Source organism: Antedon bifida, chromosome 2 (assembly GCF_963402885.1).
Source record: "Antedon bifida chromosome 2, ecAntBifi1.1, whole genome shotgun sequence".
NCBI lineage: Eukaryota > Metazoa > Echinodermata > Crinoidea > Comatulida > Antedonidae > Antedon > Antedon bifida.
The window spans coordinates 16763033-16834436 of NC_136227.1; the positions used below are offsets into that span (position 1 = coordinate 16763033).

Below are 71404 nucleotides of genomic sequence, written 5' to 3' on the forward strand. Positions count from 1 at the left end.
CGAAGGTTTTATCGTTCAATGGCTGATGAGAGACATCTATATAAAACTCGACCACAATCAATTTGGTAATCGCCCCGGTAGATCAACGTGCCACTACCTCATTAAACTAGTAGATACGTTAGCAAAACACGCTGAAAAGCCCCATTCAATTTCTAGGCTACTAATAACAGATTATAGCAAAGCATTTGATAACATTAATCGCAATACCTAAGATGCTTTCACTTGGTGCTAGACCAGAAATCATGCCATGGGTATGTGACTTAACAAGTAGATCACAATACGTCTCCTACCAAGGTGTTAACTCTAAAGTTGTCACCCTCCGCGCAGGTATCCCACAAGGAACTAAACTAAGACCTTTGGGATTCCTTTGCATGAATAATGATGTTGACATATCGAACAAAATTACCACCCTTAAATATGTTGATGATATGACGATGATCGAGACCACATTTAGAAACGATATCAATAGACGCAATATGCAGATTGAAGTGGACTCGTTAACCGTTTGGGCAAATTTTATGAAACTTAATCCAAGTAAATGTGCCTCTATGAATGTCACTTTTATGAAAACAGCACTTAATATTGATCCATTAAGTATTAATAACGAAATTATCAATGTGGTTGACTCCGTCAAAATTCTAGGCCTACATAATTATTATTTCTGATCTTAAATGGAACCTCCAAGTTCAAGATATGATCAAACGTGCTAATGGTAGAATTCATATGCTCAAATTTCTCACTACATTTTCATTGCCAAAGCCTGACCTTCTAATGATTTACTTAAGTTACGTTAGACATGTGGTAGAATATGCTACACCGGTTTGGCACCCACACCTTACCGATGAACATACCAATGCTATTGAAAGAGTACAAAAACGTGCGTGTCGAATAATCTTAGGCCACAATTATGTCTCATATGAAGCAGCTTGTTCGATTTTAAAATTACAACCCCTTAAGGAACGAAGAACCGAATTATGTATTAAGTTTGGTACTTCTTTACTTCTTAATTCTGAATTTAAAGAATGGTTACCACCCCTAAGAGAAGAAACCCATAAGTACAATTTAAAAAATAGGAAACACCATACGATCCCCAGTGTCAAAACAGAACGATACAAACGTAGCCCCATTCCCTACCTCGTAAATATTTTAAATAACCGGGGCTAATGCAATTTACTACAATTCATATTCGCGGGGCAATATTATTCAATACTAAACAGTTCCAAATTTCTGTTTTAATCATTGTATTTTATCATATAATGTATAGTTTAAATTGTAATTGTATGTTGTTGATTAATGGAGATGCAAATTTTAATGTTAAATGTTATATTATTTATCCAATTTTTATAAATTGTCACGATTGTTGTGATTCAGTTTTTTTAAACTGCAAGACAACAATTGAAATAAATAAACCTTGATTATTATTATAACTTTCTTCCTGTTTAGGAAACATATGCTCTACATAAACACAGTCCTATTACAAGTCTTTGGAAGTGGGGTTGTAATTTGTCATTAGAAAAAAATCCTGACATATGACAGGATTTGAACCCAGGACCCTTGGATTGGTAGCCATGTACAGCTCCACTCCATCAATCAAACAATCGGTGGTGTTAAAGGATTCTATAATATATAATATTCTATAATAATTCCTATTTTCAAATGTTTATAACTGACCAAGATCGGTTGGGACGGCTGTTGCGACCTATAATACTAAATCCCCAGTCGGTTGCTTGATACGAATGTTATAATTATGTACTGTCCCACCCTAAAATGATTTAATTGTTGTAAGACAATAACGTGTGCGATACCATGCAAATAAATACAATTGTATATTTTGTTAATATTTGATTCAATGTTTTAACTTAGGGGTGATGATTGTCGTCAATTTGTTGCTACTCACGCCGAATGAACTAGAAAGTGTGAATAATCTCGTTCTAAACATAGAGTAATATAATGTAGAAATAACATACCTTCTATCTATTAACCAATTGAACATAAAATCACTATAAAGCAAAACGATTAAATCCAAATAATTGTATTTGAAAGTAGCCTGGGTAGCGTTTGTAAACTTGAATAACACTGTAAACTTACATAGAACTAAACTTGACTTGAACAATCTTGAGACAGGATAATATCCACTAATAACCTCTGACTTGGACGAGATGGTAGCAGCAACTGTAAACTTACATAGAACTAAACTTGACTTGAACAATCTTGAGACAGGATAATATCCACTAATAACCTCTGACTTGGACGAGATGGTAGCAGCAACTGTAAACTTACATAGAACTAAACTTGACTTGAACAATCTTGAAACAGGATAATATCCACTAATAACCTCTGACTTGGACGAGATGGTAGCAGCAACTGTAAACTTACATGGAACAAAACTTGACTTGAACAACCTTGAGACAGGATACAAATGCCTATCCTGCACCAATTCAACACATTTAAGATGAACTTCCTTATTAGAAATAGTTCATAATTTCAAACTTAATGGTCTTGTTCAGGAAGTGAGGTTTAAAAAGGAAACATCTGAAAATATTGTACAGTAACAAATACTAAGTATGTTAACTATATGTTTTGCCTGTTAATCTTCAAGAATTGTGAATGTATGAATTGTTTAATGAATACAAATTACAAGATAAAATCGGCGAAAATGATGAATTATGAAATGAATTGTATAGCATTGTCAAGCCTATTAAAAAGTCAACCACGGATCTAGATGTATGAATAATAACACAGACAAGTATAGCCATCCCATTAACAACATTTGCATTCGGAATTAAATTGTAAAGTAAGATGTATTATCGTTGGATAATATAAACCCAGATTATAGAATGGAGGCGCAAATATTTATATTGTTCTTAAATATATTTTCACGTAAAGTTCTTTCCTGTTACCGGAAATGTTGTCTATTAACAATCTCCTACAATGTACTACAATGGGTACTGACATTATTGACGCATTCTCGAGGGTAATCGATTATTTAACATTTGGTAAAAAAAGATAGGTATCTGAAGCAAGATGCAAAAAGACATAATGCATTATCGCTCCATCAACTAAGAACGGCTATGCACCACCACGCACAAAATCAAGAAAGAGTTCTCAATCTGTCAATCCTCACTGTGTCCACACTCATTGTCTCGTCCTCAAGATGGGATATCATATATTGTTTTAATGTTGTATTTAGTACGTTTAAATATAGGTGTCGAGTTGTATGTTATGTCATACCATTGCTCACATACAGGTGTCGAGTTGTATGTTATATCATACCATTGCTCACATACAGGTGTCGAGTTGTATGTTATATCATACCATTGCTCACATACAGGTGTCGAGTTGTATGTTATATCATACCATTGCTCACATACAGGTGTCGAGTTGTATTCTATGTCATACCATTGCTCACATACAGGTGTCGAGTTGTATGTTATGTCATACCATTGCTCACATACAGGTGTCGAGTTGTATGTTATGTCATACCATTGCTCACATACAGGTGTCGAGTTGTATTTTATGTTATACCATTGCTCACATACAGGTGTCGAGTTGTATGTTATGTTATACCATTGCTCACATACAGGTGTCGAGTTGTATGTTATATCATAATTCGTGTTTCCGCAGCAATGTGTTTTTCATTCGATTTTTGTCCACTTTTTTATTTTATCTCTATTGTATCAAAAAATAATTAAAACACCGCTAAAAACACCCAGAATAATATAGTTTGGCATTTTATACTTTTGTTATGTTTTTGCGCGCATCATCTAATTCACACAGTACAATTTTTCTTTATAGCGTCTTTTATTTTCGTAAAGTAAAAAGTAAAGTCTAAAGTTCCATATCCACTATTGCTTTTATTTTAAAGTGAAGGGATAGTGTATAACAAATTAATGGACGTAAATACAGTAGTTCCGAATTTTATTCGTGATAATTTGTTTTACAGCTCACTATGTCGGTCGGTCGGTTGGTTGGTTGGTCGGTCGGTTGGTCGGTAAACACTAACTTGAGCACGCGACTGCAGCCATGTATATGATATTGTTTTATGTAAACATAGGCCTACAACTGAAATTATATATATTGTGATTTTGTTCTATTTTTATACTCTAATCCACTCCTCCTCTTTGGATCCGCCTTGGCATGTTGTATTACAACATTAGGCCTATCATAACCATCCCACACGTTAGCAGCTAAAAAGTTTGTTTGAAGAAGAACACAAATTCGACAAAAAACGTATACACAAAAAAGTAAAGACTACTAAAAAAACTACTAGAAACTTAAAGATGACAGCATTAAATATAATATTAAATGACGGGTATTAGCCAAATGTAAGCCTTATTCCAATATAAGTAAACGCTGCAACCTATGTCTGCTAGGGAAATGTTTCGTTATAATATATAAGCTAAGCCTGATATTTGCTCTCTTAATCAAAGGAACCAATTATTTAGCACATGCAGGCATAGAAGAAAATTCTTATTGAGATATCAAAAGTAATAATTAAAGACACCTAATAGATAAGTCGAACAGTCGAATGTACAACTTGTTCTGTCGCTTGCATATATTAGCTTCCTATGACCATTGTACTTAATTACCAACTTTACTCAGAACCTAACACCTCATGAAACAGTCTGTAGTGTTAATAAATATGTTGAACTATTAACCTGAGTATTGATTTTTCATATATATATATATATATTTGTGTATTTTTGTTGCAATGAATTGATTTATTTCATACCGTTATACATTCAAACATAATAATAGGGCTACTGTATTTAGCCTCTTTGACTCGAAAATGCATTGGTGACTTCCTATTTTCTTTCTGTAGAATCGAAATAAAAAGAATAAAATGAAATCTTTTTCAATAGTTTGTCAAAGTACTTTTATCAGAGTGCGCTTTTATTCTTGCCCATGCAAAGTATATAACCACATGTTAAGGCAAAAAAAGACCGTGCGGAGCACGGGTTACTGCAAGTACATATACATGCTATTACAAAGCGCTTTGAAACCTTTGTCTCTTGCGCTTTATAAATGTTATTTATTATTATTATTATTATTAAAGTACTTCCTAGTTCTACATAGATTGGCCTTTGGTGGTCGTAAAACAGTAATGTAACTGTTAAGTGGGGTCTTTCATAATCATAACATTTTCTGCATTTTTATTATCATTTTCAGTATTTTACCATAAAAAAATCCAATGCTAAAAGATAAAATACCTAGAGTTGATAAAATAGGATTAAAATAGTGTTATCTATGGAACGCCTTCACTGCCTCCGGAAGCAAACTTTAATTCTATTCGGCTCTTTTAAAAAGAGCTGAACGTAATAGAGAAAGGGCCAAATAAAAAAGCGCCGAATGCTCAAAGAGCCGAACGTAATGGTAAATGGTCTGAATAGAAATGGACCAAATGCTGAAAGAGCCGAACGTAATGGTAAAGGGCCGAATAGAAAAGTGCCGAATGCTAAAAGAACCGAATAGAATTGAAGGTTGTGGCCCGGAGGCAGCAATGGCGTTCCATAGTTATCAACTCCAATTTGCTTGAGCTTTCTGAGAAAGTAGAGTTTTTGAGATGCTTCTTGGAAATCATAAGAGAGTTAGATTCCTATTGTAATGTTTTATCTGTTATAGTACCCAAATATTTATATTGGATGATTCTTTCAACTAATACATTATGCTCTGCAGTAAGTCTATTATCATCTCTTTGGTTTTGGTAATATTAAGAATTAAGTTCATACCTTCACACCAATTTAATAGGTTTATAATATAAATATACGCGTGGAACAGTAGGTCTAATAAAAAATAATAGGGCCCTATTAAAAATATAAGTTAAAATCGGACATAATTGCTTATTGCACACTTTCAAAATTCTAATTCCCTTTTGTTTTCGATTGAATAAAAAAAATGAACGGACATAACATAACATTGTCAGGCACTCTGTAAAAAAAACTGCATGAATAAAAATAATTATTGTACATAATATAAAAGATTCCAACCATGTCCAAATCGATGTGATACTGTAATGTACAATCAACTGTACAATGTAATTGATTTTATGTTTTCTTTACTTCTACTACTTTACTTCCTTATAGGCATAACAATACACGAATCAGAGCTTGTTTCATTTTTCTTTTAAGCTGCGCCTGTTTTTTTTCTCCGAATTACTAGTATTTATTAAAACAAATTAATCAGTAAATATTGTTGAACTTTTAAAGCTGCCTTATATAAAGCTGTAAAACAAATAATATTTGGAGCATAAATTTGTTTCATTTTTTCTTTTACAATTACCACACTTCCGATTTACCGGTACTAGAAAGATTTGTTTATTAGATAAAAAGATCGGTAACAATGAGAGGCCTGTTATTGTACTTTGTATAACTTCCTTATATTATTCATATTGGAGCAATAATACACTGTGCTATTTAAAACTTAAAGATAGAAAACAAGCACCACCAGTTTCTGTATCACTGTTTGTTATTCACGATTTCATTATTTTTCTCAAGGTGTGTAAAGCAGAACAATGCTTGTAAGCCTACCAGATCGACTTATTTATTAAGAAAAAATATCGATAATAATGTTCTTGTACTTTTTATAACTTTATGTTTATGAATAATTGTTATTAGCAAGAATACATTGTGGTTTATATAAGTTTAAGATAGAAAAACCAGCACTAAAAGTCGTATAATTTGCAGCTGTATAGCAAGAATCAATCATAACTGGATACTAGTTTTAATGTACAAAAGATTAACTTATTTAAAACAAACTGTCGCGACACAACGACATTTCTTGATTTTAAGCTAAATAGACAGGCAGCATTAATTCTTCCCAACGTTTTAAAGTAGCACTAAAGAGCAGAATTATTTTTATTTATTAATTACAACATAACGCACTCCTAGGTAACTAAAATATAACGAATGTCAATTCCAGGAAGGGATCTGACCCTTCTGCTAATAACAAGCACAGTCTGTAATCGTATGCGTAGAATGTCGAGTGCTCGGTGGCAGCACATGGTCACGGTAAAACTGGGCATTTTGTTGATATCTTACACTGATGTAAGTACTAGGCCTACATTTAATGAATCACAATTAAGGTGATTAACCTTTCTCTAGCTAGTTAACTTGGAACACCATATTTCACACATTGTTAAAGTGTGTCTGTAATTTACCTTAGCGGAGGTGTAAATTGCTAATTCGTATTTCCTATTTATTTAGCAAAAGCATTATCTTAAACGACGTTTTCTGTAGGTATAGTTAATAAAAAGAATAAGTGCTGATACTGCTAATATTTATTTGTCCATATGAAAAACATTAAAACATAAACAAAAATACATTATGAAACTGGCGAATAATAACAATAATACAAGATACAATTTAAAACATGTACAAAATGAAATCACTCTAAAATAAATTGCATTGCCTGCCTTGTACATCCTACATAAACAAATATGCAATTTAGAGTAGTAGAACTTGATTAGTTCATAAAAAGCTTACGAATAGCCTACCCTACACTATATTCGAAATAGACTCAATTCAAGACTCAAGGGGCGTTTATTCCAAGGGATGTTTTATGGGAAGAGGGGGTGGGGCGGTTGCGTTTATTTAAATAACCGTAATTGGTTCTCTAGGCCTGGTGTATATATCTTCACAGATATGGATGGATTAACCATTGTAAACGCACCAGCTGACCTATAAATAAATAATAATATACATTTATAATACCTTATTATTTATTTCAAATACAGCACTGCCAAATTTATATTGACATCCGAGTTAGTGGTGCAACCAAAATAAAACAATTGAGCAAAATAATGAAAGGAAACAAAAAAACGCAACATAAAAATATATACAATATATTATTTATCCTATTGCTCTTTATTCATTAACCATCAATATAGTTGATTTTATACGATACATTCCCACTGTCCAAATCATCCTATCGCTCTTTATTCATTAATCATCAACGGACAACCTTCCGATGGAGCTATAGTTGATTTTATACGATACATTTCCATTGTCCAAATCATCCTATCGCTCTTTATTAATTAAGGGGTAACCGTATAATATATAATTAATAATAATAAATGCAATGGCAATTAGGGCCTAGGCTATTACAAATAAATTCATATATTATTTTATTATGATAAGGAACTCTGTTTTAGAATGAGAAAAAGCCGTCCCAACCCAGATTTGAACCCAGCTATCAATAAATAATAATATACATTTATAATACCTTATTATTTATTTCAAATACAGCACAAATTTATATTGACATCCGAGTTAGTGGCGCAACCAAAATAAAACAATTGAGCAAAATAATGAAAGGAAACAAAAAAACGCAACATAAAAATATATACAATATATTATTTATCCTATTGCTCTTTATTCATTAACCGTCCAAATCATCCTATCGCTCTTTATTCATTAACCATCAACGGACAACCTTCCGACGGAGCTATAGTTGATTTTATACGATACATTCCCATTGTCCAAATCATCCTATCGCTCTTTATTCATTAACCATCAACGGACAACCTTCCGACGGAGCTATAGTTGATTTTATACGATACATTCCCATTGTCCAAATCATCCTATCGCTCTTTATTCATTAACCATCAACGTACAACATTCCGACGGAGGTATAGTTGATTTTATACGAGACATTCCCATTGTCCAAATCATCCTATCGCTCTTTATTCATTAACCATCAACGGACAACATTCCGACGGAGCTATAGTTGATTTTATACGATACATTCCCATTGTACAAATCATCCTATCGCTCTTTATTCATCAACGATCAACGGACAACCTTCCGACGGAGCTATAGTTGATTTTATACGAGACATTCCCATTGTCCAAATCATCCTATCGCTCTTTATTCATTAACCATCAACGTACAACCTTCCGACGGAGTTATAGTTGATTTTATACGATACATTCCCATTGTCCAAATCATCCTATCGCTCTTTAATCATCAACGATCAACGGACAACCTTCCGACGGAGCTATAGTTGATTTTATACGAGACATTCCCATTGTCCAAATCATCCTATCGCTCTTTATTCATTAACCATCAACGTACAACCTTCCGACGGAGTTATAGTTGATTTTATACGATACATTCCCATTGTCCAAATCATCCTATCGCTCTTTATTCATCAACGATCAACGGACAACCTTCCGACGGAGCTATAGTTGATTTTATACGAGACATTCCCATTGTCCAAATCATCCTATCGCTCTTTATTCATTAACCATCAACGTACAACCTTCCGACGGAGTTATAGTTGATTTTATACGATACATTCCCATTGTCCAAATCATCCTATCGCTCTTTAATCATCAACGATCAACGGACAACCTTCCGACGGAGCTATAGTTGATTTTATACGAGACATTCCCATTGTCCAAATCATCCTATCGCTCTTTATTCATTAACCATCAACGTACAACCTTCCGACGGAGTTATAGTTGATTTTATACGATACATTCCCATTGTCCAAATCATCCTATCGCTCTTTATTCATCAACGATCAACGGACAACCTTCCGACGGAGCTATAGTTGATTTTATACGATACATTCCCATTGTCCAAATCATCCTATGATTAGAATTACACCACGTAGAACTAGAAACGGGGAACACCGATCGTCGAAAAGTCAATGTAGAACGATTAAGCAAGATAATCTAGTTGAACTCTCTAATGGGAAATGGACTCTTCCCTCTTTATTTATGACAAATGCTCGATCTCTAAATAATAAAATGGATGAACTGGCTACACGCGTTAGGAAATCTAAACCTGTCGTGATTGCAATTACTGAGACTCACTTAAATCCCGCGTTTCCTGACAAGTTGATAGAGTTAGAGGGATACTCGATGGTGCGACGTGATAGGCAAAATCGCAGCGGTGGAGGTATCATCATGTATGTTCGTGAAGACCTATCTTATCGAGTTTGGTCTGAACTTAATAACGAATCACTGGAAAGTGTGTGGATAACAACCCGGCCAAAACGTTTGCCGCGACAATATTCGAACATCTCCTACGGCCTTATCTATCACCCGGAGAGTTCTGTAAATAATGATTGGGAAATGGCGTCTCACATTACACAGAGTTTAGATTATATTTGTAGTAAACATCCGGAATCAGGAATAATCGTCACAGGAGACTTCAACCGAATGAGAGACAACCTTATTGTTAAGTATCCCTTAAAACAGATCGTTAAAGTTTCAACTAGAGATCGCGCATCACTTGATTTAATATATACTAATATGAGCGATGTTTTTAATGCACCTACTAAAGAATCACCTTTAGGACTGTCTGATCACAACGTCATCGTATGCACCCCAATCGTAGGAACATTTAAATCGCCTAACGTCTTCGCTTACCATACAAAACGTAGCTGTAAACCGGGTGCCAAGGAAAACTTCGAACGCGACATTAATAACATTAGGTGGCAAGATCTATATCGAATGGATGGATGCTGTAACCAGTTTGAACTGTATCATAAGAACATTTCTGAACTCTTAAATTTACACTTCCCCCAAGTAACGATTAAAAGACTTCTTAAAGATAAGCCATGGGTTAATAATGCGTTTAAAGGTATCGTTTCTAGACGGCAAGCAGCTTTTGCAATTGACCCCATGTCTGCCGAATATAAGAAACTTAGAAACTTATCTAACCGAATGGCTAAATCTTTGAGAGGTGATTTTTATCGTAATAGTATTGCCCAGTTATTCTCGTCCGATTCTAAATCTTGGTGGAGGGGTATTAAACAATTTCTTAATCTCGGAAAGGGTACTAAGTACTTTGAAACTATGGCTAATGAATTATGTAACGGGAACGTATACGATCTTACCACGAAAATTAGTGGTTTTTTCCAGTCCCTGACTTCTGAGTTCAAACCTCTTGAACCAAAAACCAATGATTGTAACACTGTAGTACCACCCCATTTAATTATCACGCCAGAGACAATTGAGTCTAAGCTTAAACTTGTGAAATGTAATAAAGCCCCAGGCCCGGACGGAATCCCTCCGTGGGTACTACGTGATTTTGCCAATGTCCTTTCCAAGCCAATAAGTGCAATAGTTAACTCCAGTTTAAGGGAAGGGGTTCTCCCCATGCTTTGGAAGTCAGCCGATATAATCCCCATTCCAAAGGTTAACCCACCTAAGGTTCTTTAGAATGACTTGCGTCCTATTTCGCTGACTTCCACCACCATGAAAGTTATTGAAGGGATCGTAGGGGAAATGATTTGGGTCCAAATTAAAGATAAAATCAAGTTGAATCAATTTGGTTGCTCTAAGGGTGTGTCTACCACTGACGCTCTTATACTTTTGTTAACCGAATGCTTTAATGCTACTGACCAAGGAGATGAAATGAGATTATTATTGCTTGATTTCAAAAAGGCTTATGATTTAATTGACCATAATATATTAATTGATAAGTTGTATAATTTAGGGGTCGAAGACCATCTAATCTCTTGGATCTATGCTTTTCTATGTGATAGAAAACAACGTGTTAAACTAGGCGATGAATTGTCCCCTTGGACAGTCGTTAAGGGTGGTATCCCCCAAGGATCCTGGTTGGGGCCCATGTTGTTTATCATCTTTGTCGACGATCTTCTGGATGGGGTGCCGTGCATGAAATACATGGACGACACCTCCATCCATGAACGCGTCGGCAACGATGGGGCAACTGTACTCCAAACCACTCTTGACGAAACTGTCCAGTGGGCTAAGGATAACAATATGTACCTTAATATTAAGAAAACGAAAGAGATGAGAATTAGTTGTAAAAGGTCAAAGACTGCTTTTGAGCCACTCCATGTTGGAGATTGTAATCTGGAACGTGTTGACGAATTTAAACTTCTTGGTGTAATTATTTCTCATAATTTGTCATGGCAACCTCATATTGATCAAATGATTAGTAAATGTAATTCTAGAATGTACTTTCTCAAACAGGTGCGGAGGGCAGGCCTGGATGCCCCCGCACTTGTCCAATTTTATACTAGTATCATTAGACCAATATTAGAATATGCGGCCCCAGTTTGGGGATCAAATATTACGAAGCAACAGAATCAACAACTTGAACAAATTCAGAGAAGGGCCTTTAAATGTATTTTTCCGCATGCTACTTATTCCGATGCCCGCAGCTTCCTTGGTTTTTCTACCTTAGAAGACCGCCGTGTTCGACTGTGCAAGGATTTTTTTGTTAAAATCAAAGACCCCAGTCACAGATTGAATCATTTGTTACCGGAGGCTCCTTCTGCTGCTTATAATCTTAGAAGACTCCGTGAGTTCTGTATCCCTAGAGTTAAAACTAACCGTTCAAAAACGTTTATTATTAATCACGGATTATTCCAAAAATGGTAAACATTTTGTGTTATGTTTCCGCGACCTTCCGTACCTTTGTGTGTAAATATTATTGAAAATTTTTGAAGTTTTTAACATTTTTTAAATTTGTAAACATTTTTAATACTTTTAAATTTTTATCCTGCAGGCCTATGTCATTAACAATTTGAATTTTATATTTATTGTTTTTATAATAAGTGATTTTTAATTGTAATTTTGTTTTAATTTTTTGATTGTATGTTCTACATTTCTGAATGTCTTTTATATTTGTATATTGCATTTTATTTTTCTGAGTGAAACGCTTTTGTTAAACTTCAATCTTTCGTTTGATTGCAATAAAGTTCTATTCGTATTCGTATTCGTATCCTATCGCTCTTTATTCAATAACCATCGGACAACCTTCCGACGGAGCTATAATTGATTTTATACGAGACATTCCCATTGTCCAAATCATCCTATCGCTCTTTATTCATTAACCATCAACGGACAACCTTCCGACGGAGCTATAGTAGTTGATTTTATACGAGACATTCCCACTGTCCAAATCAGCCTATCGCTCTTTATTCATTAACCATCAACGGACAACCTTCCGACGGAGCTATAGTAGTTGATTTTATACGATACATTCCCATTGTCCAAATCATCCTATCGCTCTTTATTCATTAACCATCAACGGACAACCTTCCGACGGAGCTATAGTAGTTGATTTTATACGAGACATTCCCACTGTCCAAATCAGCCTATCGCTCTTTATTCATTAACCATCAACGGACAACATTCCGACGGAGCTATAGTAGTTGATTTTATACGATACGATATATATTCGGGTCATAATAACAAAATTGTATCGGTCATAATAACAAAATTGTATCGGTCATAATAACAAAATTGTATCGGTCATAATAAAAAAATCATATTGGTCATAAAGTATTACTTAAAATAGAATGTAAACCATTTAATTATGGTGTTCAGGGCCAAAATTATACAAATCGTTGCTTTGTTTTTTATAACCGGATACATTCAGGCATTGTTTTTACTTACATGACGCATGCCTCCAAAATACAATGAGCCCTCAGTGAAATCACTTGTAAGTGATATATTAAGAGTGACCTCTGCATTATCATAATGATAGTTAAGATCCAAATCTTCTCCAATCTTGTACTTTACAACAAAAGCTTTGTGAGAGTCTAACAAGTCTCCACCACAGTCTGGATACAAGAGCCTAGCGAGTGGAGTTATGTAATTCTGACGTAAAGGTGTGATGAAGTAGTCATCAAATCCCAATTCATTCATTAATACCTACAACAAAATACATTTTGAGAATTTTAAGCAGGTCTATGCTTTACTAATAGTAGTGGCTTTTATTTTATTTTTATTTATTTTCAATCCTTCTACATAACAAAGAAATCAAATAAATTCTTTAAAAACAAAATCAATATCAAGAAGTAATAAAATACAGTAAAAATCACAATGCTTGGTCAATTGTAGATCATGGAAGTCAATGAATTCTACTACATATTATACAAATGTGTTATAATACAATATTGTGTGTAATGCATGTGGTGGCATTTATTTGAGGAAAAAAGTAAATGTTCCGGGCTGTTTATGAGAGGGCATTTATACCAAATGATGTTGTATGGGGTAGGGGAGTTAATTTGAGGTGGGGTGGGGGTTTGAGTAGTTTATGCAAAGCAGGGCATTTATACCAAATGATGTTGTATGGGGTAGGGGGAGTTAATTTGAGGTGGGGTGGGGGTTTGAGTAGTTTATGAGAGGGCATTTATACCAAATGATGTTGTATGGGGTAGGGGGAGTTAATTTGAGGTTGGGGTGGGGGTTTGAGTAGTTTATGCAAAGCAGGGCATTTATACCAAATGATGTTGTATGGGGTAGGGGGAGTTAATTTGAGGTGGGGTGGGGGGTTTGAGTAGTTTATGCAAAGCAGGGCATTTATACCAAATGATGTTGTATGGGGTAGGGGGAGTTAATTTGAGGTGGGGTGGGGGTTTGAGTAGTTTATGCAAAGCAGGGCATTTATACCAAATGATGTTGTATGGGGTAGGGGGAGTTAATTTGAGGTGGGGTGGGGGTTTGAGTAGTTTATGCAAAGCAGGGCATTTATACCAAATGATGTTGTATGGGGTAGGGGGAGTTAATTTGAGGTGGGGTGGGGGGTTTGAGTAGTTTATGCAAAGCAGGGCATTTACGGTAGCCACACTTACACCATAATTGTTCATTGTATTTGGTCTTCCTTTTGGTAAATCTGTGTTTTCAAAATGTTCTATTTCTTCTTTAAATGAATTACAAAACTCTTCAGTAAATACTAGAAAAGAATAAATACGCTCTCCTACATAAAAAAAACAGTTAAATGTGAAACATGAAACATAATTACAGTAAATATACAAGTTTTTGAATGCCATTTTGAGTTATAGAACATCCATTGTTCACAAAATAACAATGAAAAAACATGTAATTTTACCATTTTTTGTGTGCTTGACTTTTCCTTTAATGTGTTTGAAATATGCCTTTTTGTCAAATAGTTTTAATCATATAGGAAAGCCTGCTATACTAGTGTGGAGCTTCGATTTTTATCTTTTTCGATTACTGCTCCATGGCAGAATGAGCTTCACAATGTACAGTTATTATATGGCAATCAGAGAATCCTTTACTAACTTTTTATAGAATTTGATTACAATAGGTCAACTATCAACAAACCTTTTTCAGTACTTATGAGTTTTATCAAACTTTGCATTGATGCATTTTTCTGCTTGCTATGTTCAACCAACTCCAGAAATGTTAGGCTCAGAAATGAAATCTACAACAATTTCAATGAGAAAATATAATACCATAAAGAAGAAAAACTTTCCAACTATTTTAAATATTTTTAGTCAAGATATTTAACTAAAAATATAACTAAAGGGGGAAGTTGTCCTTGTCAGTTGTAGTGAGACAAGTAGTCAAGATAAACGTTTGTTGTAATAGTTGGTCTTTACAAAATCAGACATGCATTCATAGTTGTATTCCGTCAGCAAGGTGTAGTTAACAGGTAAAATATTCTTTTCATTTTTTTACTACTTAATTCCATACCTGTAGTTTGTATATCTCTTGATTGAGTGGTGTGTAATGTTTTAAAATTGTCTCTTTTCTCTTTAAATAATCTTGGCCAAGTAATTTTCTACGTTCTACTTCTGTTTTAACCTGAAATGAATTGTTAGTGAGATAACATGTGTTTAATGGTATGAAATAAAATAAAGAAAATATAGTTTTGCATTTGAAAGTCCCACTATGAGGAAAATTGTCTGCATGAGCCAAATTCTGTTTTATTCCTAGAAGAGTTTATTGACAATTCACATGATATATGTTTATAATATAATAATTATCAAAACTTGTCTTCATTCATAACTTGTCTACGTTTCTTGTTTGTTACCATTATTCTGCTACACATATACAATTATTCTGCTACACATGTACAATTATTCTGCTACACATGTACAATTATTCTGCTACACATGTACAATTATTATGCTACACATGCACTGTATTCTGCTACACAGGTACTGTATTCTGCTACACAGGTAATGTATTCTGCTACACAGGTACCGTATTCTGCTACACAGGTACCGTATTCTGCTACACAGGTACCGTATTCCGCTACACAGGTACCGTATTCTGCTACACAGGTACTGTATTCTGCTACACAGGTACTGTATTCTGCTACACATGTACACTATTCTGCTACACATGTACACTATTCTGCTCCACAGGTACCGTATTCTGCTCCACAGGTACCGTATTCTGCTACACATGTACCATATTCTGCTACACAGGTACCGTATTCTGCTACACAGGTACCGTATTCTGCTACACATGAACTGTATTTTGCTACTTCAGCCAGATAACTTAACATAATTACATAAATTAAAACATCAATTACTTACAACTCTCAGAACGTCTGTGAATCCTTCTTCATTGTCACACCTTTTGTTTTTAAGAATCTACAAAATAATACAAACAATTCACATTTTATTATTAATATTATATGTACTATACAGTAGCTCCAATTTGAAGCTTGTTTCTCTCCATTTCCCATTCACATTTAAATTACATACCATATATGTACTCACTCAGTGCTTGAACGGAGCACTTATGGAAACTACTACAGTACTACCATCATAATGTATAATTTGTTAATTTTGACCTGTGCATGTAAATTATAAAAATACTGCATACCCTAGACTATAAGGCCTATATCATATATGTTTTCAGTATGGCTACAGCGGCAAAAATCTAATTTCCAAAATAAAGGCCTAGGTCTAGGGTAGGGTTAGTTTAGACAGGCCTACTAGTTCTACTTAACTAGGCTCTGCTGTCTAGGCCTAGTAGCCTAAGTGTCTAGTTAAAAAGAAGATTTGGCAGCAACAGGTTTTACCGGTTTCCAAATATCAGCAAATATTTTATCATCTATATACGTCACATGCAGTTTCAACTTAGGTAAAAATATGTTATGGGTGTAGTAACAGCTACAAACATAGAAGCTCTTTCTATCATCAAGACTCATTTTATTTTCTAGGCCTACGTAACTGTATGCTTACTGTTCTGTAGCAAGCTTGGCTTCATCTTGTTGATTGATTGATCGCAAAAATCATAACAAAAAACATGTGTAATAGCTGTTGTTTATTTTAAGGTCACCGAGTCATAACAGAGAGGGCGGTACACAGCGGTTTTTTTCAGAGCCATATATATATGGCTCTGGTTTTTTTATTTTTTTATTAGGAGGAGCTGAGGCTACATTATAGGTGGCGCGCGGCGGTGTTTTTGAAAAAAAAAAAAGAAACTGTAAAGATAGTTTTAAAAATGTTATAAAACAAGTATGTACATTGTAATTTAAACAAAATGAAAGTGTACAGGGAAAAATTCTTACCACACTCTTGCTCTTCCCAGTATGTCCATCATAGCATCAGTTGCAAATAAAACATGCCGTCCACCATCAATGACCACATCGTCTCGAAGAAAGCCTGGTGCTATATGTTGGTTTTGGAGTTCGAATTGCAAGTTGGACGGATGCCTTGGTCTGGACAACTTTCGTCGTAGGTTGGCTTGTCTTGCGAGGCTGGAAGGTTTAGGCAGAGTAGGATGAAGAGCAATTTGACCAACACCGATGTCATCACGCATTATGGTGTCCACGATTTCAGCTGCTGAGTCGAAAGGTCGTTCCAGAGCTGTAGCTTTTATCTTACGACGGATCACGGCCACCTTACCACGTCCTGTAGAGTAAAGATGAAAGGGAAAAAGAAATACACACATTATTAATCATTAATTCACGATCATTTTGAGTTAAAGCGCATGATTTGCAAACATGTTTTTTTAGTTTTATATTGATCGAAACGTCGAGAAACTCAACAGTTTTCGAGAAACTCAACAGTTTTCGGAACAGATATACGTGGTGTACTTTATCAAAAATTTGATTTTGCCATGCATAATATATTGCTGAATAAAAAAAAAATGTGGATGTGAGATGATAAAAACTATAAATGCACGTACCTGGCATCATCCCGCATATGTGCTCGTGGAGTCCTCTAGTATATACCCCATCTCTTTCTAAAACCGTTGCTTTACAGGTTAAGGCAGGAGTCCTACGGTAGCACCGCCAAGTTGTGTTCGCCCGCCTCCGATCAACCTTCTTTGTATATTGGTATCCTAGGCTATCTATCAAAGTTGCCTGTTAAATAAAAATGTCATATGATAATAAATCAAACGCAAAGAAAAGTTAGGCAAATCATGTTTCAACAGTTGGAACTTGCTTCAGAAGATCAACAAATAAAGTTTAAAATATTAATTTATAATTGGACCTGCCTCACTTCTTCCGGAGATTGCTTTATATTATTACATAAGAATAACATGTATAAGCACTGAAACAAATACTATCTAATACGGTATAATTATTTAAAATAACAATAAGAATGTAAATTAAATCAATTCCTTTTATATCCTAGACGGATCTACTTTTTTTTCCGAAATAAAAGATGAATGAATGAATAACAAAAATAAATTCTGAACTATGAAAAGAGCTATATAAAATACACCCTTACCTTTCCTTTCGCCGATGTGCCTTCCTCCACTACGTACTGGATTTCGTCACCCTCGTCGTCATTTCCTGCCACAGGATTCGGCTGTGGATAAGGATTCTCCATCTCGACTTCCTGATGTACTTCTGGCTCAACAAACTGTCCCAGGTCGGCGGCAAACACATCGATTTCATCTGGCATCGGTTGATCATTTTCAGAACATTGTCGGCAACTCCATTCAATATAACCATTCTCCACTCCTCTTAAATACTCTGCTCGCGTCACTCCACTATCACACTCGCGATGTTGCCATCTATCACACTCCTCACATAGCAGTCCTTCTTGATTCTCGATAACAGGTTGTTGGCATTCAATACAAGCGTTCATGTTGATAATTTGATAAAAAGTAATGTTCAATTGGAAAAAACTCCATTTTAAAGGAAAACGCAAGCACCAAAAAGTGCGTGGCATTTCTGTGCAAATAATAGATTATTGTCTTTATGTAATGTTAGATGACGCCGATACGCGGAGCTCCACAGATAATGTGACTAGGCGCGGTTAATGCGCTAACATCTAACATAAATTCAAAACAATTAGCCCCGCGAAGGTGTTGTTGATACACATAATAGTAAAACAATAGGACACAACTTCATTTAAAGTGCTTTATTTGCACGTTAGAATGTTTGAATGTTATTCCACAATTTCATATGTTATTGAATTTACTATAGACCTAATAAGTAACAATATAAATAGCTTTACTACATAACATATATTAATATTATTACAGTACGTTTGTATTTGTTTTGCCTATTTCAACTTCAATAATTGATACAGTATTTGTTTGAATACGTTAAATAAATTTATATTGCGCTTAGAATGGTGAATTATTATAATAAACATTATTTTTATAAAAACTTAACTAAAAAATACGTTTATTCTTTGATTTTATTCTTAAACATATATTGGTTGGTTTCATTTATTTTTTTTTCTCCATCGTGGTTTCATAGGCTTTACTGTACGTTTATAATACTGCATTGGCTTGTTGTAGCTGCGGCGGTATTGGCGTCCCATAGAAAATGTTGGCGGCCGTTTCAGTCGGCGGCCGTTTCGGTCACACACCAGTGAGAGGAGGCGCGCCTATCAAAATGACAACTATTTTGATGGAAAAAAGCAATAATTACATTCCAGTAGGCAAAAAAGTAAGTTACTAAAGTAATGCAATTACTAGGCGGCGCCTAGCTAGGCTAGGTACAGGCAATGTAGGATAATGCAGGTCAGGTGCAATAAATCTAGGCCCTACTAGGCTAGCCTAGCCTTGCCCCTACTAGTAGTAGGCCTAGGCCTAGTAGGCCTAGCCTATTAGACCGGGTCTGGGCTCGCACTGGCCGATCGCCAAGCCAAGAAAACGTTTCCAGATTGGCGAAAATAAAACGGCTACTTTAGCATTTTGGCTATGGCATATGATAAAATAGATAATAAAATAATCATTTTGGCGAAAGCATAAAGTCCAACTAAAAGGTCCATTTGTCGATCTTCAAGCATTTATTTTGTTCGTTATCATGTTGTTTACTTCAAGCTCCATTTACGTCAACTTGTTTCGTTGTACCAGGCGTCTCTTTGTTATTTCAATATGATGGAGATAGCAAAGGTAGACTGCACAGAGAGACAGACGTTACACGACACATGGATGATGGAGTCTACCCAAACTATCACGTGTTGCGCTGCACAAACGATTGACGACTCGACAGCCGACGGTCGGCTATTTACCGGGATTGTCTATTTTCGATAAGGGTGTTCTTTTCAGATTAAAAAATAACATAGTATCTTCAATGAATGATCTTATCGAAATCAATATTTATGCGTTATGCATTTTAGGCTCCAATAATGTAGTTTCATATTTTACCCGTGCGTGCAATGCGTCAGTAGAGTAAACAAAACAACATTTGGGAAATGGTAGAGTCTAACGGGGATTTAGCTAAACACACACGTGCATTTATTGCGGACTATATAAACAGCAAGGCCGGCCGTCGGCTTCTGTGTTGTTGGGTAATAAATAATCGAGCCGGGATGGTATAAATTTCTCCCCCGACAGAAACGCCTTTTCCCTGTGCTTTGGCCTATATTATCTGCACGTTGAACAATGATACGAGTGTTCGTTGCTAGAAATATTTTTAGCATATAGGCCTACGACGTACCGTCGTACATAATTTTGTAGGCCTAGGCCTGCGCTACTGCACTTTCGCACCTCTTGAGCATACCCAATTTAAAAACATTCACCCGCTGCGCGGCGGTGACGGTGGGTGACCGTGAAAGTCTTAGGACACGATTTTCGCGTGGTACGGAAGCCACCAGCCAAGCGTAAAAAAACAAAAATAACATAGCGTTCAGGGGATTTCAGAAAACTGTAAAATGTTTCTTATTAAATTGATAACTGCATGAATGCTGTATGATTAAAAACAATTTGAACAATTGTTTTGATCATATAAAATACAACAACAATTATTTTTTAAAATCAAATATACAGTGATTTAGACATGGCTCTCTTTCCCCAAATGCCTTACAAAAACGTTTAGGGAACAGTGTATAGACCTATTGACATAGATAAATTAACTAAAACGTTTTTACCATTATATTTCAACAATTTTTAATTTTGGCTAATGACCGATTCATTTGGCTAAATAAAAAAATTGAACTTTAGCCATTTTGGCTATAGATAAACTGATTTGACTAAAAAAAATATTTTGACTTTCGCCAAATGGCTAAACAAAATGAAATGTTAGTGCTACCCCAGCGGGTGCTGGTCAACCCGTACCCAAACCAACCCGTACCCATGCCAACTCGTACCCAACTTGGCTAACCCGTACCCAAATAATTGGTCAACTCGTACCCACTTTGGCTAACCCGTACCCAAACCAACCCGTACCCATGCCAACTCGTACCTAAATATTTGGCTTACTCGTACCCAAGTATTTGGCTTACTCGTACCCATTTTTGGCTTACTCGTACCCATTATTTGGCCTACTCGTACCCAATTTGAATAATTACTTGTAATGATTTGATCGGCGCAAAACTAGTGGTATGCTTTTGCCGTATGAATATTTTTATATTTAAATTGTTTTTTTATTTTACAGGTCTCGCTGAAATGTGTGCTAATAAAAATGACCATTGATTTGATTGTAAACTTCGTTTATTTAGGCATATATTTGTTAACATTTATTTAATAGTATTATAGTTTTATAAACGTATGTTTGATGTGCTTTTTTATTTACGTAAGAGAACATTAATTAATACAAAAATATTTTAACTGTTGTATAGTATTACAATTCTCAATTAAGCCCAGGTAAAGTAGGCCTACCAACAACGTATAATTTTTATCACCTAATTATCTTCCCTGATTAGATTCGATCAAGTAATTATTATTTCTATTGTATTGGTAATTTAAAATTGGTTGAATTAACAACGCCCTGTTTTAAGCAAAAAGCTCACAGGGCTATGGGGTCGAATTACTCGTAGATTTCGTGTTACGTGTTTTTGTTGACCGGGATTAAAAGAGACGACTCAGTCGTATGATCGTTTTTCATATATTGTATTTATTAATAATTCAGTGAAATGATCATATCGGGGATCATAATTATACACGTACTGTAAGGCCTGCAGGGCTATGGGGTAGAATTACTCGTAGATTTCGTGTTACGTGTTTTTGCTGACCGGGATTAACCTTTTATTATAAAAAAACACGCATTTATAGGGCGTCAAAGAGACGAATCAGTAATGACGTATGATCGTTTTCCATATATTGTATTTATTAATAATTCAGTGAAATGATCATATCGGGGATCATAATTATACACGTACTGTAAGGCATGCAGAGCTATGGGGTAGAATTACTCGTAGATTTCGTGTTACATGTTTTTGCTGACCGGGATTAACATTTTATTAAAAAAAAACCACGCATTTATAGGGCGTCAAAGAGACGACTCAGCAATGACGTACGATCGTTTTCCATATATTTTATTTAATTAATAATTCAGTGAAATGATCATATACACGTACTGTAAGGCAATTAAACATTTTGGCAGATTTTCTTCTATAACAGGCAGCTACGTGTTTTTGCTGACTGGGGATTCCTCTTTTATATTAAAAAAACGCATTTGTAGTGTGTCAAAAAATAGACAACGCAATGTGGCGTATGATCGTTTTCTATTTATTTTTTTTCTTAAATAATTCAGTAAATGATCTGTTTGTTTACGGCAATTAAACATTTTTGGTAGATGTTTCCTTAATAACAGCTAGCTACGTGTTTTTGCTGACGAGGAATTCCTTTAAAAAAAAAAAAAACGCATTCTATAATGTGTCAAATAAGACAAATTAATGACCTACGACCGTTTTTCCATGGCAACGGATGTCGTATTATTTACTAAAGTAATATAAACGTTCTGAAGGCCTACCTACACGTGTCTGAATATACTTAGGCCTACGTATCTATCAGCGATAAGATGATTTTTTTATAGTTTTAGTAGTATGTATTTTGGTTTTTTAGTCATAATAATACAGTAATAATCATTATAAAATGAAAATTGTAATTAAATGTTAAATTATTAGAGGTTACCTTTTATTATTATTCTCACATCCGTCATTGTATACTAGGGGATTTGTTTTATAAACGGCAATAGGCCTAATCTACTTTCATTATTCTAATGCTCACTTAGCAGCAAAAATGAGGCTGGTATCCACTTAAATAGTTTCGTGATTTTAAAATACGAGTGACTACTTGAAAATGTATTAAATATTTTCGAAATGTTAAAACAGTTTAATATTTTCCAAAACTTGCAAAACAAAACAACAAAAACCATTTTTAAAACGATTTTCAAAAAGCACATTAGGCCTACTTCATTATCTGTAAAATAAAATGAAAATACAAATTATGTATAAAAGATATTCATGTTTACTTTTAATAATTCAAGTTTTCATCATCACAGACTAGTGGGTATTTCAATTTCCGTGTACTACTATTCGTAGTAAATAATAGATTAATAACTATTCATAAATGAAAAAAAATAGAATGCAACACAGCCGACCACTGACATCTTCAACAGAGCCATATATTATGGCTCTGATCTTCAATGTAAAACAGAGCCCTCAAGTATTAACTTGACCTAATACGACGTACCAAATACGATGAAAGCTGTGCTTTTTTCGTACGAGTCTGTACATATTATTATACATTTTAGGTCAATAGTTTTTGCCATTATAATATCGAACATATGATTGGTATCTAAAAATGTAATAAAACTGGGTTTAAATGTAATATAAATATACTTTAAATAGCATTAAACTTGGGTACGGGCCAGCCAATGATGGGTACGGGTCAGCCAATGATGGGTACGGGTCAGCCAATGATGGGTACGGGTCAGCCAATGATGGGTACGGGTCAGCCAAAATTTTGGGTACGAGTAAGCCAAAATTTGGGTACGAGTTGGTGGGTACGAGTTGGCATGGGTACGGGTTGACCTGTATTCATTAGACCTACTAGGTAGGTAGGCCTGGGTAGGATATTATTAAGCCTAACCTAAGTCTAGGCCGGTTATCACAGTAAATTTTTTTTTTTGCTGCCCGATCGTCTTGGGCCCAGAAAACGTGGTCCCGATCGTCTTTAGCGTTCGGCCTGACCCCAATCGTCTCATGCGTTGCTGGCCCGATCGTCTCATCATGTGTTAGGAACCATTTTGGTCTCTATCGTCTCATTTGCTGGGCCCGATCGTATTAGCGCAGGGCCCAATGCGGTAGTTTTATGTTTGATATGGTAAAATCGATAACGTTTTATTTTGGTTCCGATAAAATCGGGTATTCGGTATGGAGCGTTACTGATACGCTTTTGTGGTTGTAATTGGTTCTGGTCAATATTTGTTTGGTATAAGGGATGAATGTTTATTTAGGCCTAATAATGTATAAATGTTTGTTTTCAATTTATTTTACAGGTGGTTGCAAAAAGTTTGTGAATATGTGCTCTTGAAAATCATTGTAAAAATGTTATTTCTGGAAAAAATATCAGAAATTAATAGTTAAAATAGTTTATAATTAGTAATAGAGTATTTATTACCAAAGAGACGTTCTTTCTATGCCTACAATACAAGTGAATATACTAGAGTACATGTTTTAGGGTAGGCCTATTATAAACTGATGTGTTGATTGAGGAATGAATCTACAGTACCATAACGTATTGACAAGATATAATATGGATAGAAGAATGAGTGTTATCCATTTAAGTGTAGCATGAAAGCAAACATTTTAAATTATTATAACATATTTAATTGTTATAATAATGTTAATTAATACTTCAGATTACTAAAACTAACAGTGGGGGAAAAAATACCCGGAATGTCGAATAAGGAATAAGTAACCAACTTCACAACGCTTTAGGCCTAAGCTTTTTGGGCTATCCTGCAAAATCTTTTATGTATTATTTGTAATGTCAGTAATTTATGTTATCACTTTCTTTTGTATGTATTTTTTATGATGATTTTCCTAATAAATTCAAATCAAATCAGACCGACTACACTTTTCTGCAAGCCTAGCCTGGGCCTAGTACTTAGTAGGCACTCCTGTCTAGGCTATAATAGTAATAGGGCCAAATAACCATTTAAATTCTCCGGGTCCTAGCTAGGCTAGGTCACAGGTGGTTATATGTTTATAAAAATTTGTTTGTACAAATTTACCATTTCGCTATTTTTTTTTCAGATTATTACTAAATCTAGGCCTAGATGCATTCCACCCCAAGTTAAAAAGAAACCAGCATGTCGTTTCAAAAAGGTAAAGGAAGATGCTGTTGATATTCTCTCTGTCATGCATAGTAGGCCTACTTTAGTAGACCTGAAGTGAACATTCTGACACTTGGCACAGTTATTCATTAGGGTATTAAAAACATGGAATGAAATGGTTGCCCACACATTGGCTGGTTAATTTACTAATTCCATCTGTGTAAGCCGTTCTTTAAGTCAGTAGATTGTTTAATACGTACATGTGCAACGTTTCAACTTGTTTTCAATAAGTCTTCATCTGGGAACTGACTAGATGTTAGTGGTTGCTAGGAGTACTGTAGCTTTGCTAGTTGTAGATTAGCGCCCCCTAAAAAGGCAAAGAACTTCGGAAAATCACAGACTAAGGTTACAAATAGTCATTGCCAGACTTTGAAACGTCACACACGTATGTATTCATGAATGGTTTAACGTAAAGAATTATATATACAGAATAATTACTATTAGATCCTTCAAAATGAAGCACATCCTCTTTTCAATACATATTAATTAGGCCTCAAAGCTCCAAATGAATTCTTCAGAAAGACATGTACTGAGCGCTACAGAAAATAATTTATTCTGAAAGCTGTAAGACTTTACAAGAATTACTCTTAGCAGATAGTATTGTGCAATTTGTATACATGTGTATTTTAAACATTTGTTTTAAATGTTTGTTTACATTTTTGAGTCTGCCACAACCAAAAGAATCAGATTGTGGATAATTAAAGTTGATTGAATTGAATAATGAACTGTTTACTGTACTTTCAGGGGTTAATGGTGTGGATACATGATGAAAAAGAGGTTTGGGTTCCAGCGTGTGTTAATTCATGTTTTAGTGATGGCAAGATTATAGTCACTAAATCTAATGGCCAGGTAAGAGGTTTGGGTTCCAGCGTGTGTTAATTCATGTTTTAGTGATGGCAAGATTATAGTCACTAAATCTAATTTTGAGGTAAGGAGGGGCGGGAAGCATACTATCTATGTCAACAACCCAACCTTGCTACTAAGCATTCTATGTAATGTTTTTTAAATATTGCTTGTAACTTCATTGTCTAGGAGGTTGTAATACGCGGTCATGCTGGCTATCCAGTGCTGTGTTCTCAAACAGATTGGATCAATACAGATGATCTTGTTTTGCTTAATCCTCTCTCAGAACCTGCTGGTAAGTGAATTAATAGTAGTACACATGTTTCAATGGTTGTTAATAATATACAGGTCTTCCTCCGATTAAAGACCCTTTAATTAAAAGCTCAATCTAATTTAAAGCCGGATGATCGCCTATCTTTTACCATTAGCTGCTGCCTCCCTCTAATTAGAGATCAGAGACCACAATTTGGATGAATCCAACTGAACAATTTCCTTCAAATTTCCCTGCAATTAAAGACCACTTTAAAATAAAATGTTATAATTACAGTATTAATACATTTTTAGAGTAGAACAGCGGACAATTTGAAGAAAATTAGACAAGATACTGGCAACACACGTTTGTTACTTAACCTAATGTTTTCTGTTCATAGTGCTGAACTGTTTACGTGAGCGGTACTTAGCTGGTAGATACCACACTCAGGCTGGTAGATACCAAACTCAGACTGACAACACACTTGTTACTTAACCTAATGTTTTCTGTTCATAGTGCTGAACTGTTTACGTGAGCGGTACTTAGCTGGTAGATACCACACTCTGACTGGCAACACACTTGTTACTTAACCTAATGTTTTCTGTTCATAGTGCTGAACTGTTTACGTGAGCGGTACTTAGCTGGTAGATACCACACTCAGACTGGCAACACACTTGTTACTTTGAATCCTTTCAAAGAAACTGGACATTTTGATGTTCATATGATTCATCGTTACCATAGTAATCAAAAGGTAAACAACGATTTGCTAGTATACTATTGATTTTCAGGAAAATTGATATGTTGGTGACATCACTATTAAAATCTTGACTTCACTTTAATCTTCAAATAATATTGGGCAAAAATATTAATATGTCCTCAGTTGCACTTAGAAGTGAGAACTTAGAGATATATGCTGAGCTTCCCTGAAAAGATAATTGTTTTGCTGAATATGCCATTTTATGTCACATAATACTGTAGTTATTCACTTTTTGACCAAAAATTGGAAAAAAAAAACATTATTTACCTGAAAAACTGTACTTTTTTAACAGTCACGTTTTCTGTCGGAAAATGGGATTTTGGTTAAATTTAACCATTAATTTTGTCTTTTTTTAAAGTAAACCACTATATTTGTTTGTTTTTTATTTCTTTAAAATGAATAACTTTATTAAAACAGCAAAATAGCTTGATTTTATTAATCCTCATTTTCATGTTTTTTTGGGGAATATACATCTTTATTTTATATTATATATTTTATCAGGCACACCCACCACATGTATTTAGAGTTGCAGAAATAGCATTGTGTAATCTTACTAGAAGACTAGACAAGATTAATCAGTCAATAATTGTCAGCGGTGAAAGTGGTTCTGGAAAGGTAATTCAACAATCTCAGTTTTACGTTTCTTTTCACCAATGTAATCAAAGTCAATTTTTTACCTTTAAAACCATTTCTTGTTTATTTTGATAATACAGAGGACATGGACAAGTAATAGAGAGTGCTATAATTTGTTTGACACTGTTACAAAATCTTAGACATCAGCATTTATTGAATGTCACTAAATGCTTGCCAGACGTGCAAAGAGGGAATGTTGGCAACCCATTTTCACAAAGGCAGTTTAGTCAATATTTTTTTTGAGCATACAAAAACGTTTGTTGTTCTCTGTTATTTGTTGTGATTACAAATTACTTATTGTTTTATTACAGACATGGAATGCAAGATGTTTACTAAAATATCTGTCAACAGTGGCAGTATGTAACCCTAGGTATGAAAAATAAACACATTTAATTTAATATCATTAGAAAACATTGACTCATGAGTTTTTATTTCATCATAATCATAGATTTGTCTCTGTTGTTACTTTTTTGTTATAACTTTTTTAATTTTTTGTTCATAGTGGTTTTACACCATCACCAGCAGATTGCATTGAACATAGAATATTAGACTCAAATCCTATTCTTGAAGCATTTGGTAATTATTATGTTTATCTTTAATAAAGTACAGTAAGATACACATGTCATTCTCAAATGTAAAAACATCTATGTACTGTTATGGTCCTAAGAAAGATTGCTAGAAGTTGGACCTTTATTTTTGTTAAATATACAAAATCAGCATTTTTAAATCATATCAATATATCAAATTGTCTATATTCATCATCATTATCATCAACAGATAAAGAAAAAAATAGAGTAAGATTAAGAACAGTTGATAAAGAGATGAGAACCAAATAAAAATGAGCATAATGATAGTGTACCATTAAAATTACAAGAAAACCAGGGAAGAGTTAAATTGTAATTTAACTCTTCCCTGAGAAAACTGAAATATAAAAGTCAACAAGTATCATACTGATTTAAAAATAAATAAATAAAGCTACACCTAACCTAAAATTGATTAATGCTTTATGTAAAATGAAATTTAAAATGATAATTTAAAGCAGTTTGTGTACTGATTTTACATTTTGTAATTCTAGCATAATCTTTAACCTTCAGTCATGGTGCCAAAATCCTTTAAACTCCTAATATATAGGCTAAAACCGTTGATCAGCAGTGGGGAACTTACAGTATGTTCTAAATATGAATTTGGTGAGATTTTATGCTCAAATTAAATTTTTGGCAGATTTGGTATCATTAAGACTAGTAGAATTAATTGCAATTGATGGCAATATTCGATGGCCTGTACCAGTATATATATATACAGTAATATTAATCTTTTGCCACCCAGTACCCTACACCTCCCTACAACTCCATCTCTGTTAGACAACTATTATTTTATTTTCTTAGGCAATGCTAGCACATCCTTTGCTTTGACAAGTACATTCAGCTACAATTCAGTCTGTAAGTTTCATACATTATTTTTATTTGTCAACGTTCAACCAAAATACTGTATACAGGCCATGCGTTTCTACATATGCCATTTTGTGTGTCATAGCAGGGAAGAATGAAATTACACACAAGAGGAATTCTTATTTTAACTTTCCAATTTTGTTTTCAGTAATCATGTTGTTGGTGCTTCTATTCAGACATATCTTCTTGAGAAAACTAGAGTTGTTTATCAATGTGATGGTGCCAGGAATTTTCACATCTTTTACCAAGTTAGTATTAGTTATGTTTCATTTTTGTGTACCTTTAAACCGGATAACCAACTGTTTAACTTAGCTGCTGGAAACTGTGATACATTTGCATATTTTCTGCAGGTTAGAGAAAACCCTGCAATTTATTTCTGTTGCCATGTTTCTAAAGTGAGTAGGTTAATAGCAAACATATGTCAGCAATTATACCCTTTGGTTGTAATCAGGTTGTTAAAATTCTACTGATATTCACAGGGGCCTGTTCTATTATACCCTTTGGTTGTAATCAGGTTGTTAAAATTCTACTGATATTCACAGGGGCCTGTTCTATTATACCCTTTGGTTGTAATCAGGTTGTTAAAATTCTACTGATATTCACAGGGGCCTGTTTTATTATACCCTTTGGTTGTAATCAGGTTGTTAAAATTCTACTGATATTCACAGGGGCCTGTTCTATTATACCCTTTGGTTGTAATCAGGTTGTTAAAATTCTACTGATATTCACAGGGGCCTGTTCTATTATACCCTTTGGTTGTAATCAGGTTGTTAAAATTCTACTGATATTCACAGGGGCCTGTTCTATTATACCCTTTGGTTGTAATCAGGTTGTTAAAATTCTACTGATATTCACAGGGGCCTGTTCTATTATACCCTTTGGTTGTAATCAGGTTGGCGCAAATAAAAGGGAAATGAGGAACTGGTTACTAGGAAATGTATTGAGTTCAGACAACTTAAACTATGTGCCACTAAACCATTCAGAAGATGCATGTAATCAAAAAGATAAACAAGATTTTATAGTAACAAAGCAAGCAATGTCTAATGTTGGACTTAGCAGGTCACAGCAACAAGAATTATTTAAAGTAAGAAACTTTTACTTAATTAGAACTGGTTACTTAATAAACATTGTTTTACCAGGGAAGAGGGAAATTCTCTGGTAAAACATGGTTAAACTTAGTGGTGATATTATTAGTAGAACCTGAACCAAAGCAATGTGTTTAGATGCCTTGGTTGAACTAATCCAGCACATGTGGACAGTAAACATCAGTGAACTTTTACCTAGTTTTTACAATCATGATAGTATATTGATTCAAAACAACTTTTACAAATTTATGGTTTGCCTTTAATGAAAACCAAATGGTAGTATATAAGTAAGTGTTTTACAGTAATAGACTGGTGTTTTTTATACATAAATCTAATAGTAATGTTATAATTCTATTTTTGAATTATTGAATTGAATTTGAAATGTGTTTATTTGTAGGTTCTAAGTAGTATACTTCATCTTGGAAATGTAGAGTTTATTGGTGATGATGATGTTACTGGACCATGTGAAATTGATTCTGAAAAACAAGGTAAATGATATAAAGGTTATGCTGTTTAATTATTTTCTGTATTATACCAATAAAAAGATTGCATACAGTATTTATAGTTTAGCTTAAAGTAGTTGCGACCTTTAAGATTGCATACAGTATTTATAGTTTAGCCTAAAGTAGTTGCGACCTTTAAGTTTGCATACAGTATTTATAGTTTAGCTTAAAGTAGTTGCGACCTTTAAGATTGCATACAGTATTTATAGTTTAGCTTAAAGTAGTTGCGACCTTTAAGATTGCATACAGTATTTATAGTTTAGCTTAAAGTAGTTGCGACCTTTAAGATTGTATACAGTATTTATAGTTTAGCTTAAAGTAGTTGCGACCTTTAAGTTTGCATACAGTATTTATAGTTTAGCTTAAAGTAGTTGCGACCTTTAAGATTGCATACAGTATTTATAGTTTAGCTTAAAGTAGTTGCGACCTTTAAGATGGCATACAGTATTTATAGTTTAGCTTAAAGTAGTTGCGACCTTTAAGATTGCATACAGTATTTATAGTTTAGCTTAAAGTAGTTGCAACCTTTAAGTTTGCATACAGTATTTATAGTTTAGCTTAAAGTAGTTGCGACCTTTAAGTTTGCATACAGTATTTATAGTTTAGCTTAAAGTAGTTGCGACCTTTAAGATTGCATACAGTATTTATAGTTTAGCTTAAAGTAGTTGCGACCTTTAAGATTGCATACAGTATTTATAGTTTAGCTTAAAGTAGTTGCGACCTTTAAGATTGCATACAGTATTTATAGTTTAGCTTAAAGTAGTTGCGACCTTTAAGATTGCATACAGTATTTATAGTTTAGCTTAAAGTAGTTGCGACCTTTAAGATTGCATACAGTATTTATAGTTTAGCTTAAAGTAGTTGCGACCTTTAAGATTGCATACAGTATTTATAGTTTAGCTTAAAGTAGTTGTGACCTTTAAGATTGCACACAGTATTTATAGTTTAGCTTAAAGTAGTTGCGACCTTTAAGATTGCATACAGTATTTATAGTTTAGCTTAAAGTAGTTGCGACCTTTAAGATTGCATACAGTATTTATAGTTTAGCTTAAAGTAGTTGTGACCTTTAAGATTGCACACAGTATTTATAGTTTAGCTTAAAGTAGTTGTGACCTTTAAGATTGCATACAGTATTTATAGTTTAGCTTAAAGTAGTTGCGACCTTTAAGTTTTAATAGATTACATTTATAATAAATTGGCATTTATTTATGATTCAAAATATTCTATCAACAGTTTATATATCTTTTTAGTTTTTTTTAATTTGTTTTTATTTCTACCATAATATAATATATGAAAAATAACTAAAGACAGACATAAGGAATAGCTTAATATTATGGTAGGTTGGTCAAAAAATATATAAAAAAATATCGTTAATAATTATGTCATTTTAAAATCTTAAACAATCTTATTAATATTCTTCTCTATCTTCAAAAAATGTCGATAAAATATTTCAGCCAAAGAAAGATTTTCTAATTTACTAATTATTCAATATATCATATTGTTGTACTATTGATGTTGCTTCATCAGGAGTTGACACCTCTGTTAATGCTGCTGCACAGTTACTTGGTCTTGATGTTGATGCCTTAACTAGATGTCTAGCATTCCGACAAATCACTGCATCTCACAAGCGTAGAAAGAGTGTCTTTATGAAACCTTGCTTAAAAGACGAATGTCACACAAGAAGAGATTGCCTTGCAAAGTTACTCTATGCCAGGTATTTTACAAACATTATAAGTATAATATTTGTTTTGTAGTGAAAGGAATCTACTTACTCTTTTAAAATGATCTTGTACAGTATTTGCCTTTTTACTGACCTGTTATACATTCAAAACAAATCAACAGAAGATGTTGTACATATCCAATAACTTTTATTTGCTTCCCCATATGCATGCTGGGCTGCACCAAGGTGGATTGCCCACAACAAATCATACATACACCTTTAAACATTCACAAAAATAAAATAAACATACATACATTACATGCAAACTCTAATACATAGTCAATTTAATTTCATTTTTTTTCTGCCTAATCTCTCTTTCTGTCATGGCCTGACTTCTTTCTTTCTGCCTAATTTCTTTCTTTGTCATGTAGTTCGTAACAGGAAAAAATGTAATGCAAACGTTTTCAACACTTTGGTTTCACACAAAAAAAAACCTAGCTTTGAAGACTGACTAAATTTTATTTTAATGTTTCAGAGTTTTTGATTGGCTCGTTGGATTCATCAATGGCTGTACCATGGCCAGGAGTTGGCAGTCTTACATTGGTCTACTGGATGTCTACGGATTTGAAAGTTTTTCATTTAACAGTTTGGAGCAATTATGCATAAATTATGCAAATGAGAAACTTCAGCAACATTTTGTGCACAACTTCCTCAAAGCAGAACAGGTATTCCAACACACTTATTTCTATATATAGAGTATGCTAATATACAGTTGGTGCAACAGTGTTTTATTAGAGTGATAATATCAAGTTCTTTTATTAAAAAAAAAGAAAAATAATATGGCACTTCTTTAGTTTATATCAAACGAATCTCGTAAAAAAAATATCAAAATACTAGTATAATTATAATACAATATAAAATAATTAAGATAACAATAATAATTAAAGTTTATGAGAATTATCATTCACTTTTTTTATCTAACAGTGATAATTTATAAACATAATTATACTGCTGATTAAACAGCCATGTTTGTATTATTCTAGGATGACTGTCAATCTGAGGGAATTCCATTGAAATTTGAAGACTTTACTGACAATAAAACATGTCTTGATATTATTGAAGGCAACATCAGTATATTTGCACTTATGAATCAAGTAAGTGTTGCTATTCCACAGCAAAATACAAAAAATAATTTGTCATAGTTTTTCGCCAATTATGGTTGGAAAAGACCTGTATTCTGTAGTTTGTCTTTTTATTGAAAGATAAGCTGCTGTAAAAAAAGATGTATTGAGAATTCGCCTTTCTCAATCGTAGTACAGTACGTCGTATAATAATAACTCCTTCCTATTTTGAATTTGACATTTTGAGAAACAGTGGTTTTTACCAGACAGGCATAGTTTGTCTTACAAACCATAGTTTGTCTTTCAATAAAAATAAACTGTAGTTTGTAAGAAGATAAACAATGGACTTTTGAGCCTAGTTTACACTAGAAAACCTGGTGCTGATGTACTTTTGCACCTCAAGCTTAACCCCAATTTAAAAATATTCACCTGCTGCACATCAGTGATGGTGAGTGACCTTATGCCCAGTGATTTCAAGTTAGGTGCAAAAGTACAGTAGCACCACAACCAGTTGCAAACTACAAGTTGTTGTGCTTAGTGGAGACTGTCCATCTAAGATCACAATCATGTTATTATGTCATTTACTTTCTATGAACTAATTTCAAGTTTATCTTGTTTATAGCAATGCAAGTTAAACAGACATTCAGATCCAAGTTCATTTTGTGAGTTTCTTCATGACACTATCAGCAGTGCAAACTTATCTCTTGCACATATGTCAGTGACATCACCAGCTTTTGTTGTGCATCACTATGCAGAGAAAGTTACGTACCAAGTGGATGGTCTAATTGAAAAGAATAAGGTAATATACTTAAAACTGAAAGCCAGTTTTACAGTATATTCACATAAAAGGGGGTTAGAAGGTCATAAATAGTTTCTCAAAGCATTACAATTATGGAATAGTGCATCTGCTTCGTTTAAACTCATTTCTCATAATCTTATAACTGAAAATAAATACCACAGGAAAATGTATCAATGGCTGTTTGTAGTTATAGGTAATGCTCTATCACCTATGTAAGAAGAGGATACACCATTTAAGTTGGAAAAGCTTTTGCTTTTGCTAAACTATTTTAGCTCATTTATTCAAAACTTGTTGTGAGATCAAGGAGGAAGGACCAGACAATTTAATTATCAACTTTAGAATACAACATAGTGTATAGAAACAAATTAAAGGTTAGCCTGTCATTAATAAAAAACAATGATCAGCAGTCAAACAGTTTATATTTGTTTTATACAAAGATATTATATAGCCGAAGGCTAGATGTCAAACTACAAAGTTATTGCAGTTCAAAAGGTGATTCTCCATGGAGAGGGAACCAACAAAATAGCGGCTTTCAATCGACCAATCAGATATGCCCTACGCAGTACGCAGTGCTATATGCCTGTGTTGAGCCTATCTGCGTGAGTACGATACGCAACGCAGCATTCTATATGATCCTTGTATACAAAAAATGCTAGATTACCAAGAAATTATTCATTCCATTGCGATTAACAATGTATTTAATTTTGTAAATATTTCCTGTGCTTTGACAAGAATATGTGTTGTAATTTATGTGGTCTTAATGTATTATATTAGATTATTATTTTTTATATTAAATAATGTTTTTGACCACATTTACGGCCGCCATCTTGTTGGTTCCCCCTCCTGTTGGAATCACTTTGCAGTCTGGAGTACGTGTTCTAGCCTTTGGCTTATTACATCTCTCTGGTTTTTTTTTGGTTCACTAACAAAATTCTATTTAGAAAACGACAAGATTGTTTCAACCTATTTAACCACACATCCTCTCCATTATTACAATTGCATCAAGTTAAGAACAATCAATTTACCATCTTGCCCTCCTACCCAATTATCATAGCTATTTTTTAATAATAATAATTTTTAATATTTACCTCGAATGGAAACCTTATATTGCTATTACATTATATTTGCTCATTAGATTTGATGTGCAGTGTACACAGGTGAATGTTCATTTACTAATTAATCTATTGTGTATCATTTGATGTTTTTAGGATGGTATTCCAGCAGAACTTGTAGATTTGCTTAGAATGAGCAGCAAGAAGTTTGTGCAACAACTAGTTGATGCTAATGTTACCAGTTTACAGGTGATTGATCTTGTCATTTGTTTTTAAACACCATAGTAACACTATACTAACACCATACTATCATCAAACTAACAATGTAGTGACTAACACTATACCATTGCTTTTTAAGTTCTGTCTTCATCAATGTTACATCATGAAACTTTTAAACAAAGAATAATGCCGAATAAATGTGTGATATTTATAATGCCATCTTGTCAGTTATGTCAATAGTTCTGTTTAACCTAAAATAGGTTAATTTTATGATTTTTTTTTCAGAGTCCAAGTAAAACAAAAGGCAAAAAGACTACTTCTACAGTGGTATCAAAATTTAAGGTACAGAATCCTGAACTCATACAAAACTTAATTTAGAATCTTGATGAATTTAGTATGGAACATCAATTAAAAAAATACCTTCAAGACCAAGCTCTTGCTTTAGGAGTTAGATAGGTTTTTTGCTTTGTTGTTGTTTTTGCTTTCTTGACCATTTTTTTTCTTGAAAGAGGAGAAACAGGGAAACAAGGACTTTTATGGGTTTTCCTCAGCATCCCTGTTTTTGTATATTGTTGATGTTTCGATATTTTGTTTCCTGTATATTATATTAATTATAATTTATCTGTAAATTGTTTTTATGATGCTGAAATAAATCAAATAAACATCTGCAAGATCACTCAAATTATTGCTTCCCAATTTTTTTTTACTTCTGTTGAAAATGTAACTTATAATATATGCAAGATATTTTATTTTTTGATTATCAGACATATTTCCTCAATCCATTTTGTATTTACTTATACTTATTTTGGTTGATACCATTTAGTTTTTACATGTAATCTTCGGGGTAACAATCTAACAATTGTATCTTATATCTTAGAATTCATTGGACAGTCTTATGGCTATTTTACATGAAACAACACCTCACTACATCCGCTGTATCAAACCAAGTCTTGAGTGTCAACCAGACAGCTTTGATAACGTTCATGTTATAAATCAACTACGTGCTTGCGGTGTTCTTGAAACAATTCAGATTAGTACAACAGGCTTCCCTACCAGGTCAGCTTACAGCTATTGTTTTGTGTTCTTTTTATACTAACAATGCACCCATCTATGACTGGTTGATACCCTAGTTAGTTAAGTTCACTTGAAACAATTCAGATCAGTGCAACAGGCTTCCCTACCAGGTCAGCTTACAGCTATTATTTTGTGTTCTTTTTATACTAACAATGTACCCATCTATGACTGGTTGATACCCTTGTTAGTTAAGTTCACTTGAAACAATTCAGATCAGTGCAACAGGCTTCCCTACCAGGTCAGCTTACAGGGATTGTTTTGTGTTCTTTTTATACTAACAATGTACCCATCTATGACTGGTTGATACCCTTGTTAGTTAAGTTCACTTGAAACAATTCAGATCAGTGCAACAGGCTTCGCTACCAGGTCAGCTTACAGCTATTGTTTGTGTTCTTTTTATACTAACAATGTACCCATCTATGACTGGTTAATACCATTGTTAGTTAAGTTAACTTGAAACAATTCAGATTAGTGCAACAGGCTTCCCTACCAGGTCAGCTTACAGCTATTGTTTTGTGTTCTTTTTATACTAACAATGCACCCATCTATGACTGGTTAATACCATTGTTAGTTAAGTTAACTTGAAACAATTCAGATTAGTGCAACAGGCTTCCCTACCAGGTCAGCTTACAGCTATTTGTTTTCGTTTGATACCTTGGCTAAACATTTTCGATATTGAATAATTAAGCAAAAACTAAAATCGTTGTGTTGTATTGTTTTATAGGTTGCACTAAACATGTTACAACCTTCTTATTTGTTGTAATTTGTATTTTCCTGGTTTTTTTTTACTATTACAATCCCAATTAAACAGCTTGCTCTAGGACTTACATATATTTATATTTACTGAAAGATGAGGGCGTATCAATTTGATCTCTGGTGCGCGTATGTACAACTGAGGGACTAGTGCTGTTCCGCCGTACCACACCGAGAGTGCTATTGCTATCCAATCGAGTTTGAACAATACCATGAAAGCCCCAGTGGTCTATTGGTTCGGACATCTGCATATCAAGCAGAAGGTTCCGGGTTGACTCTCAGTGGGGGCAACTTTTTCTCATTCTCACAGATTTCCTCATCTTCATCGTTTCAAATGAATTAATTAAATTTCAGTATATCACCGGGCGATATAGAATTTATTCTGTGCCTGAGATGTTTATAATATATCCTCCCTGTGCATACTGTACATGTTGAACACCTACACTTGCCAGTGTGTTGTTTGTTATACTTGATTCTCAACGATAATGACAATTTTCTTATAGAATGTTGTACAGTGATTTTCTTAAGAGGTATGAATTATTAATAAGGTCAAACTCAGAAGATGTCAAAGATTTGGATACAAAAAGTAAATGTGCTGTTATTACGAATCTGGTTTTAGCTGAAGCAGAAAAAGAAAATAAAATGAAAAGCTTTTTGCTTGGAAAAACAAAGATATTCTTAAGAGAGGGACAGGTACTTAAAAACAGTTTAATAATAATTTAATTATTTTATATTTGCAGTAGAATAAATTAAATTTTAATTAGTTTAAGTGAATATTTTATGGCAAAGGAATCATTAGCAATTATTTGACTTTATACGGTCATTTTTCGCCAAGGTAAGGTGAACTAGGCTAGCCGACCCAGCCAAGTCTACTTAAACTTTGCTACATATTCTAATATAACAGATGTAATATATAGTTCCTCGAGAAAAATATCATTCCCTTGGGGATGTCAATTGTTATATTTCACCTCTAAGCAGGCAATATCTGTATAATATAAACCTTTGCAGTAGAGCTGAATGAGTGTCGTGAAATTAACCTTTATTTTTAAAAGTAGTGCTACAGGAATATTTTTGTAGTATAAGATAGGAAATTCACCAAAATTAACTAAATAATTATGTAAAATTGAGGCATTATTATTAACAGCCATAAGTCGCGTGCTAAAACGCATAGTGATACCCGACCGACCGACATAGTGAACTATAGAGTCGCGTCCACGCGACTAAAAATTATTACCCAGTTAAAATCAGTAAAATTCCTATCTTATAACATTATGAAAAAGTTGTAGCACAAAATTATAATAGTTTGTTTTTAGCTTGTCAGTGTAAAAAGGTAAGTAAGAATCTGCATCATTGTATATTTATTATATTCCGTTATTTTTCATTTAGTTGGATAAACTTGAAGTTGCAAGATTGAAGGAATTCAATTTAAGTGCTGGTGTAATACAGATATGGTGGAGGAAGATCCTGGCAACCAAAAGTAAACAAGAGGCAGCTGTGGTCATCATTCAAGCAGGTATTGATTGTAATAGTGTTTTGACAAATATCTTGCAGGCATCATGCTGTTACCAAACTAAGCCACTAATTGTCACTAATTAGAATTGATATGTTGTAGGTTTTAGAAGCTGGAAGGTGAGAGAAGATGTAAAGAGACGACATGAGGCAGCACATGTCATACAGTATGCTATGATGCTGAGTCACTAATTAGAATTGATATGTTGTAGGTTTTAGAGGCTGGAAGGTGAGAGAAGATGTAAAGAGACGACATGAGGCAGCACGTGTCATATAGTATGCTATGATGCTGAGTCACTAATTAGAATTGATATGTTGTAGGTTTTAGAGGCTGGAAGGTGAGGGAAGATGTAAAGAGACGACATGAGGCAGCATGTGTCATACAGTATGCTATGATGCTGAGTCACTAATTAGTAATTGATATGTTGTAGGTTTTAGAGGCTGGAAGGTGAGAGAAGATGTAAAGAGACGACATGAGGCAGCACGTGTCATACAGTATGCTATGATGCTGAGTCACTAATTAGGTTATATGCATGATATGCATATAACCTCTTGATTCTGTCAGGATCTTTATTTATTTATTTATTTATTTATTTATTCTTTCCTTAGCACTATTTTGTCCGTGAATTATCTTGGCATCAGTTTCATCTAGCTAAGTCAATTTTTCAGAGTATATTCCTTATGGCCAGGAATTGATGTGGTTATGTTTTCACGGTGCGCAATCATAAATTACGCGGTCTACGCGCGATTTAATGAAATCACGTTTGTAATCATATCTTCACAAGCATGAATCACTTTTAAACAAAATTTGGTACTCATAAATTTCAGGTCATATTTCATCATATGGCAATATAATTACGTGCGTAGCGCATATAACGCATGCGTACACGCGCTTAAAAGTTTTAAAATTGTCAAAATTTATTATGTTTAGTATGTTTCAGGCAATTTTAAGCGTTTTAAAAAATTGCCACGAGTGCGCAGAATTTTGCACGCGCACTGCGCGTTAAACGTTAATGCGCACTCTTTTTGCCCGATTTCTGTTTTACAACCTTTCTTTAATAATATCATCATATTTGATTCACTTTTCAACTCAAAATTGCGTTATACAAGCACGTCAAAAGTGACAGGCTACGCACGTATAGGGCCTAAGTTAACAAAATAGTGAAAATATGCTAAATTTTAAAATTAATATATATCGTCAGAATGCTGGGGAACACCTATTTTTTATTTCATTTTCTTGAAGTGTATGTATTATATGGATGATTTATTATCAAATTAAGAGAACAAAAGTTGATGAAGTCATCATTAATTGCATATTGAATTAAAAAAAATTAATTTCGACAATCAAACAAATTTTGACATTTTCTTAGGCCGAAATAACAAACTTAACATTAACTTTCTTTCGTAAGAAGTTCATATATTAAAGTTAAAAGTATATAGTTTGACAGTGCATCATTTTTTAAAATTTTTAAAGATGTCATCATAGTAATAAATTATAATTCATTGCAGTATGTAATAATCTATCTGCACCAAAGTGGCTACTGAATAGTAAATACACGGAGGTATCTTTCTACATGTTTTAGTAGGTTGTGTATGGCTCGATGGTCTGTGCTCGTGTCTATAGCATTCAAGGTACCGAGATCGAGCCTCACCTTGGGTAACGAAACGAAATAAGATTTTTTTTTATTATTTGTATTGTTTGTTCAATTTTATTTCTTAGTGTATAGATTATACACATGATTTATAATGAAATCTAGATAAAAAGAAACTTATGTCTTTATTATTATGTAACAAATGTGGTTTATGACATTATACGCAGAGGGATCTTTGATCGGATTGCGATACCGGCTATTGTATTTGCGTTAGCAAGATCCTAGCATATATTATAAATAATTAAAGATTCTGAGAAAATCAATCAATCAATATATCTTTTACAAATCAATTATCTTTATTTTAATCAAAGCATAGAACCTATAATTCGTCATAGTGACGAATTAAATCTAGTTAGAATTGATATGTTGTAGGTTTTAGAGGCTGGAAGGTGAGAGAAGATGTAAAGAGACGACATGAGGCAGCACGTGTCATACAGTATGCTATGATTGGATATTCAATTCATTTACATCAATGCAAGTTAGAGGAACAATTAAATGAAGTAGATTCAGACGAGGTAGGCCTTTACTTAAAACCCCAATTTTCAATCTTCGCTGCACCAACATACTTTACCATGTGAAGTATGTTCATTTATCACTAACACATCGCATTTACATGTACTTAATTCAATGATGTTAAATTAACACATCATCATCATCATGTACTACGTTATAAAACTAATAATGTTGAATAGGGTATATTTTATTTACTGAGAGATTACCTGTTCTCGGTTCCACCTTATTAAATAGGCAATCAGTTAATTTTTAACTTATAAAATATTTTCAACTCATTATTTTTATACCAATCTAATACTTTCTTTACTTGATACAATTTATTATGAATTTATTTTACCAGTTTGCTGATTCTGATGTGCAAGAATGCAATGATGAACAATCACAACAAAACAATAGCATATTAACAGAAGGTATACTGTCAGCAGTATCATTGGATAATGAACCTCATGACAGTAACCTGTCAGTGATTAGTTCAAGCAATGGTACCAAAAAGGTTGAAGACAAGAGAGATAAGTTTACCAGTAAAGGCACCAAAGAAGTTGAAGACAAGAGAGATAAGTTTACCAGTAAAGATAGCAAAGAAGTTGAAGACAAGAGAGATAAGTTTACCAGTAAAGATAGCAAAGAATTTGATGATCAAAACAAGAGAGATGTGTATGATACTGATAAAAAGATCAATAAAATTGAAGAACGAGAAAATCTAAATAACAATTCTAGAACACAAGTTCATGAAAATGGTAACCTGAACTGTAATAGTGGTGGTAGAAGTGAGGGAAATACAATAGTCAACATTGAACTAAAGAAAGATGGGGATGAAATATCTCAAAAGAAGAGCTCAGATGAACAATGTGGTACACATAAACCAATAGCTAGTGAGCACCAGAATGGTAGATTTGTTGAAGAGGAGCCTGTAAATCAAGGAACTACTACCATCATTAACAAGTTTGTGCAAGTTGCAACAACTCCTGCAGTTGACATAGCTTTTGGTATTGTGTTACTTGGTTTGCTGTATCATGGTCCAGTTAGGCTATAACCTTTAGTCCCAAACGCTGCAAAATGGTCTACTGTATGGTTCAAAGAAAAATGAAGATGGATGACACAGAAAGAAAGATGTTCTCAGTCATGTAATTTTGCTGTTTCAGATTACAGTAATAGAATTTTCAATTGTTTATATATTTGTACCATCGTATACAAACAATAACAATTCAGAGTCTTTATGGAGCACTTTCATCTTTGATTTTGCTTTCATGCATGAGTAAACTTTATGAATATGAAATTATCCTAATATTCAATTTTATTATAAACAAATCATGTAAAACTAACAATATACTTTTAGTAAATAAAACTAATTCTCAGGAATATGATTTGTGATTTTTATGTCCCATGCATTTAGGATTTTCAGATTTCAATGTTGTGTTGTTTTTCTATAAAATTGGTCGCGTTCAGATTTAAAATAAAATAAACAAAAATAGAATACAAAAAAGTTAATAATATTGTATATCATTTATTAAAATAGAATATGAAATATGTATTTATGAAGCAACTCTACCAATAAATGTAAATTTTTTAAGTTTCAATCATCAGCAGTGATTAATGCATACACCACAACATTGTACTTTACATTGTACAAGTCTTGTAAAGATAAGTTTACAATAATAAAAAAGATTTAAAAAAAGCTATACCAATGAAATAATATACAGTGGGTTTACACATATTTCTCATGTGAAATTTTAGGTAAGCCACTAACACTAGCCATAGCCACCTAAGCACAAAAGACTCATAGACATGGACAATATATATACAAAAGACCCAGTTACAGAAAGTCAACAGTCAATTACTTATTGCACAGTTCATCATAATATAATTTATTTTTCCTAGAAAACATGAGTCAAGCCATGTCACGCTAATATTGGATGTGACTGACTGATTGGAGGCATCCGTATGGCCAGTAAAAATATATTTCATTTTAGTGATAAATGGAGGAAAAGGACAATTCTGTTTAGGTTTTCAGAAGCCTGTTGATCAGTCACACACACACTAGACAGCAGCTGATCATGTTTTTGGTACAGTTGAATTATCTTATTTTAAAACATGTGGTTTATAATCCCAATTGTTTATATTATTGAAGCATTATAGTACCAATAATCTTTGTAATTTATCAATTATGAGGAATAGAAATATGCCTGTAAATTTGTAATTTATATCATGCATTTGTGAATTTAGTCGTGAGGTAATTTCTCCGATTGATCGTAATCAAAACGGTACTGGGTATGGTCTACTAGTTTTTCTGCTCCCAACCAGTACATCCATTCATAGAACGGTTCCGAGATAACGACTATACTTCGGCTTTAGTCGATAGAAGATTGAAAAAATTGTTAGAGATAGAGTAGGCCTATACGATGTTTGATTATGTGTAGATGTGTGATTTGTTCTTTTATTCAAATGATGTTATTTATTTAATACATTTTTTTATATCAATTAATTAAATTATCGTAGATTGTATATTATGCGATAAATATTATTTAATAATTTTTTGATATATTATTATTATTATTATTATAATATTAAAAAAAGATATTTGTTAGTATAAATTTAAAAAATATAGATATAATTTGTGTTATAGGTACTCTTGTTGTAATATTATCTATCTAAATATTATCGGTAATAATTTTACGACATTTAATAATGCCATAGCACATTTGCAATCAGATTTTTTTTTTTACTTTGACACCTTTTATCTCAAAAACGCTTCCTATCATGATCGATTACCTTCCACATTCGTAATCTACGGAAAATTCTGGTCTAGAAAAGTTGGATGGCAATTTATCCCCATTCGGGTGGTGATTTCCCCCTCCTGCCACCGGACTATCAATACTTTTAAGAATTATCACCAGATACAAAAATAATACAAATATAAAAATATTTTGTCATTCACTTACCTGACATCTCATATCAGGTACATGACCTATGTTCTATTACTTTGCTCTATTAAAACATAGTTTAAAGATCTTGAACTTTTAAAAACATTTTATTGTCCTTTATTAACTATGTATCTCCTATTATGTTAATACAAATCGTTTATTTGTTGAACTGAGTTACGGTCTACTGTTCTCAATAGACACTTTAGACTGTTTCTAGTAAGTCTACAATATCCATTCTCTCAACTGCTCTCAAGGCTTTTATTACTTCCTCTTGTTGAAATGGTGAAATTTAAACGTCTCCTCCATTTCATCTTTTTAACACCTCTTTAACCTCTTCTATTTTGGCCTCATTCAGCAACCCACGGGTTTCAAAGTCCAAAATCAAACTCCAGCTGTCTGTATACTCCTTAAAGACGGGGAAGTTGTATCGTCCATCAAGAGTTTTTATCTCTGAATCACTAAGACTTTTTCCAAGATTAAAGATCTCTCTTGTGCGTGGTAAAAATGATGCTACCTTACGCTTCTTGATATTTTTGAAAGCAGGAAGCTTTTCTTTAATGACCGACTGAAAGCCAAATTGTTCTGTTACTTTTATTGCATCATACAGGACAGAAAGATTTGTTTGACTCAATTGTCCATTTGCAGTTAAAAGAGCTAACAGTTTTATTGTACTGGTAACCCTATTCAACTCTTGAATGTCATCTACTATTTCTATGCATAGAACTTGTAGTCTGTTAAGGAGACCACGATCATCAAACCATTGTGAAAAGTCTGCAATCAACTGTTTAAAATTATCTTCCGAGAAATCTACATGGTTGAAGAAAAGCAAGTTTCCAATATTATGAAATAAATTTAGTATAATTAGCAAAATTAAATTCTTAAAAAATCTTTTTGAGACTGCATAAAATGTATTTTCTGTAAAAATGTTAAATAAAGATACCCACCTTGTCCTGATTGCTTTAGTAATTCTACAATATCCATTCTCTCAACTGCCATCAAGCCTTTTACTACTTCCTCTCGTTGGTTCACATCTCTTCCTTGCTTACATCGCCATTGTACCAGTGATTCCATAGTTGCTTCTACAGTCAGAGCTGAAAACCTCCTCTCAGTTTGTGATAGTTCAACATCAGCAATACCAAGATGCCTACAGAAGTTATTCCAATCTGTCGTCTTCTCAGAAATTATCAGGAAGTCCAAGTCTGTTAAGCATCCTGTAAAATTTTAATTTATTATATAAAACACATTTTGGTTGTTTTTCTATAAATATTGAGGTGCTGAAATTAAGTTACATTCCTGAAATATATAATTAATAATAAACAAATAACAATCTTACTTAAAAACAAAATTAGCTTTAGTTCTAAAATTCTAAAAAAAATCATGTTTAAATATAAAAACATATAAAGAATAGTAAGCAAATACCCACCTTGTCCTGATTGGTCTGTAAACATTGGAACTTCAAAACTGACATCATCTTTGTATTCCTTTCTTTTACACAGGCTATCAGCTAAATCAACACGTCCTTGTTGTTTTAAAGCCTTGATCACTGTAGGTAGTTGATGTGCTTCTGCATGTTGCCAGCTATTTTTCCATTGCACCAAAACTTCCATCATGGCATCTTCTACATGTTTGTTTTCGCCTGTAATTTTACTAACGTTTTCCCATTTGAGTCCAAGTCGCACTGCTAATCTTCTCCAATTTTGACCTAAATTGTCACAGATGAATAGCAGATCTTGATCATCAATACAAACTGTAAAATAATGAGAGAGAGAAAGAGAATGCTTTGATAAAAATAATAAAATTTATTCAATTATATCATAAAAAAGCATTTTGTTTTATAACAAAAAATAAATCATTAGTAAACATTCTATTATAATGCCAGTCAAAAATAATTTTTTTAAATCATAATAATCCATGAGCCTAATTACTAATTATTTTCTATGATAAAGAATTACAAGATAACTAAATATAGCATACATGATTAAATAATCTCTCTAAACTATTGAAAAAAAACCCCACCAATGATGTTGATATGTTTCAAACCTAGGGCTTCAAGCTTTCATAGACTGAAGTCTATACCATTCAGACAAACAGCTAGCTTGCAAAAACCATTAGTATATGTCAATGCTTTAGAATTAATGGCATAATCAACTTCATGAATTATTCATGATTTCTGAAAATGATGAAAAAGTAATGATGCCAGCATTCAGGCTGTACATATGAATGCAATATACCTGAATGTTTGATAATCTGTGGCAGTTCATCCTTACTGTATTTCTCAAACTGCTTAGCAAGATCATTACGTCCATGTTGTCTTAGTGCAGTGCATAATACTTGTTGCTGATTAAGGTCACTACCAATGTTGCTTCTCCAACGTTTCAGCATCTTTGCTGTAGCTTTATCTGTCTGCTTTTCATTATAAAAAATATTATTCACTGTAGACCATGTAAGCCCCAAACGAACACCAAATCGTCTACAGGAAAGATCCATCTCTGTAGATACACTTTCAATAGTAAGGTCATCCACACAGTCTATGATTAAAAAAAATGTTTATTCTATTTTTTTTTATTATTTTCACATGGATGTGTCTGAAAAGGTAAACAGACAAATTAATGTAATAATAAGCAATAATAAAAGAATAATAATGCAAAAATAAGGTTCAATCAAGTCTTCTTCTAATAGCTGTACTAAGGTGCAAACAATGTATATTATGATACGAAATAAGTCTGTGTCTGTGAAAGTCATACTTACCAATGTTATTCACATACCTGTCTTCAATGGACTCCTCTGGAAAAAAAAGATTAACAGAATATTTAAGCTTTCACTATGAATTGAAAATCATAAAAAATGCATACTGTAAATCTTTTGATTTTATTTAGCTTCTAATGTGTACAGACACAACTGGATACATACATTTTCAACAAGGGTCTCAAGGCATAGTAACAAATAGAGAAATGAAATTTGCCCAAAAATACATCAATCAGTTGAAACCAGCATTTTTAAAACTATTATTAGGGCATATAATAGGACACGTATATCTGAAATTTTGGAAAGGAACAAATATTGGTAAGTATTACAGTTTTGTCAGAGAGAAAAATAACATGGATTGCAACATTATTCATTTTTCGTCAACATCCTACCTAGGCTTCATGTGATCTTAAACAATAAAAACACAAATAATAATTTACCCTTTGATAGGACATTGTCTCCAAACAGATTACGGTAACGTTTCACTTCCATTCCTCTGCTTCCACATGGCAACACATCTTTGTCAAATTTGCGTACAACATGCATATGAGTAGGTTCACCTTTTGAAGCACACACACAAGGGATGTACATCTTTACTTTAACACCATGTGCATTCTTCTCACTCAAAAAGTGTAATTCTTTTTGAAGGAAACTAAGCACCTGAAAAATATTTTTTTTTAAATAAAGTTGTAACAGTAATGCAATAACAATTAAAAAGGAACAAATTAAGAGGCATATATCAGTATTTCTAATGGCTAATTGTGTAAATAGAATTATGCTTGTGAAAGATGTAAAAGCAACAATAAGTTGGAGGTGTAAATAAAGTGTAGAATGTTTGATACTGGCTTACCTTCTTACAGATGCTAGGTTGTGGATCATCATCTTCAGGAGAACTGCTTCCTGTTTCTGTGTTCATGATTGTCGTTCTGACAATTGTTGTCTGCAATTACAAAAAAACAAATCAATCCTTTGAACATTTTTACTCAAATCTAAAAGTCCATATTATTAGCTTTTCTATCACGCCACAAGATTTTCATCTTCATTGGATTCTGCCGTTGTCCATTATTTGTCATTATTGTTTTTTAACCTCATTGTCTTTTGGTTGAAATAATAGACTTTTGAGTAGAATTAAATAATACTATTTATTATTATTTTACCTGGAACAAACGACGGTTGTTAATAGTAGCAACATTTAGAAGCACAAGATGATGGCCATCAACATTCAGTTTAACATGCTCATAAGACAATGTAGGCTCAACATCTTCCATTTGAAATTCCTCAATAAATTTAGTTGCAACACGTTGGAAGAGATCATCTGGAAGGTAGCCATCAAAGTCATGAAAGAGAGAAATAGCACGCTTCTCTTCATATTTAACAGCCTTTGTATCATCACGTTGGGGCTTTAGGCGTGAAAGAACATAGAACATTCGTCCAACATTCTATAGAAACAAAAATGGAACATGAGTCCTAGATAGAATATATGAACAATTAATTGAACTAAAATTTTAAATAAAATGTAAATACCTCTTTACTCCTTTTTTCACACATTAACCCAAAGGTTTGCATGAGAGACACAAAAAAAATAATCATCTCATCTGACTCATCCTTCCAAATATGCTGCAACAGTCTTTCATCTAGTTTGCCCCCATTTAAATTTCTCCAAAGCTGTTTCAGAGATGGCTAAAAAAAATAAAAGTACAAAAGTGTAATTTGTTAAATGCAACAAAGTAATTATTATTCTTCTTGTCAGTAGAACCTCTCTTTTAGGAAAACCTTATTGAAGCTTACTTGTGAAATGAATGAGAGGCAGATTAACACCACAGCTAACCTCTATTAGGAGACACTTTGGTGGGTCTTCTCTTAAACCTTATTGAAACTTACTTGTGAAATGAATGAGAGGCAGATTAACACCACAGCTAACCTCTATTAAGGAAACACTTTGGTGGGTCTTCCCTTAAACCTTATTGAAGCTTACTTGTGAAATGAATGAGAGACAGATTAACACCATGGCTAACCTCTATTAAAGGGACACTTTGTTGGGTCTTCCCTTAAACCTTATTAAAACTTACTTGTGAAATGAATGAGAGGCAGATTAACACCATAGCTAACCTCTATTAAGGAAACACTTTGTTGAGTCTTCCCTTAAACCTTATTAAAACTTACTTGTGAAATGAATGAGAGGCAGATTAACACCATGGCTAACCTCTATTAAGGAAACACTTTGGTGGGTCTTCTCTTAAACCTTATTAAAACTTACTTGTGAAATGAATGAGAGGCAGATTAACACCATAGCTAACCTCTATTAAGGAAACACTTTGTTGGGTCTTCCCTTAAACCTTATTGAAGCTTACTTGTGAAATGAATGAGAGACAGATTAACACCATAGCTAACCTCTATTAAGGAAACACTTTGGTGGGTCTTCTCTTAAACCTTATTAAAACTTACTTGTGAAATGAATGAGAGGCAGATTAACACCATAGCTAACCTCTATTAAGGAAACACTTTGTTGAGTCTTCCCTTAAACCTTATTAAAACTTACTTGTGAAATGAATGAGAGGCAGATTAACACCATGGCTAACCTCTATTAAGGAGACACTTTGTTGGGTCTTCCCTTAAACCATTGAAACCTGTGTGGCAGATATTAAATTTTTACAGCTAAACTCATCACACTGAAAAAAATTACCACAATGTTTACGTCTGATATTCACCAATGATTGACACCACTCAAAGAAGTAAAGTTTGCTAACCTGAATGCTGGGATCTATAACTGTGATGATTGTTTTAAACTTGTCAACTACTCCCATCAAATCTATAACAATTTTTTCTTTGAGGATCTTGTCATCTGGGTAGAACAGAATCTCACCGATATCATGCAAGTACTCAAGAAACAGTTTTCTGTCAGTTATCTTACAACGAGCAAGTAAATCATTAATCTAAAAGGTAAATAAATATCATAATGAAAAATGTAACGAAAAAAAAAAGTTTATTAATTACAAACTGATAAACATTTGTTGAAGATTCACCATAAACAGTCAATTACCACAGGCAGAAAAGCAGGGATTACTGTTATATTACTATCAATAACAAACTTGTATCCCACACAATTTCAAATGTAATGAAACAAGTTTTTTTTTCACTTTAATTAACACCATTCAATGCAACACTCAGAAAAACAGGGTTTAATGCTTTAATGTGATTTTAAGAATAAACAAATGTAATGTTATATTATGTTATGTTAAACATTAAAAGACACATTCATCAATCAATCTGTTAAAGATATTTATTCTAACCTCAGATGTTGGTAGATATAGTTTGGCTTTTCGTAACTGTTGTATTTCCAGAAGTACTTGCAGCCATTTGATTGGCAAAGTAAGAATCATCATCTGGACTAATTTTTGTATTTGGAGAATGATTTTAGAAGCACCGCTCTTTTCAAATGAGACACTGTTTTCAATGGTAAAGAGCTCTCCTTGATACACCATGTCCTCAAATGGTTTTCCTTCCAGGGCTTTCCAAAGTATATTCTCTATTTCTTTTACCTAAAATAAATAACATCATATTGGAATTATACTTATGCCAGGGGAAGATTTAGAGTGTGCCTAGCCCACCCCAACTCCTTGTGTAAAGTGCAAAAAGTGTTTCATTTAATTTATGTTACGCATTTACTTACCCAGTGTACATTGTATAATTATACCAATATAATTCAAAATGTGTGCTAAATCATAGATATTTGTATACCTTTTTATTTGTTTTATTATATCCAAATGAAAGATAAAATTAAGTTAAGTTAATCACAAGCCAGCACAGTACAGTAGTATGCTCATGACATGACGTATAATACAATCATACATGATTGCCAATGTTAGTGATGAAACTACATATTGTTTCCAATGAATTAATGACAATATACAATTTTGTACTGTTTAAAAGGAAATGTGATGACATATGTACCCTTTGTTGTCTTTCTTGTTCAGTTTTACCAAGGCTCTCATAATGTGTACCAATCAGCATTATCTTGTTATTTTGACCTTTTCTTACATTTACAAAAACTGAACGAATCCAAAACAGAATGAAGTCAAGATTTGTCATTCGATGTTCATACAGTTTTCCCTAAATAAAAAAAAATGAACAAAATTTACATTTTAAATTCTTTGAATTCTAGTTTGAAACATTGTGGCAAATTATCTATTATTATTATTAGCAGCACAAATTTATATAGAAAAACAACACTATCATGGAAGTGGAAATAACAACAATCATATATCAGGCATCTGCTATTAACAACACTATCATAGAAGTGGAAATAACAACAATCATATATCAGGCATCTGCTATTAACAACACTATCATGGAAGTGGAAATAACAACAATCATATATCAGGCATCTGCTATTAACAACACTATCATGGAAGTGGAAATAACAACAATCATATATCAGGCATCTGCTATTAACAACACTATCATGGAAGTGGAAATAACAACAATCATATATCAGGCATCTGCTATTAACAACACTATCATGGAAGTGGAATTAACAACAATCATATATCAGGCATCTGCTATTAACAACACTATCATGGAAGTGGAAATAACAACAATCATATATCAGGCATCTGCTATTTGCACAGTTTGTGTTAAGGTGAAGGATAACATGAAGGAAACATTTTATTTATGTACAATTACATAAACATTTTAAATTTGTAAAATCTACTTACAGTTGTTGGATCACGAACTTTAGCTGGGGCATTAAGACCTTCATTCATGTTGAATACAACACATACAACAGCATAAGATACCATGAATATCTAGTAAACATAATCATAATAGTCAATATTACAAACTGTTTATACACATGTGTCAGATACTGGCACAACTGATTATTTGATCCTTTTGTTTTCCTCACAAAGTGCATGTTCACCTTGGAAACATTTACAATCTTAATAATTGGTTTAATAAATAATGAATGTTTTATTCCATTCTTCCTCTCTCTCTCTCTCCCTCTTTGTTATCCATCTAGGCTAATATTACATTATGGTAGACATCAATGAATACTATTTTAAGTCTCTCAAAACTGGACACCCTTTGGCTGGCATAATATGTCTGGGTTTACAGAAATTCTGATATTCCAAATGTATTTTATCTTTTTTGACCTGAAGTCTGGTTTTGGTTTCTGGTAATTAGAGACTAGAGACTGAGTTGACTGTATTCAATTAAATGAAGAATAAAATAATTTATAATATTGTAATAATAATAATAATTGTATTTTATATCTGATACTGACATATTGTACTATATTAGATCCACATTTTTGTAATACCTTGGAGCAAGATTATAGGTTCTTAACGTCAAATCAAGTGAGCAAGCTTTTTGATTTCAGTGCTGATACTGTAACAAGGCCAAAAGACAAAGTATACACTGAAACTAACACAACCTCAGAAGAAGGCATGTATATTGAATATTGACGGCAAAACTAATCTCTATTAATAAAAATTAAATACACCAATAAAATTTACCCGTTGTATCACATGGTAAATTGGCTGACCACCAAAGTCCCAGATATTCATAACAAACTTGTTGCTATCCATTTTAGAGTCACCACCTTCTCTTGCAAAACGAAGTTTGGTTATAAATTTGTTCAAGAACCCTTTAGGAATTTCTGGTCTCTCAAGTTTTTCTTCATACACTGGTTCTGATATGATAAAACAATAATACACAATACAACAGTTTAATTCAATATCATAATCATAATCTTAATTTTAAAGACAGATGGAGGCAGGCTGAGTATATAGAGCAGGATTAGCAATATTTAGCACTTTATTTCTGATATTATTAATATATATGAACAGCACAATCAAGCACATTTCAAAATAAATATTTACCCTCTTTTTGTGGGCTTGGCTTTGGATTTGAACTTTTTGATGTTTCACCAGATTTGGCTTCTTGTTTTGATGTTGATGCTCCTGTGGGGTTTTTCTCTTTCTCAGGTCTACTTTCTGAAAAATGTGATGATATAATTAAAGATGATGCTATCTTGTTATAAATAGCATAATGTATTAACATTCATCATTATGCTTTATAATCAAATTAACTTGGCAAGAACAAAGGTTAGTGTAATAAATCATTTTTTGTCAATTCCAACCTGATCCAATTTGCCATCATCATTATAATATGTGTATCTTTTGTATTCTCTATTTGAATTCAAATGTCACAGCAGTAATCACAGCAAAATGCTGTATAAACCTGTCTTTTATTAAAACTTTTATATTAAATTTATTTTTAAAAATCTCTTTTGTACCAATTTTATATTGATTGGTATTTTCTGCCTTTATGTTTATACTTTTAAATTTATTTTACAGCAGATTACAATAACAATAATGACATTTTAAGTAAATTTGAATTAACTTTCATTAAAATCTTTTACCAGATTTTGTTTCCTGTTTTGATGGTCCTGCTCTTGGTGTGTATCCTTTTGTATGGCGTGGACTTTTCAACATTTGTTTAACTGTGACATCAGTGACGGCATCCTGATACATGTCTAAAGCTTTTCAATTAAAAAATGTTAATAAAATCATATATATTATTTTTTACACTGTTACATATTGGTTTTTAAAAAACATTGAAACCATTTTAATGATGTTGTTGCAATAATTGATCCTCCTTGGTCAAAGTGGATAACAATTATATGATATTAAAATGGCATATTACTTATTTGGTCTAAAAATACAAAAAAACATTGCGACATGACAGTGCATGAGAATTTTAAAACATCTATTTTGGTTGTTTTTTAAGCAGCATGTATCTGAATAAAGTGAATACTTACAAATATCCTGCGTTGTTTCTTTCAACATTTCTTTGTTACTGGCATCTGGTGTACACACCGTTGTTTTTACCATTGCATCTGTTATTATATGCAATGGATTAAACCTATGACAAAATGACATTATATAATTATAAAAGAATGTTTTTTTTTTTTTTTCATTTCATTTCATTTCTTTTATTTCGTCTCACATACTTATAACAAAAAATAACAAACAATAGAGAGAGACAGGATTCCCAAAAGCGAACTAAATCAAACTATCAAGTGGGTCTCCAAGGCAAAACATAATCATCCAACAGTAAAATACAAAATTACAACATTAAAAACAATGTGAAGATATATTATTATTATTATTTTATTATTATTATTACTGTTATTATTATCACAGATATCAAATGAAGTTTCAATTATCGTGGATTAATGGCCGATTGTTGTAAAAGAATAAAAGGAAATATTTTGCTTAAAATAACATTTTAATTTATTAATAAATAAGCCTAAGTTAATCGGGAGCGTATTTCTAAGATCATGAGGCAACCTATCCCATGAGCGTTGAAACTGCTTAAATGTAGAAAATTTAGAATTGTCAGTCCTACCAAACTTGTGAACAAATCTTAGATCATTGTCACGCCTGAGGTTAAACTGAACAAAATCAAAAATTTTAAAATTATATTTGTTATAGAGACATTTGGAAACAAAGGAAATCAATAGGTAATTTATACGACCATCAAAGGACTGAAGACCAAGAACTCTAAGTCTCTGTTCATAAGACAGGGTGCCCCAGGATTTAGGTATACAAACCCTGGTTGAACCCTCTCTAAAGATTCAATCTCTCCCTTTCGATACGGAAACCACGCCGGCATCCCATACTCCATAATAGGTCTAACAAGAGCATTAAAAAGCTTCGGGATAACGATGTGGTTTCTAAAACGCACGACCCTCATGATAAACCCCAGAAGCCTGGACGCCTTAGCCTTAACATTTGCGACATGGGTACCCCATTCAAGCTTGTGTGTAAAGGTAATCCCAATATATTTAAAACACTCCACCCTCTCAATAACGTTCTTCCCAATTAGATAATTAATTTCACTGTTCTTAAGTTTGGCTGATCTAGTAAACCGTATGTGCTTACATTTAATAGGATTAAGCGGTAATTTATTAAGAACACTCCAATTATAAATTTCGTTTATGTCGTTCTGGCCTTAAAGCGTTAAAATAACATATAATCTGTGCTTTCTTCTGGAGATACAAGGTCAAAGGCTTAAATGACTTCCCTGCACTTTTTTTTTAATTATTGAACAAGCCATTCTAATGTTACAATAGTTATTCACTTTTGACAAAAAATTGATGGAAACGAACAATTATTTAACCTAATAAAATCATAATTTTAAAAAAGAGTAGTAAACTGGAAGCCCATTGTCTGAAAATCAATGGGTTTGTATTTAATTTACTGTTTTTTATTTTTTATAAGCTAAATCATTATTTTTTAAATAACCTGATTAAAACTATTCAATGTTTGATTTTAGTATCCTTTATTTTTTGCATAAAAAAGAAAGGGACTGTAAATTATAAACGTAATATCCTTTATAGTATCCGATTAGGTCATAGTTCAAGAATTTAGATTTTCACTCCGATGAAGTACATGGTTACTGAGTTGTTCCATCCAACCCAATATATTTATAGAAAAGACAACTTCAAAGAAGGGACACAGACCAATGCTATCAAGTTGTTTGATAGCCTTGCACACTAGACTAATAAAAGTGGTCTATTCTGTTGGCCAGGGAAAGATTAACAAAAATCAAGAGACACCTCAACATCTTGTGATTAAGTTCTTGACATGGCCACAAGTTTCAATTCAATTCAATTCAAAATTCTTTAATCATCCCACACGGGGCAATTCAAATAAAAAGGTCTGGATTAAAATGATCTTAAAAAATATACAAAAATCACAATAGTGATGTTTGAGCATTGAAGTAGTGAAGGGAAAAACGGGTTACAAGCAACAAAATACAGTACATGGGAGGTCTACACTAAGTACATTTTTGGGTATCTATATGTATGCCTACCTATGCCTACCATATCCAGTGAACACAAAAACCGAAGGTGGGATTTTAACGCATTTCTAATTATACCATTTCCACAGTTTTTGACAGTTTTTGACAATTTTCGGGTAGGGAACACAAATATCTTTAAGTGCAGTTTTCCTTGCTCATAATTTTTGGTATCAATGTATAAAGCAATGTCTCTTTATTTTGATGTAAGTTGATTGTAATTCGAAAATGAATGACGTCACATAAGGACATAAGGTTATGTATTGTCCCCCAAAAACATGAAAAATGAAGGTTAATTACATCAGACTTTGATCATGTTTTCACTAAAATGACAAAATAAATGGTTAAATTTGACTTGTTTGCTTTAAATTACAGTTTTTTCAGATAAATCTTTTTTTTCAATCCCAGTTTTGGTCAAAGTGGATAATAACTATTATATGACATTAAAATGACATAATCAACAAAAAAAATGTAAAAACATATTTTTTTAGTGGGACAATACATCTTTAAATAATGAACATTTAAAACATGTAAATATTATTTTTAAGATATGACTAATATATCTACAATTCTCATATATATATATAATATGATAGGCCTATGATTCATTTAAGCATCGTTATGCACATGTTTATAGCTATGAATATGTACGAACACAAGTTAACAAAACACTAAGTTCTAGATTATTAAACAATTTTGGGTAGGGTATGATAAAAAATAGCCATAAGTACATTTTTTCTTGTTCAAACATTTAATTCTTTATATCAATGTATAGCGTAATGTCTACTCTACATTTCGGTATTAATGTATTTGATTCAATTTGAATTCAGTTCAAATTTTATGCCATTAGTACCTTACAAATAACATATCCTGAAATCAGAAAAAATACAAACTTTTGTGACACCATCAGTATAACAAAAATGTATTCCCCAAAGTTTTTTGTTTTTTATCCATTCACACAAGGTCTATAGAATATATATAATCAAGAACAACGCAATTCAAGTGTTACCATAGACGTTGTGAAGCTCAAAACTTTGGCCAAAATTGGATTTTTTACCACAAGTAAAAACACCCCTATTGAAAATAAATGGTACGGTCCATTCTCATGCCCGACCAACAATTTTTTGCTTTCAGTTTGTTTATAAATCTTTCATCATCTTGTATTAAAAGTTAAATTAAATTTCAACCATACGGAAAAATTACAAGAAAATGCTGTAATTTTTAAAATGGCCGTTACTATGGCAACAAGACAGATATCAAAAATAATTTTATCTGTGCATGTTTCAACCAAACCTCTTTCACTGTGCAAATTTTAAAGAAAATCTATTTTTTTGACTTGGCCACCTTTAGGTCGATATTTATAGACAACTGCTCAAGTGGTTAAATGTAATAGTTGTAATTGATATAAAGTATGCTTACTCTTTTTTTAAAAGAGAATTGATAGTAGAAGTTTTTCCAACATTCTCAAGTCCTACAAAAATAGTTCTTCCTTGATTAAACTCTGTTTGTCCTTCTTTAAGTGCATTTTGAAATGCTTTCACCGCATCAGGTCCTCGTGCCAATATCTCCTCTGGAACATGCACATCTTAAAAAACAAAAGGTACAATAAATATTGTATAACTTCCTGTTTGTTTATATACTACATGATAGAAATTATACTCTATAAAATTTGAACAGTTTAATATGCACTAAGAATGTCTTATGAATACCTCAATCATTACTTGAAATAAATTAAGGTCATAATAGCAGAGTACAAAGATTAAGGTATACTCTATATAGAATAAAATACTTCAGCAATTCGTCACAAAAAACAGATGACTGATTTTCATCAAATGCAACAATTGGTTTGATAAATATGTGGTACTAATAAGGTATATGCCAACACTTAAGCTTATAAGCCGATGCTCACAAATGCGACCAAAATTTAGATGTAGACATTTCTGCATATTCAAAAGTTTTTTCATTTATTATTATAAACACACAGAATATTGTTACAAAGCCTTTAAGAACCTTATAAATTAGAAAGTTTAGTCATTCTGAAGGCTATCTTACGGTTTTATTTACTTACTTTCAATTTTATCAGCCACATCTTTTTCCTCAGCTTTCCTGAGAGCTGCAACAAGTTCTGAACGCATGGACTTCTTAGTAACCTTAGCCTGCCATGCGTTCAACATGTCATAAGTCTTTTGTTGGCTGCTTTCATCTAGTAGTTCAAATGAATTTATATCTTCTTGTGTCATTCCAAGATTAACTGCTATTAGTTCCCATTTATTGAAGGCGTTATTGGCAATGTATATTAATTCTTTGTTTGTAATATCTAAATAAAATATATATTATACTGTTTATAAAATATTCTAATAAATCCTAAAATATTAGTATTTTGTTAGTTTGATTCCATCTACCCATCTCAATTTCTAGATCTAAATTACCCAAATGTAATTTTATGAAATGTTGACTTTGTCTATAGTTGTTTTATAATATGTAAATAAAATAATAGTTCAATCACGCTAAACTCCTTTTTATTTCTTAAATGTAAATTAACATATCATTTTTACAAGCAGTTTATTTTATAGATATTGTGAATACCAAACTTCTCCATAGCAAATATAACAAAAAGATACCTAATGTTATAGACCAAGATTAATTTTTTTATTCCTTTTTTTATTGGAAACAATAGCCCATATATATATGGGGCATTGAAATTGAAGAATATTCATACCTGACGATGTCATTTCGATGTAAGGTAAAGGTCCACCTAAACAAGTAAAATGAATGTGTACATCAAGCTTTTCAGTGCAGAATTACAGATTGGAAATTATATAAAGGACAAACATATTTTTAAATTACCTTTGGGACCAACATATAGATATTTATAACAGAATTAGTAGCAAAAAATGGAAAACAGGATAAAATGCACAACTGAAACCATATTACACATTGCCATGCCATGAAGTACCGTACGCCTTGTGTTAGATAACAAACCTAACGCTGCGAGTCTGAACATACCCTGTACCAACAGTAGTTGAGATGAGCCGCTATTTGAATCAATCTACTTTTTTTTTATAAATCATATTTTTTAATTTGTTTGACTATATGACTGACTACAAATACTACAGGATAAAAAGTGATCATTAATTCTATTTTTAGAAGTTCATGCTTTTATTTGCAGCACAATGTGTTTTTTAACTTACCATTCAAAATTGCAAGTATTTCTGTTTTCTTCTGTTCACCATCGTATTTATCGCACACATTTTCATTATAGATATCAGATGCACACTCTCCATTCTGACAATCAAAGTGTTTGTGATTTAAAATAACAATATTAGCAATTCTAGTTATAAGCATAAGTTCTGATAAATCCCTCAGCTACTCTTTAAAAAAAAAAATTAAAATTCAGCTTAATTTCATAATTTGCAAGAACATACTAAACCAAAAGATAAGCCAAACTAAATAATACTAATATGTGAAATAACCCTGGCCATTAAAAAAAATCAAATTATGACAGACTAAATAAATATATTTCATAATAGGCAAATTCTAGATATTTCAAAGGTCAATAACTTTACTTTTGTCAATATCTTTAAAAAATATGCCACTGGACTAAATCTACTTCCACTCAGTGTGATTTTATGCATTAAAATCACTAAACCCATTTGCCACGATATTTTTCCCAGGGTGTCGGACACATTAATTCAAAGCATGATGTGAAATCAGCTGAAATAAAATATTTATGGGGTTTTTTGACCAAAATCATTATTTTCATAAGCCATATAATAACCACACATGCCATTAGATCTAAACTAATTAAATACATGCTCTGAAAGAATTTGAACAAAATAAATCATTTTTGGTCTAAATCATGTAGCTTACTAATAGTCCAAAAGTAACCTGCAACTGAAATAAATGTTAATGATGAGCAACTCAGAAGATAAATTTAATATCAAATGATATGTCAACAACTATAATTTAAAGAAATATAGAACAAATACTTATGTAGTTTCATTATTTATATTATATGTATTTAATTATATAACATATACTTCAGTATACAGTTAAATATGAGACTAAAAGTAAAAATAATGGAAGCATGCTGTTTAAACAATTCAATTTAGATTTACAATTTAACAATACAATGTGAATACTGTAATGGAAAAATAAAAAAGAAATGTTAATCACTATAAATATATACGATATTAATTTTAATATTTCTGTAATTAATTCCATCAAACAAATATACAGGTACATGTGAGGAGGTGGATGGGCAATAGACTGCTCGAGGGTCAGACAAGAAGAAAATAGCTTGTAATATTTTCAATGATAATTCTCCTGAGGACGATCAAAGCATATTGATCGAAACGTCGAGAAAATCAACAGTTTTTTTCAGAACTAATATACATGGTGTACCGCAAACTTTATATCAACAAACAATAATAAACCTTTTTGTTTCTATTTGTTATATTTTATATAACTTTTAAAAAAAAAGAATAGAACTAAACTTTATTATTAAAATAATTGCATTGCAGTACTTAATAACAAACTAACCTTATTTTTCTTGCTAATGTCCATAGGTCCTTCCTTTATGAAGAACACAAAGGCATTTTTGTGTTCTTCATAAGTTAACTTTTCTTGAGCAATTATATGCAGAGCATTGTCTCCATTCTTGAAAAAAGTGAAAAAAAAACAAAGTGCACAAGCTGTACTAATACTGTGAATATTATATTTTGATTGTACATACAACCCTTTAATATAAACTCTCCAATTTCATTTACGAAACATGGATGATTTATAAATGATATAATCAAAACCTACTGAATGTTTACCATTACTTATCTATCATTTGATTGATTATATTGATTGATTATATTTACTGAATACAAAAAGAGCATATTTATTTAGCAAGATATCTGGAGAGAAAAAACCTTTTCATTTAAAGGACATAGTTCTTTAGTGAAATTTCAATATACTTTGCAAATTGCAGACGATAAAAATGGTATACTTGGATATCAGTTATAATACTTTATGTTTGATTCAGCTTAGAATTCATTATAATGCTATACAAAAGCTTCTTGTCAGCTTTTTAAACTATTTTACATCAAATCTTTTTGAATCAAAAGATAAAATATTTGGTTTTATCTCAATATCTCTATGGTTTTATATACTTTTTGCTTTAAGATTCTATAAATAGGTTGGTGAATTTACAGTGGAATCAATAATACCTACAATAATATCATGGCACTAGCCAGGTACAGATATAGGAAGTTTGCATAGAGTGTGGTACACAAATAGAATGCACTAATTTGAGGATAACAAATATAGGCCTAAAGAACATTTAACATTCAGGATTGAATGGTGGTAGCTGATCAACTTGGATAATAATATGGTAAAAAAAATGCAGATTATTCTGTCCTAGTGATGGAGCGAAATGGTGAGGGGGTAGGTGCAGCAAATAGTATAATCCTCACAGTATTGTGTACACTGTGATATTTACAATACGATGCAATAATACATGCATAATTATATGAAATTACTAGATATACTGTGTATACAACTTACATTGTTTTGCTGGTTCACATTAGAACCAGCATCAACTAATGTCATACAGCATGCAGTTTGACCTTTGCATGCAGCTATCAAGAGTGGTGAATTTCCATCCTAAAAAATAGATTATAATATGTCATACAACTATAACAAACCTCTTTAGCAATACACAGTAGAAGCATGACCATTAATAATTGTGGTGTAATTAAAAATATTTTTCAATATATATATTGTTATTATTTAATTTAATCATGATTATAATAAAAAGTTTACCCAGTGAAGATATACATTATTGAATATTTTGAATGTTAAATGTTCTTTAGGCCTATATTTATAATTTTTTTCAAAAATAAACATATTTTAATGTTTATTGTGCAAACATGATGTTTTTCACCGCTATTATATTGTAACTATCTATATATTTTGGTATTAATATGTTATACATAATATAAATAATCAAAACACATGACCATTGTAAAACTTTTGATGAAGTTTTATAAATTGCACTAAATGAATCAATGGTTAAAAATGTCTAAAATGGCATTTCAACTAAGTATTAAATAGGCTGTGTACATCATAAGTTAACAGTGTTTAGTCTCATTGAGCTTTATACTGTAGCTCCATAATTTGGTAGACTGCAATTGTATTTTAAGAACAGCACTTAAAATAAATATAATATAAAATAAATACAATTGAAAGATTTTAATGTAAATGATTTTAATTAAGATAATTTACATTGTCAGATCTCACTCTGAATACATTTAACCATTTCACATTAAACATTAGTGTGGTAAAAGACCTACTTGACAAACAATACATTATATGGACACATTTAATATTAAAAACTCATTACAATCTAGCATTTGAGCAGAGAAATATTATTGAGAAAGGTTTTCATTTAATTTTCTCTCTGTCACCTTATTCAAGCTGTGACAATTGTATTTATCATGGCTCTGCACAACCATGAACATACATCAGAATGGTTGTCAATATTATAATTATTAATAAAGGACAAAATAAAATCTGATCCCATCATAATGCACTTTTATATGATGATCTAGCGAACTCAAGTAGAATAATATAGGTGGTTTCTTGTGTCTTGTGTTGGAAGGCATTGGATAATAAGACACAAAAAGGTGTACAAGGGTGTCTTTAGCTGTGATTGATAGGCTGCACTATCATAGACGGGTAGATGTTATTGTGTATTAAATAGTTTAAAAAAGAGATGATAGCATTCGGTTTATTCTATTAAAAAAAGTGGTAGGTTATATAGGTTCGATAATGTTACTATTGTAGTTTTAATGGAATGAAACTATGTTATGGAATGAATCTACAAAGGCATAGTATTATGCGCTGTTTAAACACTGTATTCATGTTGGATAAGGTATTCAGATTAAGGTGTATGTATATTCAGATGGGTAGTGTAAATCCCATATTATTTTTTTTAAGCAATTTAATAATTATAGAAACTACTAATTCATTTTGTTTCAGTTTTGTTCAGAAATATATGTTTGATGTTCTTCTGAATTCAGTTTTGTGAGCATAAAATAATATCATGACTTGTTTGCTCTATTAACACACGTACCCAATTAATGAAAAGGGCGTTGCAAACTACAGAAAGCCACTAATCTCTTCTCTGTATTGACATCATGCTCTTATACTCTTTCATGGTTTTATACTTTATGCACTTTGTCATTCTCTTATACACGATGTTAAATGCACCAGGGTTCTAGCACTGTCTTTTTTTCTCTTTTCTGGCTTGAACCAGCACTTTTGTTTATTCATTCAATGACATGATTAATACAAGTTAATCAGTAATATGTAATACAGTAGTTGTCATAAATCTACAATCTTCATAATCTATTTGATCATTGTTGTCAAATATAATCCTACTTTTTTTGTAATTGTTGTATATCTTTCTCAATGTAATATTCAAAATAAAGACCAAAAATCATTCATTCACAACAAGACACAATTCAATGAATCCGCAATATTTGTTGTTGTTCTAAATATTGCATCTTTATAATCTGTTTAAATTGTTATTATCCAATGTAATTCTTCCCTTTTCTTTCTTTGTTTGTGTATTCTTTAACCTTTTTATCCATGTATAATAATGTGTATATAAAACATTCAAAACAAAAAAAAGCATTATATAATATAAACATTAAAAAGGCGTTAGCATTATAGGAATGCTAAATTTTTTAAGTCATTGATAATCAACTTAAATAGTATCCAGAAATTTTTGCACACTGGCTGAATATTTAATTCAGATAGTATCGTAATATCAGGTATAGTATAGAGTCGGGGCCTGTCATCACAATCACCATGGATATGTGACTTAGTAACACATATTATTTTCCTTTTAGTATATATATTATTTTAACTTTGAAAGAATCAAATGGAGCTCAGGAGGCCATGCTTTATTTATAATACAAAAAAAAGGATTTTATCTCTGTCCACAGTTTTACAGACTGACACGTCTCAAACTTTTGGGATTCATTAAAAAATAAAAGATAGAACCTTGATAATATAAGTTATAATATAATAATAATAATAATAAAATCATTTTTGTAATAGAGCTTATTCATAAACATAATGTGTGCATAAAACATATGCAAAATAAAATCTAAAAATGACCACAAAGATTACAACAGGAAAAATTGATTAATAGATTAATACAATTTAAAGAAGTTAATAATAACACATACATGTAAATATTTTTTTTCATACTCTATAAAGAGATGTAAAATAATTTTGAAATATCGTTGATATGAATAAACTATTTGATTTGTTTTCTTAATAGTTATTAGTAATTTATAAATTCATTTCATTTCAAGTAACAGTATTACTTCTTCTTTCAAATAAAACGTTAACATTTGAAAAAAAAAAAAAATTAAAATAAATAATAAATATACTTCTGCTTAAAAAAAAAAAACTTTGCTAAAAAGAAGAGGCTAAAGCCCTAGAAGTTATACATCAATTGGATTACTCCAAATTGACACTTGTGGCGGGCAAGCCAGGTACAATAAATGTAAAAAATGATAAAAAGAAGAGGCTAGAGCACTAGAAGTTATACATCAATTGGATTACTCCAAATTGACACTTGTGGCGGGCAAGCCAGGTACAATAAATGTAAAAAATGATAAAAAGAAGAGGCTAGAGCACTAGAAGTTATACATCAATTGGATTACTTCAAATTGACACTTGTGGTAGGCAAACCAGGTACAATAAATGTAAAAAAATGTGTGAAATGAAAAAAGAAGAACAAAAAGACAGAACAAAACACACACAAACAAAAAAACAAATAAACAGGAAGCATAAAGACAATAAATGGTAATTATTGTAATTTAGTATAGCCATGGGGCAGAGGAGATGAAAAACGGCCAACAATAATCATTTAAAATATACAGTAACTAGAAATTGCGAGACGTCGTTAGCGCCCGTTGAAAAATACAATAACAAAGCTATAAAACCTACACTAATTAAGAGCCATTGTCTGTAAGAATCAAAGAAATATCAAAAATAGTGGCAGACTCAAAAAAAATGGATTTCTTTCAAATTTTGCACATGGTTATATATGTGTTGAGAGAAATCAAATATGAAGTATTTTTTATTTCACACATGTATTTCCATGGCAACGGCAAAATTTGAGTTTATGCGGTTTGTTAGTTTGTTTTTTTTACGAAAGAGGCAGAATATTATATTTTTACAAACTTATATCTCTTTTTTATAATGGAAACAAGGGATTTTATATATTTAAACACATTACAGCCTCTAATATACCTATTGTCATGATGGATTATTTATACTTTATAGTGCATTATATCGGACGCTTAATGATCTCCTAGTTTTTTTCACAGCATTACTTGCGTGGATATCACAATACATTGCATATTTTGAACTATCATTCGCGATTATAATCTTAATTAGAGTAAGAACCAATCATTTAATGATAATCCATTTCGCGTATACAAAAGATGATACCTGTAGTACTTTCACTTTCCAAAGCGTATCAAAAGGGCTGGTTTGGGATTCATCTGAATCTTTTTCTTTTTTTTTTGGTCTTTTGTGAGTTTGTTTATGTTATAAATATTATATTTTTAAAGCATATTTTTTCCTTTCGTTTAAATGTTACAATGTTAAAAGTAATAAAAACATTGCATTCGTTATTTTAAATTTAAAAAAAAGTAATTTAAATATATAAAATAATTAACAAAATGCCAATAAAAGACGATAAAAATTGATTAAAAACGTACTTTTGACAGTTGTTATTATTCTATAAAGCTTGTGTTCGTGTTCGGGTAGAGAGGCTATAAACTCAGGGGAGGAATATAAAATACCCTCCCTTTTCACCAAGACAAAAATGAATGAGATGAGTAAGAAGAATGCAAAAGTTTGAAAAATAAGGTATTTAGAATGGATAGCATGGAATGATCTATTTAATGAAAACCGTAAGGTTAGAGTCCATACACTGTGCAAGTCCAAAATAGTATTTTGGCTGTGTGTGTATGTGAGACGCTTCATACCTAGATGTAAAACTTCGAAACCGGAACAGTTTGCTTGATATGCAGATTTTTCTTAACCTTTAGACCACTGGGGTTTTTATGGTATTTTTCAACTTCGATTGGATAGCGAATCTTTTTCATCCTCGTCGTATTACGGAGGAGCATAGATATATGTTTATAACTATCAAAACGTACTAAAATAGTCTAACAGTTTTTCTTTTACGTTAGCCCACTTTTGTTCAGCTTTGATAAAGTTACATGCGTTTTCATATTTGATTAAATTGGAAAGTTCCGTTTTGTATACGTTCCATATTGTTTGTGAAACATTTTCTTCCTTTAATAAATTATTATAGGTAAAACATGACTTATTAATACAAAAATAGAAAATAGAAATAAGTTCATTTATGAGTTTGCTGTTAGTATTCCCTGTAACAATGTTTATCCAACTGGAAAATTGATGCTGTGTTTCGTTTGCAGGGAAACACGTTACAATCATTAAATCAAACTTTCTCCAGACTGGTTGGATTGTTTTACAAAGAAATATCATATGTTTTTCATTTTCTATTTCAGTTTTACCTTTTTGCATAGGTCAGTTTCCACTATCTTCCATAATTTCAGCTTTACACTACATGCTAGAATTCTGTGCGACAGCTTGAAATTAAATCCAGTCCTTCGTTTTTAAGGAGCGCGAGCGCGATCGCGCTCCTCCTTAACAAGATTTAAGGAGAGCAACTAATCGCGCTCCTTAAATCATGGACATTATAAAAAAAAACAACCTACGTTTCGCGCCTGTACAATAATAACACGCGAACGAAGTCAACATACAAAACTCATTTATAATAGAGCACCAACAACAAAACATGCGGTTTGTTTGCCAGACCTATTATTATACATGGTCTCGTCTTCGCTTAAAATAGGACCGACTGTGTAAAACTCAACATCATGAACACACGACGTGCGTAGGCGTGAGAAACCCAAAGAGATCATTGATGCATAGAGCAAAGAAACCAAGAGAAAAAATCACGTGGTGCGACGATAGAGCCATTGTGTGACTGTGTACAAAGGTCTCGTGGCTCTGCGCAGTCGTACCACCAATCTCTGTTGAGACTGACTGTAAACGGGATAACGGATGCTATTAGTTCTTAAATATTTTCTAGATAGATTTGTTCTAATTCCAAACATTAACAATTCTTGATTTTTAATAATACAACATCATGCACTTTCACGTGCAACAGTGTTTTTTTTTCCGATAATCAATTTTGTTTTTATGTTTACGCTACCACTGCGCGGGTTAAGTGTTGTTTTTATGCATGTTATATTTTTTGTATATAAATATGCTAAGTAACACAATTAAATGCAGTATTATAAAAACATTTTTGTTTCAAATAAACAACTGTTCAAAATATGTTGTATTTCTTCGTTTTAAAAACATTCTGAAGTAACACCTGTGTCTATTCAAAGAATTGTCTTATCTCGCGAACACGTCAGATGTTTTTGTTTATTTTTGTGAAAAGTTTTAAGCTGCTTTATCAACTACCCGCTGACAACGAAGATCAAAGAGAGCCGAAAAAATAACAGGGCTGCTAATTGTTTTTATTTTTCTGGAACATGGTACCAAATCGTCTGTGACCCTGTAATCAACATCCTGAATTTAGATAATGAATAAATAAGATGAAATTAACAAGTAGACTATTGTCATTATTCCGTCGCGTTCACCGAGTCAACATGGCTGCGGCCGAAAAAGGAAAACCTATACAATTATCAACATTCAACGCTTGGAATTTTTCAATGTTTGGATATGAAACAAAAATTATAAATGCCAGAGATATGGTTACGAAAATCTGGTGCAAAGTTTGCATAAAGTATATAGAGAAAATAAAGGGAGATGGTCGAATCCGTGGTCAGGCTTTAAAGGACATTGTGAAGTACGCTGAAGGATCCTCATTCATCTCGAAACATACTGCTCAACGACACCTATCATCAAAGGTGAGTTGCATAAACATATTTTAGATATTTTCTACTGTTAATTTTAATTTATTTGAAAATAATATACAAAAAAACTGCGTAATTACAAATTGTTTTATTCACATGACAACCGTACAAATCAATTATTCTATTTTTTATTATTTTTCTCGGCCGAGAACCGCGTCGTTCAACTAAGCCCCAATGTTGTTTACTAAAAAGCACGTGGTGCGATAGCCACGGTGACTACAATATTGTCTCGTGGTTTTGCGCAGTGACTGTTGTTTGTATATTTAGTAACTGTTTTGTAAATAATAATAAATAATATCATATAAAATAATCCTTAAATTGTATAATCACAAATTGTTTTACGTGACAACCGTACAAAAGGATTATTAGTTCTACATAATCATTTTTCTCAGCCGAGAACTTTATCGTTTTCAATTATAGGTCCATGGTTCAACCAAACCCCGCCTCACAGACGGGTCGCGCCAATAGGAACTAGTTGTTTTAATAAAAGTGACTGACATGGAAAAAAGTCACGTGCTTTCGATCAAAAGTTATTTATAGCTTTAACTTGTGTTAACCTAAAATAATGTTTTATATTTGTTTTAAAAAATAGCAATTTGTAGGCAAATTAATTTCTTAATAAAATTAATCTAAACAAAGTTCCGTTTTAGAATAAATTTTAATGAGCTAAGATTTAAGAATAGAAATAAACTTTAGATGTATTGTATCTAGCGTGAAATTCTGTTTTTCGTGGTGTTCGGATTTACAATACATGCTCCATTTGATCGCTAGCACATCTCGTTGAACGACAAGGAGCCGCCCAGGGTAAGCATGCGGCGGTGTACCATTTGAAGATTGTGAATAAAAGCTGTGCTGTCCAGGGTTCTCGTTTCCATGGCTACTGTTATCCGTTCATGCCGCAACATTTTGTTTACATAAAACAAGAAATCGGAGCTTGTATTTTCGACTGCGGAGTAGACAAACACAAGATTTAATTGATAAAAATTATGATAGGAATACTTTATTTTTGACAATTAGTTTTGGAGACAGTTAATTGACTTGCTGTTAATAATATGCTTATTATTATTACTATACTATTATAATAAAGTAAATATATTCTTTAAAATTATTCATTACTGTACATGACTTATTGATTAAATAGAAAAATATTTTACCACCCCCCCCACCCCCCTGAATTTTTATAAATAAATAAAAAAAAATTGAAAAAATTATTGAAAAAAAAAACTAACCCTAGTTGTTCGCAATGTCTTTTTATTAATAATCATTGTTATGTTTGCTTTGCGTTTAAAGGCTCACAGCATTGGTCTAGACTACCAAAAATTACTAACTCCGGGTGAAGAGGACAGTGGTGCTGGTCCATCTACTGCTATCAAGCGAACACAACCCTGTATTGATTATGCAATACACAAACAAGCATACGATGCATACAGAAAGTTGATGAAAACTGCTTACTGCTTAGCTGTTGATGGGCTACCACTTACTTCATTTAAGACCCTTGTGAGGGTGCAGAAAACTAATGGAGTAAATTTAATTCAAGGCACAGAAAGCAGCGATAAAGCAAGAGAGTTTGTAAGTGAAATTGCTGATGCTATTCGTCAGAAGATTGGTTCTCTCTTGTCCACTTGCAATGCATTTTCAGTGCTCAGTGATGGGTCCCAGGCAAGGAAAACTGGGAATGAGAAGGAGCTTTTAATGGTTCGCTTGTTAAAGAATGGCGGGCCAGTATATTTTGTTGTTGCATTGGAAGACATAGATAGTTTTGGAGATGGTACAGCAGAGAATCTTTTTAAATCAATTGATGAGGCACTTCAGGAAAAGATTAAGATCCCCAAAGACAAGTATATCAAAGCTTTGGTATCCGCTACAGCAGATGGAGCAATCTGTGAATACAGGTTGGTTGTTATAAGAAAATTTAACTTTTATATTTGTTCTCCTCAAAACAAACAATCATAATGCAACTTTCGTTCCCTAATTTATTTTTCTTCTGATGAAAAATTTATGATATTTAATAATTTAGAATTTTATGTACATTTGTTTATTTTTTTTTTCTTACAGGAATCTATAATGGTCTTCTGGTAAGAATTGCAAGGGCTGGACGTCCATGGCTCATTAAAATCCACTGTACCTCACATAGGCTAGAGCTTGCTGTAAAATACACGTTAATGAAGGAAAAATCATTTCAGCAAATAAAAGACCTAATGATAACAATTTTTTACCTGATGAAACGTTCAGAGAAATTTAAACGCCATTTCGAGGAAACAGCGAAAGCGTTGGATGTTCAGATATATAAATTCCCAAAGGTACATGGGACACGTTTTGTAAGTCACCAGAGGAAGGGAGCCCGTATACTCCTCCATAACTGGATCCCATTAGCCCAGGCTATTGAGAATTCAATTGCCAACAAACAACACAGTACATTAAATGCAAAGCTGCAAGGTATCCTTAAGCACTTAAGAGATTCACAATTCCTTGAAACAACTTGTCTATATTATGAGATGTTAACAATTGTCTCCTCTCTGTCTCTTCAATTTGAGAAAGGAGACATTCACATTTTTGAGGTGATGCCATATCTAGAAACAACGAAGATGCGGTTACAAGATTTGCTAGATGGGGAAGATGCATCCACCTTGGTCACAACAGCTGGCTTCACCTGCAGCAATGATCACACAATCTCTCGAGAACTCCCGAAAACTGGACACATGAGGAGAAGACAGGTAAATCGAGAATTTGTTTCAGTATCGTACAACAGAATGAAATTGACACAGAGGCGACATGCTGCTCCATTGCAGACCAACACAGTCAAAGAAAATTCTGCGACTGGTTTGACACAGCGCATTGATGATCGATTTGCTTCATTTAACCATAGTATATATCCACATACTTCTTGGTTAAATCCAGCCAACTGGAGAGAAGATTCAGAATCTGAATTGGAATCAATGAGTTTGGTCTCGGATCATTTTGCAAGTACTTTGGAAGCTGCTGGTTTTGACCACTCAAAAGTCAAGCGAGAGTGGAAAAGTTTGAAGATTGTCTACAAGAACTTCTACCAAGGAATGTCGACTAAAGAACTGTGGCAAAAAGTACTTGAATACAGGAAACATGAATATGCAAATGTGTGTCTGTTAGTTGAAATTGTGATGGCCATCGGAGTAAGCAATAGCACTGTGGAGCGTGGCTTTAGCATGCTCACAGCAATGCTTTCAGATCGAAGGTTGTCACTTCAACATAACACCATGGAGAACCTTCTCCTAATAAAAGCAAACGATGGCCTGTGGTCGAAAACGGAGAAAGAAGAAATTATTGATTATGCACTAAATCATTACATGCAAACCAAGCGACGAAAGCTCCAACTATCACAACAGGAAAGCTACGTGGTCCCTATAATCAGAAATAGAGATGAGTCTTAGTCAAGTGAAGAGGAAGAAGGATCGAATGATTCTAGCGACAGCGGCGATTCTGAGCCAGAATTAATGGACATGCTGTACTTTGACAGTGAGGAGACCAATACTAGCATTTCTTCTGACTCGTCATTTTGAATCATCATAATCAATTCTGTTAACACTCAGCTGATATAATCGCACTGTCTGCTGTCTTGTTATTATGCATGTTTAGTACTGTGTATTACATTTTTGATTTGTCAATAGGCCCTAGACTGTATTAAAGGGCGAAGTCTGCGCTGGTTGATTGTATAATATAGGTAGTAACTGTTATATTTATAACTGTTTTTTACTTTGTTTTAATAAA

The 71404-nt window shown here is 32.6% G+C and overlaps 8 protein-coding genes across 9 annotated transcripts; 3 read left to right on the forward strand and 5 right to left on the reverse strand.

Moving 5' to 3' along the window:
• Positions 1-7258: 7258 nt before the first annotated feature.
• On the reverse strand, positions 7259-16937 carry LOC144835165 (2-oxoglutarate and iron-dependent oxygenase domain-containing protein 2-like). 2 transcript variants are annotated; one of them, XM_078690226.1, is made up of 7 exons: positions 16770-16937; positions 16279-16335; positions 15428-15538; positions 15056-15155; positions 14563-14663; positions 13382-13639; positions 7259-7676 (listed from the first exon to the last, which is right to left on the reverse strand). In XM_078690226.1, exons 1-7 carry the CDS (start codon positions 16896-16898, stop codon positions 7650-7652), a joined length of 783 nt encoding a protein of 260 aa, XP_078546352.1. In that variant the 5' UTR covers positions 16899-16937; the 3' UTR covers positions 7259-7649. The 2 variants fall into 2 exon arrangements, with proteins under 2 accessions (XP_078546352.1, XP_078546351.1); XM_078690225.1 differs by having other exon boundaries at positions 14563-14687.
• A 270-nt stretch (positions 16938-17207) lies between these two features.
• Positions 17208-19039, reverse strand: LOC144835768 (uncharacterized). The gene is made up of 3 exons (XM_078690853.1): positions 18430-19039; positions 17882-18059; positions 17208-17604 (listed from the first exon to the last, which is right to left on the reverse strand). Exons 1-3 carry the CDS (start codon positions 18874-18876, stop codon positions 17258-17260), a joined length of 972 nt encoding a protein of 323 aa, XP_078546979.1. The 5' UTR covers positions 18877-19039; the 3' UTR covers positions 17208-17257.
• Positions 19040-19529: 490 nt separating this feature from the next.
• LOC144858952 (unconventional myosin-XIX-like) lies at positions 19530-39449 on the forward strand. The gene is made up of 24 exons (XM_078715112.1): positions 19530-19604; positions 25144-25215; positions 25968-26093; positions 26256-26361; positions 26717-26770; positions 26928-27067; positions 27575-27688; positions 28018-28076; positions 28209-28282; positions 28928-28992; positions 29331-29504; positions 30047-30238; positions 30637-30727; positions 32270-32456; positions 32938-33127; positions 33446-33556; positions 34146-34322; positions 34760-34921; positions 35531-35623; positions 35879-35935; positions 36471-36649; positions 37924-38113; positions 38807-38933; positions 39361-39449. Exons 1-24 carry the CDS (start codon positions 19551-19553, stop codon positions 39447-39449), a joined length of 2883 nt encoding a protein of 960 aa, XP_078571238.1. The 5' UTR covers positions 19530-19550.
• LOC144858955 (unconventional myosin-XIX-like) lies at positions 25974-39354 on the forward strand. The gene is made up of 21 exons (XM_078715115.1): positions 25974-26072; positions 26256-26361; positions 26928-27067; positions 27575-27688; positions 28018-28076; positions 28209-28282; positions 29092-29145; positions 29303-29455; positions 29551-29597; positions 30047-30238; positions 30637-30727; positions 32270-32456; positions 32938-33127; positions 33446-33556; positions 34146-34322; positions 35531-35623; positions 35879-35935; positions 36471-36649; positions 37924-38113; positions 38807-38933; positions 39251-39354. The coding sequence occupies exons 1-21, from the start codon at positions 25974-25976 to the stop codon at positions 39337-39339; spliced, it is 2529 nt and encodes an 842-aa protein (XP_078571241.1). The 3' UTR covers positions 39340-39354.
• Positions 39450-40507: 1058 nt separating the features above from the next.
• Positions 40508-42526, forward strand: LOC144835159 (uncharacterized). The gene is made up of 3 exons (XM_078690219.1): positions 40508-40586; positions 40954-41096; positions 41435-42526. The coding sequence occupies exons 1-3, from the start codon at positions 40523-40525 to the stop codon at positions 42125-42127; spliced, it is 900 nt and encodes a 299-aa protein (XP_078546345.1). The 5' UTR covers positions 40508-40522; the 3' UTR covers positions 42128-42526.
• A 58-nt stretch (positions 42527-42584) lies between these two features.
• On the reverse strand, positions 42585-48566 carry LOC144858956 (uncharacterized). The gene is made up of 9 exons (XM_078715116.1): positions 48285-48566; positions 47918-48199; positions 47611-47700; positions 47201-47420; positions 46764-46799; positions 46247-46543; positions 45439-45762; positions 44960-45226; positions 42585-44822 (listed from the first exon to the last, which is right to left on the reverse strand). Exons 1-9 carry the CDS (start codon positions 48348-48350, stop codon positions 44323-44325), a joined length of 2082 nt encoding a protein of 693 aa, XP_078571242.1. The 5' UTR covers positions 48351-48566; the 3' UTR covers positions 42585-44322.
• Positions 48361-53350, reverse strand: LOC144858957 (putative serine/threonine-protein kinase pats1). The gene is made up of 9 exons (XM_078715118.1): positions 53182-53350; positions 52640-52753; positions 52274-52449; positions 51476-51565; positions 50712-50870; positions 50051-50299; positions 49508-49693; positions 48404-48440; positions 48361-48365 (listed from the first exon to the last, which is right to left on the reverse strand). Exons 1-9 carry the CDS (start codon positions 53291-53293, stop codon positions 48361-48363), a joined length of 1128 nt encoding a protein of 375 aa, XP_078571244.1. The 5' UTR covers positions 53294-53350.
• A 3690-nt stretch (positions 53351-57040) lies between these two features.
• LOC144858965 (uncharacterized) lies at positions 57041-61351 on the reverse strand. The gene is made up of 7 exons (XM_078715130.1): positions 61319-61351; positions 61179-61277; positions 60168-60284; positions 58817-58910; positions 58345-58380; positions 57694-57942; positions 57041-57210 (listed from the first exon to the last, which is right to left on the reverse strand). The coding sequence occupies exons 1-7, from the start codon at positions 61349-61351 to the stop codon at positions 57041-57043; spliced, it is 798 nt and encodes a 265-aa protein (XP_078571256.1).
• Positions 61352-71404: the final 10053 nt, after the last annotated feature.

Bases quoted from the DNA above. Each gene is read 5' to 3' on its own strand.
- LOC144835165 (XM_078690225.1), bottom strand. From the start codon at position 16,898: ATGAGTCTTGATGATAGAAAGAGCTTCTATGTTTGTAGCTGTTACTAC. The intron at 14,688-15,055 runs GTTTGTTGATAG...TTTTTTATGTAG, and splicing joins ACTCATAAGTACTGAAAAAG to GAGAGCGTATTTATTCTTTT. The intron at 13,640-14,562 runs GTAAGTGTGGCT...ATTTTGTTGTAG, and splicing joins ATACAATGAACAATTATGGT to GTATTAATGAATGAATTGGG.
- LOC144835768 (XM_078690853.1), bottom strand. From the start codon at position 18,876: ATGCCACGCACTTTTTGGTGCTTGCGTTTTCCTTTAAAATGGAGTTTT. The intron at 18,060-18,429 runs GTAAGGGTGTAT...TTTATTTAACAG, and splicing joins GCACATCGGCGAAAGGAAAG to GCAACTTTGATAGATAGCCT. The intron at 17,605-17,881 runs GTACGTGCATTT...TTTACTCTACAG, and splicing joins CATATGCGGGATGATGCCAG to GACGTGGTAAGGTGGCCGTG.
- LOC144858952 (XM_078715112.1), top strand. From the start codon at position 19,551: ATGACAACTATTTTGATGGAAAAAAGCAATAATTACATTCCAGTAGGC. The intron at 19,605-25,143 runs GTAAGTTACTAA...TTTTTTTTTCAG, and splicing joins ACATTCCAGTAGGCAAAAAA to ATTATTACTAAATCTAGGCC. The intron at 30,239-30,636 runs GTAAGAAACTTT...GTTTATTTGTAG, and splicing joins AGCAACAAGAATTATTTAAA to GTTCTAAGTAGTATACTTCA.
- LOC144858955 (XM_078715115.1), top strand. From the start codon at position 25,974: ATGGTGTGGATACATGATGAAAAAGAGGTTTGGGTTCCAGCGTGTGTT. The intron at 30,728-32,269 runs GTAAATGATATA...TTGCTTCATCAG, and splicing joins AATTGATTCTGAAAAACAAG to GAGTTGACACCTCTGTTAAT. The intron at 38,934-39,250 runs GTATTGATTGTA...GATATGTTGTAG, and splicing joins TGTGGTCATCATTCAAGCAG to GTTTTAGAGGCTGGAAGGTG.
- LOC144835159 (XM_078690219.1), top strand. From the start codon at position 40,523: ATGGCTCGATGGTCTGTGCTCGTGTCTATAGCATTCAAGGTACCGAGA. The intron at 40,587-40,953 runs GTAACGAAACGA...GATATGTTGTAG, and splicing joins GAGATCGAGCCTCACCTTGG to GTTTTAGAGGCTGGAAGGTG. The intron at 41,097-41,434 runs GTAGGCCTTTAC...TTATTTTACCAG, and splicing joins ATGAAGTAGATTCAGACGAG to TTTGCTGATTCTGATGTGCA.
- LOC144858956 (XM_078715116.1), bottom strand. From the start codon at position 48,350: ATGATTATTTTTTTTGTGTCTCTCATGCAAACCTTTGGGTTAATGTGT. The intron at 48,200-48,284 runs GTATTTACATTT...TTGTTTCTATAG, and splicing joins GTGAAAAAAGGAGTAAAGAG to AATGTTGGACGAATGTTCTA. The intron at 46,800-47,200 runs GTAAATTATTAT...TTTTTTTTCCAG, and splicing joins AGACAATGTCCTATCAAAGG to AGGAGTCCATTGAAGACAGG.
- LOC144858957 (XM_078715118.1), bottom strand. From the start codon at position 53,293: ATGTATCAGGATGCCGTCACTGATGTCACAGTTAAACAAATGTTGAAA. The intron at 52,450-52,639 runs GTAAATATTTAT...TTATCATATCAG, and splicing joins GCCAAGCCCACAAAAAGAGG to AACCAGTGTATGAAGAAAAA. The intron at 48,441-49,507 runs GTTAGCAAACTT...TATTTTTTTTAG, and splicing joins TTATAGATCCCAGCATTCAG to CCATCTCTGAAACAGCTTTG.
- LOC144858965 (XM_078715130.1), bottom strand. From the start codon at position 61,351: ATGGTCATGCTTCTACTGTGTATTGCTAAAGAG. The intron at 58,911-60,167 runs GTTAGTTTGTTA...TTTGATTGTCAG, and splicing joins ACATTAGCAAGAAAAATAAG to AATGGAGAGTGTGCATCTGA. The intron at 57,211-57,693 runs GTAAGTAAATAA...TTGTTTTTTAAG, and splicing joins TGTGGCTGATAAAATTGAAA to ATGTGCATGTTCCAGAGGAG.